This window comes from Pygocentrus nattereri, chromosome 11 (genome assembly GCF_015220715.1).
Source record: "Pygocentrus nattereri isolate fPygNat1 chromosome 11, fPygNat1.pri, whole genome shotgun sequence".
Classification (NCBI taxonomy): domain Eukaryota; kingdom Metazoa; phylum Chordata; class Actinopteri; order Characiformes; family Serrasalmidae; genus Pygocentrus; species Pygocentrus nattereri.
The window spans coordinates 35967692-36028639 of NC_051221.1; the positions used below are offsets into that span (position 1 = coordinate 35967692).

At 40.6% G+C, this 60948-nt stretch overlaps 1 protein-coding gene across 2 annotated transcripts; it reads left to right on the plus strand.

The window, feature by feature from the left end:
- The first annotated feature begins 33507 nt into the window (after nucleotides 1-33507).
- On the plus strand, nucleotides 33508-50544 carry pthlha (parathyroid hormone-like hormone a). Of its 2 annotated transcripts, none has more exons than XM_017715729.2 (4): nucleotides 33508-33692; nucleotides 42509-42630; nucleotides 48358-48885; nucleotides 49753-50544. In XM_017715729.2, exons 2-3 carry the CDS (start codon nucleotides 42518-42520, stop codon nucleotides 48860-48862), a joined length of 618 nt encoding a protein of 205 aa, XP_017571218.1. In that variant the 5' UTR covers nucleotides 33508-33692; nucleotides 42509-42517; the 3' UTR covers nucleotides 48863-48885; nucleotides 49753-50544. The 2 variants fall into 2 exon arrangements, with proteins under 2 accessions (XP_017571218.1, XP_017571217.1); XM_017715728.2 differs by lacking the exon at nucleotides 33508-33692 and adding an exon at nucleotides 41512-41996.
- The last annotated feature ends 10404 nt before the right edge of the window (nucleotides 50545-60948 follow it).

Consider the following 60948-nt stretch of genomic DNA (forward strand, 5'->3'; position numbering starts at 1 on the left):
AGCATTTACTGTTCACTGAAGTCTTTGCCTTGAAATAAAAGTTTACTTGCCACATTGGAATATTTTACTAACAGGAATGCCTCAATTAGCAACCAATCATTACAAACAACACTACTGACAGAAATTTGACAATATTCCTCACAATAAAATCTGAATAGTAGACCCAATACTAACATTGTTGGCACTTTTGACTATTGCAATACCATAGCACTACTAGGTAGGGGGAAGGAGTCAGTGCTACTGTTATGAGTCAGATATATTTTTTTTCCTTCTTTGGTCTAATAACAAGTGAAAACCATTGGTTTAAGGCTGCCACCACAGACACCAAACCTGTACATGGGCTGGGGAACGAAAGTACCCACTGCTGCTAATAATAGACCAGAGTGTCTCTCTCTCTCTCTCTCTCTCTCTCTCTCTCTCTCACACACACACACACACACACACACACACACACAAACACACAGAGGCCAAGAGCTATGTTTCCTCCATACCTCTACACTGTCTTCTGCACTAGTGCATTGTCACTGGATTGTGCATCTGACTAAAAGTCAATCTCAATGGCTGTAGGTCAGTACACCTTTATCCAAACGTTTGAGCTCCCTGGCTATAGTACATATTTGGGAGTGATAAGAAATAAGAATAAGCAGTAAACTTTTTTTTCTGAAAATTGTAATGCCTGGTTATGGAAATTATGACATGCAAATGTTTGGACACACTTCTAGTTGTAAAGTTTTAAACCTTTATTCATTAGGCCTTAATGAACTTATTAAGTCTGGTTAGGCAGATCAAGAACTGTGATTATGAATTGGCAGCCATTGGCAACAATTGTAGATCATAATCAATTTTATGGCTTCTCAAACCTTGTGTTAACACATTCAACCTTATGCTTCTCTAAGCAGCTGCCTGAAGATCTGAAAATGAAGTTTACTGATGCCTACAAAACAGGGCGAGGCCTCAAAGTGCTTCCAGCTTTTCACTGTCCCAAATATCATTAATAGGAGTTAAATGTGACACAAGAGTGGTGGCGTACCATTCGAAAGTGCAGCATTACTTGCACAAATATGATTTGCGTGAAAAAAAAGTCATCAGAAGTAACTGGACCGAAGTATAAAGTATGCAAAACAACATCCAGAAAAGCCAGAAATGTTTTATTTGTCACAGTCACCAAAGTTTATATATTTGGAGAAAAAAAAAAGATCTCTCTTACCCACTGCTATAAGACTCTACGAGTCTCCTTACTGCAGAGATGGTACTGATCTGCCGTCTGAACTGTGCTCAACCACATCACCTCTCCTGTTCATACACACTGTGCAATATATCACAACTATTACTGTAATGACACTTTCACTATGCATGTTATGCTATAATATTGGGGCAACTCAATTAGTTATGTCTATAATATATGCTTTTAGTTTACCTCATACCACTCAGTGCCTGATGTCATGCAAATACAACAAATCTGTTTCATATGCATTGTAAATAGAAATAATATTAATTATATTTCTCTTGTACCTTAACTTATGTCTAGATTTATTTCTATTTTTCTGCATAGTATATATATATTAAGTATATATATATAAGTATAAGTTATATAAGTTAATGTGCGATTATATGTCTTCCTACTGAAACACTGCAATTTCCCTTCGGGACCAGTAAAGTTCTTTTGTATCATCTCTATCTATTTAAAAGAAGCAGCAATTGATGAAAAGTACACCTTGCCAACTGTTAAGCATTGGGGTGGATCTATTATGCTTTTGGGTTGTGTGGCAGCCACTGGCACTGAAAACATTGCAAGAATGGTTCCATTAAATATCAGTAAATTGTGGGATACAAATATAAGACAGTCAGTAAATGAACTGAAGCTGAAAGAGGCTGGCTTCTATAACAGGACAATAATTCAAAACATACCACAGATTACACCATCAACTACTTCAAGAAATGCAAGCTGAAGCTTTTGTAACACAACTGAAAATGTTAGAGTCGATCTTAAACTTGCTGTGCATGCAAGTCAGCCCAAGAATCCTGCAGAATGAGAACTGCAGAACTGGAACTGTTACTGGAAAAGTAACAGTTAAAAATAGAGAAGATGATCACAAACTGTCCAGAGCACTATTTGTCTGAGAGGCCATCTCTATGCGAGGCCATCCTCTTCCCTCTATTGGGTAGCTTTCCAACAGCACAATAGAACCGTGAAGAAGAGAAAAACCTGGCACATATAACATATAAGGCTTCACAATGGGGGAACCGATATGACAAAAATATATTCTCACAATACTTCAAGACATTTATGCGAAGCAACATATGTTTCAAGACACTATTTAATTAGGATGTTCTGCAGCAATGCACAAAGAGCAACTCAAAAACGCACCACATCTAGCATTACCAAATTGCGAATAATGACTCAAACATAGACTTTAAAAAACATTTAGCTCTTGGTGTCCTCAGGAAGCACACGTGTCCACATTTGGAAAAACTCTTTCACAGTGCTGCAGGATGAAGCTGCTGAACAGACCTGCCTGACAGTCCTTTACACATTCAACTAAAATGCCACCCCAGCCTATAATATAATTCACTTGAAACTGTATATATCATCTGCACTTTTGACTATGTCTAAAGAACTATTGCTATTAGAGTGCACTGATAATAATGCATGTATACAATTTGTGTTACCCCATTATCCACTGTTACTTGCCGGTTAAGGTCTCCATTGTCCTGTGATTGATGGTTACGTGGTTTATTGTGTATATCATACAGTGTTTTTTACAGTTCATTTGTTTGTATTTACTTTATTTATGGTCTTGCCCATCCTGTGCTGTCTCATGTTAAATGTAGATTTGTTATAATATGTTTGTCACACCCGCGACCCTGACGGAGAAGCGGCTTAGAAAATGGATGGATGGATGGATGGATGGATGGATGGATGGATGGATGGATGGATGGATGGATGGATGTTTGTCACAACACTCACATTTCAGTAGTGAAAAGAAATGACAACGTTGACTTCAACTTGATTAAAGAGTGTAAATACATTTCCTGAACAAAGCCACTCCTAGGGGCAACATGCCAGCTCCTACGAACAATGAATTAGTATTTACATGATACTACTTTATATCATGCAACAAAATTCATTGGCTCTTATATAATTTTTTGTTATATCCTGAATGAAGAATAGAAGTGTTTGCCCTAATCTAAAGACAAATACATTGACGACAGAACAAGATGGTCGCAAAAGGACATCCAATGTTAGAATCAATGAAAGACAATTCTCCCTCCCTTCACCTCCTACCAAACTGTCAGAGGCCTTGTCCATGCTTAACAGGTCCCTGCCTGACAGAATGTTGCCCAGCTCCACTCCACATGCATGCCCATGACATCAGCACAGCCTCAAAAACACCATGAGCACTAACCGATTTAGCCACACGCGGAATCCCGCCCTCATCAAGCGGTGCGTCGCCCCCGCAGAGTTTACAACGGGGCAAAAATAAGGAGCAGACTGTGAGTTATGCCCTGTGTGTGTTGGCACAGAGGAGACCATTTGTGGTGATGGCTGAGGTTTGGGGCGATCAAGCACTGGAGAGTTAGAGAGGGAGAGAGAGAGCAAGCAAACTGTGGTTGGGGCAGCAGACTGTTGACCCCAGACCGTCTTCAGACTCACTAATTCACAGCAGCATCCACAAAGAACAAACAGACCCTAAAGTGTCACATCCCTTCAGCCTTTGGTCTCTCAAATGACACCTTCATGCCACAACAATGAATGCTAGCTCTGGCTATATGCATGTAGACATTATAAACAGGGGTTAAATTGGGATTTACAAGGTGGACAGTCATACTCTTATATGGGTGCCAAGTCTTCAGCTATATGTAGCTAGCTGGGTGCAAGTGTAAATTTCAAGGTATTGAGCTACAGACAGCTGGCAAATCGCATATCAATACATACTGTGTATGAACATTTTGAGACTTATATACACACACTCAGCTGCCACTTTATTAGTAAACCTTGCTAGTAAAAGTTTGGACCCATTTTGGCTTCAGAACTGCCTTAATTCTTCATGGCATACTTTCAACAAGGTGTTTTTTGGTCCATATTGACATGATAGCATCACGCAGTTGCTGCAGATTTGTCAGCTGCACCTCTATGATGCAAATCTCCCGTTCCACATCCCGAAGGTCCTCTATTGGATTCAGATCTGATGACTGTGGAGGCCACTGGAGTACAGTGAACTCATTGTCATGTTCAAGAAACCAGTTTGAGATGATATGAGCTTTGTGGTGCATTATCCTGCTGGAAGTAGCCATCAGAAGATGGGTACACTGTGGTCATAAAGGGATGGACACGATCAGCAATAATACTCAGGTAGGCTGCGGCATGTAAACTATGCTCAATTGGTACTTAGGGGCTCAAAGTGTGCCAAGAAAATATCCCCCACACCATTACACCACCACCACCAGCCTGAACCGCTGATACAATGCAGGATGGATCCAGGCTTTCATGTTTACGCCAAATTCTGACCCTACCATCTGAATGACGCAGCTGAAATCAAGACTCGTCACACCAGGCAACATTTTTCCTATATTCTATTGTCTAATTCTGGTGAGCCGGTGTGAATTGTAGTTTCAGTTTCCTGTTCTTAGCTGACAGGAGTGGCACCCGGTGTGGTCTTCTGCTGCTGTAACCCATCTTCTTCAAGGTTCAACGTGTTGAGCGTTCAGAGATGGTATTCTGCATTCCTTGGTTATAACAAGTGGTTATTTGAGTTTCTGTTGCCTTTCTATCATCTCAAACCAGTCTGCCCATTCTCCTCTGACCTCTCACATCAACAAGGCATTTTCGTCCACACAACTGACCGCTCACTGGATGTTTCCTCTTTTTCAGACCGTTCTCTGTAAACCCTAGAGATGGTTGAGCGTGAAAATCCCAGTAGATCAGCAGTTTCTGAAATACTCAGACCAGCCCGTCTGGCACCAACAACCGCGCCACGTTCAAAGTCACTGAAATCCCCTTTCTTCCCCGTTCTGATGCTCAGTCTGCACTTCAGCAAGTTGTCTTGACCACCTCTACATACCTAAATGCATTGAGTTGCGGCCATGTGATTAGCTGATTAGCTATTTGTGTTAACAAGCAATTGATCATATTGTGTATATATATATATATATATATATATATATATATATATTTATGTATATATAATATGGTGACAGTTTTTGTGGTGCAGCACCAAAAACAAAAAAAAAAGTTTTGGCATAATGAACTAATTTACACAGCAAGCTGAAACACCATGAAACCAGGAACAAAGGAAATCAGGAATGACTGAATAAGTACTTGCATGATTGTGAAAACTTGCAGAACAGGAATTACACCACTTTACAAAATCATAAAATCCAGCACTAAAAAAAACATTAATGTTCATGGAATACTAGAAAAAGAAAGAAAGAATACTAGAAAGAGAAGGGACGAATGATGAGTGTAGCTGTCTAATGGTACAGAACTTGAGCTCACATAAACCAAAGGTTCTGGAACTCCCCTATGATACATTCTGGCCTAGTTTAACCCCTGGTTACTACTGGTAAGCTACTGAATAGAATCACGCTGTGAGAAACCATCAGTTTTAGGCCTTATCTGACTGCCTCACATGTTGAGGACCAGCAAATGGAAATTGATGCCAGCCGTCAGCCATATTTGAAAACACGTGAGGCGGAATGCAGTCAACTCAGAGCGAAAAATGTTGCCCCCAATTCATCACAGTGACAGAAAAAGTTCTGAAGCCAGATGAAAAGCTGTTAACACTCGTCTCTGAGACTTACTTACTGCACAGGCTCTATATCATGCATTCCATGACCCCAGGAGGGTGAGAAGAAAACACTTCTGAAGACAGACATTAACAGAGATAGAAGCCTAAGACAGAAGCCTAAGACAGCAGGATAATTTACTTATGAAAAGATGTTCACATAGTGACCTCCAGAAAGAGCTAAAAACCCTCATGCCTGAATGTATATCACAGTTGCTCGGCAATATTATTTCTGATGAAAACAGAATCTGTTATGAAGAGATTGTCATCATCTCTGAATACGGCTCCTTGATTTTTGGTGAGGTGTAGAGCTTGACTCCAGCAGTCAGGCCTAAAGAGACTATCTGGATGGATAGACAAGTGTGTGTGTGTACGTGTTTCTGCAGTTCCTGCTCAGACTGGGGAGGACAGAGCAGTGGAGCCATACTGGTGATTCATCTGTAACTGAGCTCCTCTCTGGGGCCCCAGGCAGTTCCTGCAGCCCAGATGTGATAGAGACGAGCTATTGTCGGAGAAAGACTCAATGCTTTGGTAGAGAGACAGAATGGTTAGACAGACAGTCAGACTGACTGACAGATGTATGACTCAGATAACGGAGTTAGAATGCATAATGTGTCTGTGATTGTCAATGTGCACTACAAACCAAAACTGACCATCAGCACCCACACTAAAGGTCAAAAATACAGAAGTGAGCACTGATAATGCCTCCCCTGGTCCATACTTGTATTCCTCTCATAACTATATTACTTATTTGTTTCAGAGCACTAACTGAGTAGTAGTTACTAGATAATAAAACTCATCAACAATAATTAGATGATAATTATCCAGTTTAAAGTTTGATATCTAGTTGACATTGAATTACCGTGAATTAAGTTTTTTTTCTAAATATTCCACCAGTTTGCAGTCTTGTACTCTGATCCTTACATACGGCCCAATTTCCAAAAATGTTGGGATGCTGTATAGAATGTAAATAAAAACAATGCAATGACATGCAAGTAATATGAACTATATTTTTAAATGGAAAATACTAAAAGACAATGTATCAGACGTTGAAACTGAGAAATTTTATTGCTTTGATGTTGAAAAATATATGCCCATTTTGAATTTGATGCCAACACTACATTCCAAAAAAGCTGGGACAGGGGCAACTGTTTACAATTGTGTTTCATCACCTCCTCTTTTAACAACACTCTGGACATGTTTGGGAACTGAGGAGACTGACTGCTGTAGTTCTGAACGTGAAATGTTTTTTCGTTCTTATTTAATGTAGGATTTCAACTGCTCAACAGTTCAGGGTCTCTTTTGTTGTACTTTCCATTCCATAATGTGCCAAATGTTTCACTGGGTGACTGGTCTGGACTGCAGACAGACTAGTTTAGCACCTGGACTCTTTTAATATGGAGCCATGCTGCTGAAATCAGAATCAGAATCAGAATCCTTTATTGATCCCAGAGGGAAATTGCAGTTGTTACAGTTGCAACCAATTATGTAAAAGAATAAACACTTTAATAATTTAGAACAAAAGAGAAAGAGAAATCTGCAGTATGTACACAAGATTTAAGCTCTTATGAATACAGTAAATTGGCAGTGACCGTGATAATAAATATTAAACATCTAGTATAAAGCAATTCAAATTATTGTATCTCTGAGTTATTGCACACGTAATTATTATTACACATATGGACAGTACAGTTAGGTAATGAGTTTTGCACAGATGAATCACACACAGAGGGAGGAGTTATAGAGTTTGATGGCCACAGGTAAGAATGACTTCTGTGGCGCTCTGTGGTCATTTCGATAGAATGAGTCTTGCACTGGATGAGCTCCTGTGTCTCATCACTGTATTGTAGACAGGGTGGGAGCCATTGTCCATAATGGCCTGCAGCTTAGACAGCATCCTCCTCTCCGACACTGCCATCAGCAAGTTCAGCTCCACACCCACAACATCACCGGCCTCAGTTTGTTGAGTCTGTTGGCGTCTGCCACCCTCAGCCTGCTTCCCCAGCATGCAACAGCATAGAGGATAGCACAGAACTTAATTCTATTCTGCCACAGATTTCCACTCAATTAAGAAGAGACATTATACAAGGACTGTGTAACCTGTAGAATTCAACTGTTCATTGAACTAAATTGAAACATTTCAGTGCAGTTTATTTCAGTTTCATTAGAAGATGCAAGGAGTAGAGGTCGTAAAGGTGGATGACTTCAAATATCTTGGGTCAACCATACAGAGCAATGGACAGTGTAGAAAAGAGGTGAAGAAGAGGGTGCAGGCAGGATGGAGTGGGTGGAGACGGGTGTCAGGGCTGATGTGTGACAGAAGGATAGCAGCAAGAGTGAAAGGGAAGGTTTACAAGACAGTAGTGCGTCCTGCTATGATGTATGGTTTGGAGACTGTGGCTCTGTCTAAAAGACAGGAGGCTGAGCTGGAGGTGGCGGAGATGAAGATGCTGAGATTTTCGTTGGGAGTGACAAGGATGGACAAGATTAGAAATGAGCAGATCAGAGGGACAATGAAGGTGGAGCAGTTTGGAGTTAAAGCGAGAGAGGCCAGGTTGAGATGGTTTGGACATGTGTTGAGGAGGAATAGTGGATATATTGGGCAAAGAATGTTGGAGATGGAGCTGCCGGGTAGAAGGAGAAGAGGTAGACCTCAGAGAAGGTTTATGGATGTAGTGAAGGTGGACATGGAGATGGTTGGTGTAAAAGTAGAGGAAGCAGTAGATAGGGCAAGATGGAGGCAGATGATCCGCTGTGGCGACCCCTAAAGGGAGCAGCCGTAGTTTGTAGTTCTACAATTACAGATTGTAATCCATCTGTTTCTCCGCATACTTTTTACCCTGTTCTTCAACAGTTAGAACTCCCATAGGACCAATACACATCATAGTGTTGGTCTGTTAGTGTGTGTTGTGCTGGTACAAGGGGATCAGATGCAACAGTGCAGCTGGAGTTTTTACACACCTCAGAGTCACTGCTGGACTGAGTGGTGTACTTAAAGTACTTTAAGTGGCCAGTATAATATGTAAACTCATTTCCCTGCTTGCTGCAGGGACTGAGGTGGTGGCACCTGTTGCCTTCTCTACTGTGGCCTCTTGTGGGAAACAAAAAATCCACAAAGTCACTGCATCTCTAGGTTCAGGGTTCTTATTCCTGTCATTATCTATTGTTGGCTTTCATACTAAGGGTAGGTTTTGTTGCTGTACACAGAACTACCAGAGGGATTATTTGACATGAGGTAATGGAGGGAAAGAGTCTCTGTTACTCCGTCAGGGCAGGCTTTCTGGCTCTGGGCAGCTTGCTCCTGCTCTCTAATTCACCTTCACTATCTGCACTGAGATTGCCTTAATGACTAACAATCTGACTTTAACCTTAGCAAACAAGACGATGAAGAACTTGCATAAGAAGCATACATACAATTCAAAGACTATAAGTAAAGGACAGCATATGGGACTAAATTTAAACATATCTGCAGTCAGTTTCAGAAGTTAGTAGTTAACATAGGGTGTGTGAATCATTTTAGCATGATCCTTCTACTCCAGCAGTATGAAGGGGTTTAATTCTATTTCAGCAGGGTTGACATTTACAGTAGAGTTGGTACAAGACAGCCAGAGCAGCCAGAGTTGCCGGGCCACGGGGAAAGAGTGTGTGCGTCAGTGAGGGGGCATGTTGCCTTACTGTGGAAATACAGACCAGCAAAAGACACCGTGAAATGTTCAGAGCTGTGAAACATCAACCACAGCACACACACACAGATAGCGGCTGGTCTGGGCTCTGCGTTTGTGGTGTTCTCTTGGCCTCGTAGAGAGTTTACTCTGTCATTATGGTATTATCCAATACAGCCTGTCTGGCCCTGAGGGATTCCCCTCTTTTCACATACACACCATCTAAAAACTCATCACACAAGTACCAAACTACTCTCTCTCTCACACACGCGCTGACTAAAAACGTCTGAGCGTCGTTACTTAGACACACACGTTCCTGTCCACACCCTCACCACTGTCTGTACGCCCCCATCTATACCCTTCTCCATGTAAACATCAGCATCAGCAGTCCACGTCACACCGAGACACAGCTATCAGTCTGAATAAGTGTTATGTTGCATGGCAACACATTGTTGATATCACCAACTGATTACACACACTTCCCTATAAATGAGTGTTGACAGTAAACATGCAATCATACAGAAAAGGGCTACACACATGTCAGTGTAAAATTTGCCCTGCAGCAACTACGTACATACATACCTAATGAATTTAATTCCAAAATACTGGGTGTAACAAGACAGAATGATGCAGACACTTGCACGTAAAAGTAGAATGACAGGCCTTGGTAATGAAAACACAATCCCAAATCGAACGTCAATAAATAAGCATAGGTCAGATCCAAAAAGGCCAAAAAACACAGAAGCACAAACATACAGGCAAACAACCCAAAAAGGGTGGGTCAAAACGTCAGAACCAGAAATACAAAATAGATATGAAGACTCAATAACTCTAAAGACAAAGCAATACCCAGAGGTGGACGAAGTACACAAATCATGTACTTGAGTAAAAGTAGATTCCTTACTCTAGACCTCAACCTGAGTAAAAGTACAAAAGTATTTGCCTTCAAATGTACTCAAAAGTAAAAGTACTAAAAGAGTAATTATGATTCTAACGTCCTGTTATCGTTGTTGTAACAAGACTCTCTTCATGAACTCATTTCAGGTGAAAGTCCTCCAGCGTCTCTCTTGGTAAACCAGTCTTTTAATAGAACGTCATTAATTAGTGAGGCTGATCAAAATGATCATAAGCACAAAACACTGAAGGTAAACAGTTTCCATCAGGGAGAACCGAGTGGCTCTGAAATCACTTTTTACACACAAGCGAAGTTTCAGTTTAAGATTTATTTGTAAATTAGTTACAAGTTGAATAAAAACTGGCTTTAAACTCAGGATCACAAATAAGTTTCCTTTACTGTGTTGATCTGTAGGCCTCTGTTCATAAACATAAACTAACCCAAACTAATTTACTATAAAATGAAAGTGTTTGTATGAATTCAGAAAAAAAGAAACGCGCCAGTCACGACTGCATATGTGGACATATTTCTATATTGTGGTTTATTTACACAAAGTTAGGTTAGTTCATCATGTGGGTAGACCTACGTGCTCCCAAAGTTTTACGCTGCTGCGCTGATGTTGAACCGTGTGCTGCACTGGGTCGGTATGACCAACAGGTCAAAACCAGCTCAGAACAAAGTGACCGCTGTGCCCTGATTGGTGCTCTGGCTTTGCGCTTCATTTGTTTTGACATGTTACGTTTTTATACACACAGAAACCAAAAGGAACGACAGATTTCTCAAAATGTAGTGGAGTAAAAAGTCAGATATTAGACTCTGAAATGTAGTGGAGTGAAAGTAAAAAGTCACCCAAAATAGAAATACTTAAGTAAAGTACAGATACACGAAAAAAATACCTAAGTACAGTAACGAATTACATTTACTTAGTTACTGTCCACCACTGGCAATACCTCACAAAGAACCAATCCTACAAGTCCGGGCTTTATGGCTTAACTAATCAATGATCTGCAGGCGGACAGGATCAGTACTCTGGAGAGCTAGAGTGCTGATTGGAGCATGAGAGTGAGGCATGAGTCATGTCATCCCCCAGGGGCTTCTGGGAGATGGAGTCCAATGAGACCTCAGCGCCAAAGGAAGTCATGACACTGGGTATGCATTTGAAACAAGAAGAGACTTGACAGCAGTAATAACAACAACTGTGGTATAACATGCAAACTTTAAAAAATTGGTTCTTCAGGGGTTCTTTAGTAAAGACAATGGTTCTATATGGAACCTTGAGCACTCTATATAGCACAGAAAAGGGTAGTGCCATTCTTATGTCAGGAGAAGAACCCTTTGTGGTCCTATATGGAACCTCTTTCAAAAAGGTTCTATATGCAACCATGTAAAATAAATCTGAAGAACCATTTCAATTATGGGTCTAAATAGAAACAACTTCCTTTACTTAAGAACCCTTGATCAACTGTCTTTATGGGTGTAGCACTGACATTTGTTGTATGTGTAAAGCCTTGTAGATATTGCACAACTTTTAAAGTCGTAACAGATAATAAAAAGACTAGTTATCTGACTGGATTCTTCCAATTTTTTTAGGCGACTAAATTACTGGAGAGCACACACTAAACGACTTGGAATCATCTGCTTTTAAAGAGTAACTACACCCTAAGTAACAGCTGAAATGCACTGCTCTGTAATAATAAAATGTACCAGCCATGCTTAAAATGTGAACATATGTTTCCAAACTGTAAAAAAATCATTATTGTGGTCAGTTCCACCTCTGCAGCGCCCCTCTGGCTCAACTCTGCTACAGGCGCTAATGATGTACCGAAGTACAAAGACATGTCACAGAATGCCAATCAGTCACACAACGTTATTGCTCCCTGATGACATCCTACTCCTGCCACATTCATAAATGAAATATGCATGAAAGCATAGGAGCTTAGAGCGAGGAGATAACCACACTGAGCAAAAGACGCTCAGCACCACCTCATAAGGCTGTGATATGCCAGATGGCTCTACCAACTATAAATAACCCAATGAATCTGAGCTTAGTTTGTAAGAAAGATGTTGGACCGATTAAGTGACGATTCTTGCAAGTCTCCATATAGCTGCCAGTGTTACATCTGATTCATGTTTCCCTTCACAACTCAACAGTTCAGGAAAGGTTAATGTTAAATGGCCATTGTTACCGACTGTGTCAACCATTTGTCCAGACAGCCTTTCTCAAACTTTTTTCCCCACTTTCTGTAGTTCTAGTGTTGCTTGCCATTGATTTCTGTTCAGTGAGCGCATGCCCAAGCATTCAATTTATGAAGGGAAACGTGAATTTAAGTGAACTGAATCAGATGTAACACCAGTAAGTGCCATGAACATCTTACAGAACGTAAGGATTTAGGGGCACTGCAGCAAATACTGGCTGACCTGTGATGCAGTATGTGACTTTGATGTCAAACTGAATGAAACTTAGACAATGTTAAAAAAAAATCAATCCATCCATCCATCCATTTTCTAAGCCGCTTCTCCGTCAGGATCGCGGGGGGATGCTGGAGCCTATCCCAGCAGTCTTCGGGCGGAAGGCAGGATACACCCTGGACAGGTCGCCAGTCCATCGCAGGGCAGGTCCTGAAGAAATCCACTTTATTCAATTCAATGTATCCAAAAAATCACTATGCTGGTTTTATCAAATATGGACCTGCTGAACAGAAGCTAGCTGTCGCTGTTTTAGGGAATGTTCTACCATTCTGGCTGCTCTCATGCTTAGTTTTTCAGAGGTTTTTCGTGGCTTTGATTTCCCCCTTTTTTCTGTTAGCGCCACCAATTGATGAGCTCCCACACCACCAATCAGTGAGCCCACTAAAATGTAAATGGGTTGAAAGTGTTCATCCATTCATTTTTTACTTGCTGTATTATGCTCTTTTGCACATTCAGTTTTCATTGGCTGCTGGAGGAGACCATTCAGACTGAGTCACTAACTTGTATACACTATTAGATTATACTCAGAGCCAGGACAAAAAAAAATAAAAAATCAAGAATTTCTGCTTTATTCTGAATATGCCCAAAATTTGCAGAATAGAGCCAATCAGCACAGACTCTACAAGATGATACCAGGGCTAAAATCAGGGTAAAGGTTGTGTAGTGTAACAGCAGCTTAAAGCACACCTCGAACACACACACGAGTACATTTTCAGTACTGGGGTGGGGGGAACTAGACTCTTAGATGCACTGCAATGCATCAATAAATTTTAATTAATGACGTAGTTTTGACGGAATGCAAAAGGCGGAACTTGGAAGTGGAGAAGTACAGTGCCCAGACAGTCTCTGGAGGCACATAACAACAACACAACTGAATGAGTGGGAAATGAAACAGGCACACTCTGCATTAAAAGCTAGGTTAGGTCAGGGGTCACAACCCAAATGTTAAGAATGTTAAGGCATTCCCCTTTCAACAAACATGAAACCCCCTTGGGAGCCACAACATTTAATGTGCAATATGTCTCAGTGTGTGTTAATATCCTAGTATAGGCTAAAAAATATAAACAAAAACAGAATTACATTGCTCTGCTTTAAGCTTTAACTCAGCTATAGCCATTTTCCTCTTGTTTCCTAAAGTAGAACAGCTTCTTGTAAGGTTAAGTGTCTTCTTATTGTCCAGCTTCTTGTTCGAATTTTCCCATTCCACCTTAAATTTTGCCAGAAGCTCCAGAATGTAAATGCAGCACCATTTAAGGTGGAACGGGAGAAATCGAAAGAGAAACTGACTTCAACTGATAATCTCTCATTGCAGATTTAACATACCGGGAACCCAAATGCGGTGCTCATAAATGTGAATAAGTCCATTTGTCTCCAAATGTTCGTCAAGGACCATTGAGCAAGCAATGTCAAAGCTTCCACCCAACCTGGAAGCAAATTACAAGCTCTATTGCGACTGTTATTGCCAAGGATTTGCATTTGTACTCAGTTGTTGAGAATCAAGGCTTTCACACTATGTTGCCCACTTTAGCTGAGGTACGGCATCTCGAAGATATTTTACTGACACAGCGACCCCCCACACATACAGACTCTACAACAACACCAAAACCGAAGTTATAGAATCACTGAAGAAAACGGGTAGGATAGCTCTGCTGTGTGGACACCCATTGCCACTGGATCTTATTTCACTTTAACTGCGTATTTTATCACAGATGAATGGCTGAAGTGCTCCAAATAAGAGCAGTGAATGAGAGCCTTACAGTTAACTTGGCACATCGCTGCCAGCTGTTATATTAATAAAAGATACTGGAAGTAAATTCATTATGGATCATTATAAATACTTTCTTTTAAAAGTACCAAGTCAATCACAGCACAGCCCTATGAATCATAATCGAATTGTGAAGTGCCTAGAGATTCCCATCCCTATTCAGTACTGTGTACAAGTCAGTAGATTAGAGACCACCCTTAATTTATTTGAATTTCCAGTCAAAATATAAGTACAAATATTTCAGCATCAGGAAAAAATAAGGAAACAAATAAGATGATTACACAGAACCATCAACAAAATAAATTTTCCCAAAGAAATTTGCAAGATTTTTTCTCCCGACCTCCAAAGCTCAGCCTTAGAACTTGATTGCATTTTCTGCTTCTCATGATCCAAGTAATCCTAAACACATACAGTGGTGCTGAGGTCTGGACTGTGGGGAGGTCAGTCCATTGTTTCGAGAAGCAGCTTTTGTTTGATTTGCAGTTTTTCTTTGTCCCTTCTTTTCATTTGCTCAATAATAGCTTCTTGACAGCTACACATCCTTTCAGACCCATAGCACTGAGATGTCTCCTCACTGTGGATTTTTTGTTTTTCAGATCTGAAGTAAGAGTGGAGCTAGATTTTCTCTTGCGTCTTAAAGATTAAGTGCTGTTTACCTGATGATGACAGTTTTGAAGGTCTACCAGGTCTTAAACTTTCCCATTTTCTTTGAATCTGTAATAATGCTTTAAATCTCAGTTTTGAAAACTCTTGTTTTTGACTTTACAGTTCCTTATGCAAATTTATTATCTTCTAGCTGGTCTCCTCAGAAAGATCTCCTGAAAAATGAATGATGTACTAAATGGCCATTTTGACTGAAAATGAAATAAAAGAAGGGTGGTCCGACTTTTGCAAGGGAACTTGGAGGAGAAAGTTCCCAAGTGTAATATGTCCCCCACTTCTGTTCAAATGATGGGGCCAATCTAAACTCAACACATTTACAAAACAGCTATGTTCTAATCAATTCTGAAATTTTATCTGGATCTCTGAATGCATAACACTCTGGTGATTTATTGCCCAAGAGACTTTTTGGGGCCAGCTTGTCAATTTTAGTGAGCTATGCATTTATATTCAATTGTACAAGTTGTTTAAATATATGACAAGTGGCAAAAAGCCCCCTTTAAAGTATCATCCATTTCATCAGAAAGTCATAAAGTTGCTGACTGTAGTCTGTGGGCTAGATATATAGTACTAGAGTTAAGTTATTAGTTGCTTTAAATGCTATTGCATCGTTTAAATCATTATTGCTTTTAGTGATGTCACACTACTACTCAATAATAATAATAATAACAATAATAATAATAATATATTATTATCATTATTACGATAACAACCATACCACATAACAAATATACATAATATAATTAATGTAATCACAATAACCATTAAATTTCCATTTTACTGTTTTTTCTTAGTCATACATTCCAGTTTATTTGGTACCACTTAAAACTGTGTGTGGGCTTATTTATCGTTATCCTGTACATGCCAATCTCAGCACATATACAGTTTGGTTTTACAGTAAATGGACACTGTTCTTAAAGGGAGCACTTTCCCCCCAAACACTCACTCACCACTTCATTCCAAATATCTGTACCTGCTCAGTCACTGAATTATGAAGGGCTTCAGTTCACTTTATTCACATCAAACATCAGATTGAGGAAAAATGTGATTTCATGGTATGGCATGGTTGTGGGAACTTTGACTTTTTCATACACTGCAGATCTCACAACAGTCTCTAGGGTCTACACAGAATAGTGCGAAAAGCAAAATAACTTTCAGTGAGAAATAATCCACAAGTGGATACACCTTGCTGAGAGGTCAGAGGTGAACGGCCAGACTTGTTCAAGCTAACAGGAAGTCTACAGCACCTCAAATGACCTCTCTTCCAAATAGTTTTAATGAGAAATGCATCTCCTTAAAACTGGACAGTTCAAGACTACAACAATGTCACCAGGTCTGATGAATCTTGATTTCTGCTGAAACGTACAGATTCTAGGGCAGAAATAGCATCAATCCATGGATTTAACCTGCCTTGCCCCAACATTTCAAGTTGGTGGTGATGGTCTGATTATGTGGGAAATGTTTTCTGGGCACACACTGTGCCCCCTAATACCAGAGCATCATTTGACTGCCACAGTATCGTTGCTAACCATGTGCATTCACTTTTGGCCAAAATCTACTTAGAGCATAATAAAGCTGCCATCCTTGCCACAAAGCACAAGTCATATCGAACTGATTCTATGAACATGACAATCAAGTTTGGTGTACTTATGTACATGTACAGCTGACAAATCTGCAGCAATTAAATGATGCAATCATATCAACAAAGACCAGAATCTCTAAGGTATTTTTCCAGCACCTTGTTGAATCCGTGACATAACATATTCAGTTTGTTCTGGCAGTAAAGGAGGGGTCCTAGTCAGTTTACAGAATATATATTCAACCTGTGATTTGGCATTTACAGTTTTAATTCAGACTGTCATTTGGGCTTTGCAGTTAGCTAATCTTAAAAAAAAAAAAAAAACATCTAAAGAATAAACAGCATAGACGTAAGTACAGTACTTTCCCTAAACATAAACAGGGCTCCTCTGTAAATGAATGACTCATAGAGTGACATCATTTTGTTTCAACCAAACCATGACCGCACACATTTAACCACAGTTATTGATTTTTTTTGTCATGTCAGTTTTAATGCCTATCAATACATCATTAAGTTCAACATTGGCGGTAATTAGCTTTTAAGGTAAATAAAGTAAAGGCACAGTTGTGATGATCCTTAATAGAACCCCTTCCATATATAACTGAGATGCATGTAATCTGGCTACAGACCCAAACTCCAGCCACTCCTTGCAGTGTTTACAGTGACTTTACAGTGTAAGGTGCTGTTTTTCTTGCACTGGTTTACAGTAGTTTCCATGCGTGGAGGTGTCCGGGGAGATTAAGCTCCGAGCAGCATTCTGTAATTCCAGCCCCTTTTATTCCACTCTTCAGGGGACAGCCAAGCAGGAGCTGGGCCACGAAGGAAGGCGCCAGGCAGAGATGGAGTTTTCCAGTTGAAATTGGGACTTAAGAGGCCACTAAGGAAGCTGTCCCGCAGCACAGCTCCGAGAGAGAATAAGGAGAACACAGCAATGTGCAGCGCACAGCCCAAACACCAGCAGTCCTGACAGAGAAAACCCCTCTTTTAACGCTGGTCTTGAGGAAAGAGTGAAAAGACAAAAGAAACGTCAAAGAGGCCAGATAGCAAAATGGTCAGTTTAATAAAACAAGGCTCTTTGCTGTTGTTGTTTTGCTCTGAAAACAGCACATAAACTAGCTGAGCTGCAACTGTGGTTTATCATCTCTGAGAGTGTTTATTTTAGCATTAATTTGTAAACACTGGGTAGCTGTGCCAATAAACCTAGAGGGTTTAGAGAGAGAGAGAGAGAGAGAGAGAGAGAGAGAGAGGCAGGCCAGTGAAATTTATAATTCTACATTGCTGGAGCTGTTTGCTTGGCCTAACATCAAAGGTTTCTATTGGGCTCATATTCCACACTTGACTTCTTGCCACACAAAGCAAATCAGACACATCACACAGCTATTAATAGTAGGGGTGAACACCACAAATTAATTACAGATTCTCTGCTTTCAATCTCTACCAGTGCATGTTTATATGTGTGAGTGTGGCTATGTGTCTCTCTGTACATTAAGAAGCTCGTAAAGCTATTTCAATTTCTGTCATTTTTTAAGCTAAGCAAAATCTAGAACCAGAATCTGGCACAGAACATTGTTTTTTGTATAGCCGAAACTCAAGAGTGCGCTAAATATGGAGAGGAATGTTCATACCATGACTGAATTTACAAACTCTTTACAAAGTGCTATGAGACTTGACAGAGAGGATCAACTGTGAGTTTCCCTTAAACCCCCTGACTCAGGAGGGATATAAGATGCTGGGAATCAGCTGTAAACTATGAACATAAAAAAAAAACAAAAAAAAAACACACTATTTATTCAAATTAGCATGTGGGATTGCCACCTCAGTTCCATCCATGAAACATCAGATAGAAGTGGCAGAAATGTCTGGCAAAGTACAACCACCTACAATCATTATAGAGCCTCAGCAGCTCTTTCTCATTAAGGACTGTTTATTTAAACCCCAATCAGGAATCACAGCTATTGGCCAATGGGTTTTAGGACTGCAGCAAGAGAGGCTGAATAATGCCAATGCCCCAATAAAAAGCGTACAGTATGTGTTTGCCATACTCTGTCAATTACCTCAGCACTTTTCTGCAAGTCAATGCAACCTTTCACCAAATCCTGATGGGAGATTAAACTGTAAAGATTAAAACTCAACACACATGTAACGCATCCACATTTTACATGTTTACATTCTTTCCTTCATCTATTCACACATTCATCATGCTAACATCATGACTCTTTTCAAATTGATTAGTTGGTCCATTATGACTTTGATCTACCAGTCAGCGAGAAAATGAAAACCTGCAGATTTTAATCTGGCAATAATGTTTCAATCAACAAATTAAAAATACAAAGAGTATATCGTTTAACTCGTCTTCTTATTCATAATTCCTAACATTAAAAAAAAATCCTAAAAACTGAAAGCTAGAGAAACAATAAAGGAACAAAAAATTAATCTTACATGGCGGTTCAAGACAGGCTGATTTCCCATATTTCTTCTCTCATGAAACAGCAAAAATAAATTTAATAGCTTATGTGTGGTTGATAACATCATGTCAAGAAATGTTCTATTGCAGATCACACTCTAACAGTCCAATTGTCATGATTGGCCCCTCCCAGTCCTGTCCATGTGCTCCTTTGTTTTGGTTTAAGTCCTGCCCCCTGTTTGGTAACTCCGCCCCTGATTGTGTTCACCTGTCCCTCATTGTTCCGTGTATTTAAGCGCTGTGTTTGCCGGTCTTTGTTTGATGTCTCGGTCTCTGTTTGCTGGTTATTCCGGTTTTTGTCATGTCTGTCCCCCAGTCTGTCCGTGTTGGCTATATGAACCTGGACTGTCTCGACTATGACCCTGGATTAATAAAAATAAAATAAATAAAATTAATAAAAGTCGCTTACCTCCGCACATGCGTCCGCCTCATCGCTCCCCGTTACACCAATCAGCCATGTCAGACACAGACCTAAAGCCTGCTCATCACACCAGCTATTACCAGAAGTGTAATGTTGGCATTTTCAAATATTTATTGAAAACACAGAAATATTGAAAATAGAGTTTTTAAAAAATCACAGTGACCTAAAGCTCTGTTTTTCATGTAGACAGGAAGCTAAAACCCAGATTAAAAAAAGAAAAACTAAAAGCCTGGTAACCATATAGTTATCAGTTTTAAAATGCAGCTCATTAAGCCAATGCTGCTGGCCGTTGAGCTGCTGTGTCTGCTGAGCTCAGTTTTACATTTACATTTACATTTATGCCGTTTGGCTGACGCTCTTATCCAGAGCGACTTACAATTTGATTGTTTTACACAGGTAGGCAAAGGTAGTGTTAGGAGTCAGGAAGGAATTGAACCCCAGTCTACAGTGTAGAAGGCAGAGGTGTTACCCACTACACTACACCAACCACCCAGGAAACACATCATCCATTACACATCATCCAGGAAAACATCTTCTTAGATTAGGTTAAAGTGAAAAGTTGTCATTTGTTTTTTGAGCATGAACCTGGTCTCCACTATCTGTATTTCCCTTGTTTGCTCATGTGATGTAAAAGATGCAAAAGTCATCAAGCCAACTAACTGATAAATGATTCACTGCCTGCAATTTTTTTACTATTGACATTATCGATGATCTCTGATGATCGTAGCAGCTCGATGTACCATAGCAGCTCTAACACACTGTAAAAAGTGGAACAGGACAGAAGTACTCTGGAGGTCTAAACTGATGTCAATTACTGCTTTTGTTCTGCTTTTGCTTTGCATTGTTTCATTCAACGTGTTTACTGAACTGAATAAAACCAATTTACAGCAGAGCATAATAAGGGGAGCTTACATTCTAAGGATCTTACATAATACTGCATCTTCACATATCGTTCAGTTCAGCAGGAAAAAAGATCTTGCCTTATAGGTTTTACATACTCAAGCCATTTTGCCCGTACCTGGGTAAACATCCATCCATTCATTCACAGTAGGTGGGTCTGATTTTAACCATTTTCTAGTGATAGTCTTTTTTACTAGCTACTAAAAGAACAAGAGCCAATTTCTTATCCTTGCTTTTCCACATCTCTAAAGGAATATTACCCAAATATACAGAATCACATCTGAAAGGAATTTCCTTTCCAAAACTAGCTTCATTTTTTTTGCATCTCCTTCCAGAAGGAAGCATCCTCAAAAGACATGAAAATGGTCAGCATCATATTTCCCACAGTGTCTCCAGCATTGCGTGTCAATACCTGTGTGATAAAAAAAAGCGCATAGATTTTTTCCAAGTAAACTCTCCCCACGTTGCTGAACGAGTTGATTCCCATTGTGTTTGGCATACTCTATGCCACTCATCTTCTGTAATTAACATATTTCCTTTTTCCTATTGCTCTTTGTCATAAATTGTATTTTCAGATTTTGCCTGAGGAAGCCCTTTATATAATCTAGAAATAACTGTTACCCATCTCCGATTTACATGCTGACAAAAATGACCTTACAAATTCCTACTTCATTTCTCTTTAAAGCTTTGTCCAGATTTTGATTAAAGTAGTGTCGGACTTTGAGATATGTGTAAAAGTCACTTTGTTCCAGACTGTATTTTGTCTGTGAAGAATCAAATCTTAAAAAGGTTCCCTTGTCAATAAATGTATAATAACCTGAGAGTCATTTTCACACCCAGGCCCAGAATCTATCATCACATTTGTTTGGGATAAAGTCTATTTCGTATGCGCACCACTTCAAAAGCCTAGATGAGCTCTGTAAGCCACATAACTGTCCTGTCCCAGATTTTCATTGCAGTATTTATCCATGGATTATTCTTATCTATCATTTTATTCCTTAGTTTGCTATCTGCAATCATAGCTGCTATCAGCGGCCCTTGTAACAGGGCTCTCTCTATTTCTATCCATCTTGCTGAGTATTCTTGGGTTACACCAACACACACTAAGGGCCTTAGCTGAGCTGGATAATAATAAATCATATAGACAAGGAAGGTTCAATCCTCCCATTTCCTTAGTAAGCTGCAATGTTTTATATTTAATCCTAGGCTTTTTCCCATGCCACAGAAATCTTGATATTAATTTATTCCATTCATCGAACTGTTGAGTTGGCACTTCCACTGGTAGAGTTTGAAAAAGATAAGGCAGCTTAGCTAAGCTATTCATTTTAACACTTTCAACTCTAGAGTACAGACTCAAATAGGGAATAACATTCCATCTGAACAAATCTGACTTAATCTTAGCAGTTACAGGGCCATAATTAAGCTTGAATAATTCTGAGGTTTCCTTGGCCAAATAAACTCCAAGTTATTTGATTGAATGGGCATCCCAGTTAAATGTATACTTCTTTCTAATATGATTAGTTGGATTGTAACTAAAAGTTATAATTTCCACTGGGAAATACAGAACTGGACCTTAAAACCACTGTTGTACCTGTGACGGAATGTTTATATTGTTTGCACCTTGATGAACGAACCACGTACCTGCATAGTACCTTTAATTCTAACAGTGTACATTGAGAGCAAGCCATGCTCTTCAAGAAAGGATTAAACTGGGTAAAGATTTAGTGGGCTGTAATAGACATACCAGTATGTCATCGGCAAACACAGCTAGTTTATGTTCCCTATGTTTTGTTTCTATGCCTTTAATTTCAGTGTCTTATCCACTGGCTCAATGGTTCAATGAATAGCGCGAAAAGGAGAGGAGACGCAGCACACCCATGTCTTGTACCCCGTTCTAGAATAACCATTGATGTGTGCATGGTCTATCGAACAGTGCCTGGAACTTGTTAATAATTGAACTATGAAATCCAAATCGTGATAACACCTTATATAGAAACTAAAAGAGTTGAATGCTTTTTCCGCATCTAAGCTTATAAGAGCTGCTTATATTTGATATTGGTAGATGTGTCTAATAATATGTAGTGCCCTTCTGATATTGTCCTGTGTTTGTCTTCCTCTGACAAAGCCAGTCTGGTCCAAATGAATTAAATCAGGTAGTATCTTGTAATGGGGAGCGAGGAGGCGGACACATATGTGGAGATAAGCGAGATTTATTAAGGGCAAATCCAGGGTCATAGTCTAAACGGTCCAGGTTCACATAGCCAACACGGATAGATCGGGGGACAGACATGACAGACAAACCAGAATCCAGCAGAACAGGACGAACAGAACATCCAACACAGCAGATAACAACAACAACAACACCACCACCACCACCACCACCACCACCACCACCACCACCACCACCAACACCACCACCAACACCACCACCACCACCACCACCACCACCACCACCACCACCACCACCACCACCACCACCACCACCACCAACACCAACACCAACACCAACACCACCAACACCACCAACACCACCACCCACACCACCAACAAAGAGTCCAATACAAAGCAAAGAAAGCCAACACAAGGGGCAAACACAGGGTTTAAATACAACAGGGCTGACGAGGGACAGGTGGAAACAATTAGGGGCGGAGTCATGAAATGAGGGGGCTGGACCAAAACAAAGGCACATGGGCTAAACCAAAACATGAACACATGGACAGGACTGGGAGGGGCATATCTTTTCAATTCTTTGAGCTAGTATAGAAGTAAATATTTTATAATCAACATTCAATACACTAATAAGTCTATAGTTACTACATTCCAGTTGATCTTCCAGTTGATCCATGTCTATATTTGTATACGCATGTGTATATAATAACCTACATTCATATTACTGCATATCTCACTTTATGTATGTGTTATGTATATATGTATATTATATACTATATATTCAATATGTACATTCCTGTATATAAACATAATACACAGATAGATAGATACATATAACACTGCATATATAACACTGTATATTTTATATTGTATGTCTCATATTTTATATTACATATTTCACATTTCACTTATACACACATGTATATAACAGTTATATTTATGCACTGGTCACTGTTACCACCGCACTTTATGTAAATAATGTTATATATTGCACTTCTGGTTAGATGCTAACTACATTTCATTGGCCCTGTACTTGTACTCTGCACAATGACAATAAAGTTGAATCTAATCTAATCTAATCTAAATCTTTGCCTTTCTTTGGAATTACAGAAATAATCGCTACCCTCCAAAAAGGTGGAATTTCTTTTTTTTTTTGAAGTACCTGATTACAAACCTTCTACAGAGTCAGAGTCAGTTCCTCTTTAAGTGATTTGTACCACTCGGCAGTTGAAGCCATCTGCCCCCGGAGACTTGTTTGTTTTCAATCTAGATATAGCTACTTGCAATTCCTCTTTTGTTATTTCAGCTACCAAATTTCAATTTTGTTCCTCTGTCACAGATGGTAGATTCAAAAAGGTGAGAAATGCATCTGTCTGGAGATCATTATTAGTTTGTGGTTGAAAATATAGTTTTTTGGTAAAAAGTTTCAAAATTCTGATGAATTTCCCCAAGAGTGAGCTCTATTTTTCCAGAATCCAGGTTCCTTATCTTACAAACATTGTTAATTGCTTGTTGTCTTCGTAATTTGTATGATAAAATTTTCATAGCCACTTACTTCATAGTGTGGCTGCTTTAAGAACAACAGCTTTTTTTGTATTTTTGTATATATATCTAGTATCTCCCGCGACCCTGACGGAGAAGCGGCTTAGAAAATGGATGGATGGATGGATCTAGTATCTATCAAGCCGATAATAAATCTCGCTTGTCTCCGCACATGCATCTGGCGCCTCATCGCTCCCCCGCGTCACAGAAAGACCAGCCAACTAAGGAGTAAGCGAGATACTAGCATGTGGCAATTCTGTTGGGACGACACTCCAACTGTTTCCACGCAGCCCAAGTTACCCGCGTTCCAATGCCGCCATGCCAGTAAGAGCGAATCCCCTGGCACTGAGGGAACACGGGCGTCTCGTCGGTCCCATAGGAAGGCGAAGGACCATCCCGTCTTCAGTTTGGACGACGAGCGTTCATGTAAGCACCTTGGCTCTGCCCGTCGAGCAACGCTGCACGGAGGAGTGACCTGCAGCGCAAGATGTGGTCAGACGGAAGGAGCAAGCAGAAAATCCGTACTGTGGTACTCGGCTCATCCTCAAGCGCCACTGCGAGCTGCCTATTGCTTGGGTGAACCTTGGAAACGGCCGAGAGGGTCCTGTTTCTGTTTGTTCCTCCAGGTTGGAGCAGCTGTCCCCAGCCCGAGTTCCTGATCCTGTGGCCGCACCCCGCGGCATTCCTGATCCCAAGGCCGCACCCTATGGCATTCTTGATCCTGTGGCCGCACCCCGTGGCATTCCTGAACCCGTGGCCGTACCCCGCGGCAAGCCCGCACCTCCGGACCTGCCGCCAGTTGCCGCGCCTCCGGACCTGCCACCTGCCTCCATGGACGTTGCTGCAGGCTTGCCTGCTTCCGTTAACGTCGCAGCCCCTCTGTTCCCGCCCATCCTGCCCTCGCCTGTGTCTGTTCCCCGTTGGCCTCCCGTTCCTTCCGTGTCTGCTATTCCCCATCGGTCTCCTGTTCCTCCCGTGTCTGTGGCTCCCCATGGGTCTCCTGTTTCTCCTGTGTCTGTGGCTCCCTGTGGGTCTCCTGTTCCTCCTGTGTATGCTGTTCTCCGTGGGTCTCCTGTTCCTCCTGTGTCTGCCGGTCCCTGTGGGTCTCCTGTTTCTCCTGTGTCTGTGGCTCCCTGTGGGTCTCCTGTTCCTCCTGTGTATGCTGTTCTCCGTGGGTCTCCTGTTCCTCCTGTGTCTGCCGGTCCCCGTGGGTCTCCTGTTCCTCCTGTGTCTGTGGCTCCCTGTGGGCCTCCTGTACCTCCTGTGTCTGCTTCTGTGTCCCTGGGTTTTTCTTTCCCTTTTTTTGCCTTCCTCTGTTCCTGGTTTTGTCTTATTCCCTTCTGTTGTGCCTGTGCCCATTCCTGTTCCTGTGTCTCCTTCGGTTTCTGTTCCGCTTTCTATCTGTGTGTCCATTTTGGTTCCTGTTCCCCTGTCTTTTCTGTGGTCTGTCTTGCGTTCTTGTTTTCCTTGTCCTGTTGTGCCTCCGGTCAACTCTCATTTGGCGTCATTTTGTGGTGTGCCTCCTCGTCCTCCCTCTGTGTTTCGTCCTCTGTTCCTGGTGCTGTGTCTTCTGTTCCTGCTTTTGTGCCCTTGGTTCCTGTTGTTCCCTCTCCTGTCTCAGTGTCTGTGCCTTTGGCTTCCGCTCCCATTTCTGTTCATGTTCCTGTTCCCGTTCCTGCTTCTGTGCCCGTTCCTGTTTCTGTGCCTTCTGGTCCTGTTCCGTGTCCTGTGTTTGCTCCTGTGCCTGTTCCATTCTCTGTTCCTCATGTTCTGTGTTCTGTCCTTGTTTAGTTCTGTCCATTTTTGGTCCCTTATGTCTGTTTGGTTTTGTTCTGGTTTTTGTTCGGCTCACCTCAGAGTGGTGCACCTTTGGGGGGGTTGGGGGGGTACTGTCACAATTGGCTCCTCCCAGTCCTGTCATCATCTTAAGGAAGGTTGAGATTTTCCCGTAGTAGTTCTTCCCCAAAGGATATCATCGAGGGGCATTCATTTTCTGCTTCCTCTGGGATCCCATTTATATTCTGATATTCTCACATCTAGAGCGGCTTCATCTGTTATTTTAGCTTCTAATTGCATTTGTAGTTTTAGCATTTCAGCTAAAATGTCTTCTGTGCTCTGAATTCTTTCCTCTACTTTCTCAATTCTGCTTTCCGCCTCAGCAAGTCTAGTGTTTGTTTTTGTAATCTCCCCTTAATGTCCTCGAGCCATTTTTCATTGTCTTGCCTGAGATCTCTTAATTCTCGATAATTAGAGCCAAATCGACATTGTCATCACCTACGTATGTACAACTCTCACTGACCCGGTCGTCCTCCGGGGAGCCGCTGCGGCTTCGTCTCGCCTCATCACGTATCTCTGTTTGTTGCGTGGCCTGCCTGCTCCTTAACCTAGTGTCCATCTTTACCCCTTTTTGAACACCATTTTAAGTTACTCAGTACAAAATTTGAAGTTTTATGGGGCTTTCAACTGGTGTCAGTTTGGTAGAATCTCCTTTATGTGGCCATCTTTGCTGGTGTCAAATCCGGAAGCCCTGATGAAAATATTTTCACAATAAAAATGAACTAGAGGAAGAAATAAAGGAATGAGGTTTTAAAAGATTGCATGGTATCACACCTCCATTTAACCAACAAGTAAGACATTCAAAGACGCATTTGCTGTAATATAACTGCCCCCCCCGCCACTACACTGTAATTTGTGTTTCACAGGGATTTACACACATATGAAGCGACAACTTCCTCTTTGAAGTGGGCCTGAAATAATCAGGAGCATCTTGGTTTAATTCAATTAGCACAAACCGGCATTAATTCTGGGCTTAAGACTCCTTAAAAGAGCCTTATTGTATATTCACCCAAATACATTCCATATCTGTCTAGTTCAACTCTCAGTCTCCACAACAAACTATGCACACATGTGGAAACATTTTTACAGTACAATTCTGCTCTTATGATTCCTTAATAAAGGCAGGGCTCTTTAAATAAAGACCAGATTGCATTTTCACTCAGCCTTTTGCACAGCTTTGATGAGTAAGATCAAATCTAGCTAACGAGCTTCTCTGGCGTTTTCATGTCTCTCCATGCATTATCTTGTCGACTTGTCCATTTGGATTTGACTGCTCTCTACCTCAGGTCCTTTGCTGTGTTTACTCCATTACTTTGAGTTAAGATGGAGTCAGACATGTAGTGGACTTTTCATTGAAGTCTGTAAAATGAAAATAATTCCTGGCCACTAATCTGTAACAAATCTCTGGCTCTGGAGGATAAAAACATTGAAAAAACATGAAGATAACAACATAGGGTGTTATTGTTTCATGAACATGAGTTTTTCTTATAAGAGAAAAAATTTCATTTTAATGTATGTTAATTCAATGAGACTTTCCTAATTTTATACTTAGCGGTAATTTTAGTAATACTGCTTTATTTGCCATTAAACGCTAACTACCACGAAATTGGCATTTCCAAATAACCTTTTTTTTTTTTTTTAAATGAAAAAAGAAAAAAAAAAGAATTTTGATATGACAGCAATGCTAAACACAGCAGATTCAGTGCAATGACTTAAACCTCTACCCTTCAGCATGTGGGAAGAAGTGGGATTCTGGATGGAATCCAGGTGAGATCTGAGAGGTATTTTTTGTGCTTCCTTTCCAAAACTGGGCCAATACATGTTATTATTGTTGATGTAGTTTCTCTCCCTGTCATACTCACAGATTGGCAGAGGGAGTGGACCCACCCAGCGCCTCGGCTCACTCTGAACAAGGGAACCTCAGTAAGACTGAGCTGAACATTAATCTGGAGAAAAGGAAGCTGGAACGACGTTCAGGCTCTGGCCAGCCCAGGAGAAACACTTCCAATCGGCCCACACCAGGTGGTCTTAACGACCCCGCCCTGCCATTACAGACGCTCAAACACACACACATCCACACACTCCCTGCCCTTGCAGAGACATAATCTACTCCCTCCCACACGTTCTGCCATTACACACGCATCACACCACTATGACTACCATTGCTGCGTTTGTCTTCCTTTTTCTGAAGACATTGTCTCAAACATCAAATGACACGATCTCAGTCTGGAAGATGCAAACATCCAAGAGTGGCTGATTAGAAAAACCAGCCAATTAACATTCACTACTTTGTCACTCAATCAGTCTCTAAAAGTGATTATGTAATCATATAAACACAGTAAAGTTTGCTTTGCGTCAGACCAAATGGGCTACGATGCGGCAGAACACTGAGGGACCTGTCGATTTCCATAGCAAACCCCTCAGACATGCGGCATGTTGTGAGTGACAGCCGTTAATTAACTCGTACTACAGAACTTGAGAAAGCTCAAATAGCGGGGGATAATCCCAAAGAAAACTTGAGTTGGGTGTCCATACAGTGCCAGCCAAGCGAAAAACTTGCTCACACACTTTCCCTGGAAGTGTGTGATTAATAGGAACGAGCGCTGAGTGTCCACCATTTCTGTTGGACAGCGGAGAAGGGGAACATGTGAGGCCAGGCACTGGACTGACCTCATGCCATCCATCTTCTTTTTTTCAATCCTTCAAAGAGAAGCAATACATTTGAGGTAGGATGACTGGTATGAGTAGAAAAATACCTGCACACTAGAGAAACCACAGTCATTTACCTCCAGGTAGGAAAAAAGGGCTCAGGAATTCGAATGACCTCCAGGTCAAAATCAAAAAAGCAAACAGAAGAGTGTACAGCAAATGTACAAGGGGGGGTGGGGGGTGGAGGAAGGGGTGTCAGGAAGTGAAGGAAGTCGTTTACATCAAAGCAGGAAGTTTAAGAGATGGGCAGCACAGACGTGGAGGCTGATGGGATAGCAGAGGCAAACGGCTGGCACTGCAGAAGGACCACACAGCTCTGAGTGAGAGCAGCATGCCTCAACAGCTCTGAGCTCACACCAGGGTAGACGCTGGTTCAGAGGCACCAGAAACAAACCTGAGAAATCTCCAAGTTCAACTGATCTGTCTCAAATCCATGCCAGATGCCTCAGTGCATAAGAACATACTTCCATAATTTTCAGCCTTCATGTCAAGGCAGTGCACGCAAGTGCCTACTGCATACCATCATGAACATATTCGACTGTAACATACCTGGGCTGATTTACAACCTTGCTTAAATGTGTCCAAATAGAAAGGCATGGGGCCTTTTCAGAGTGCAATATTTTTGCCAGGCTGCATAACAATTAAAGGGGCTGCCTTTTTGCATTCAATAAACGCATTTTCTAAATGACAAAAACAGAAGCTCATCTGAAACACTATAAAAGTGAGATTGTCACGATTGGCCCCTCCCAGTCCTGTCCATGTGCATTTGTTTTGGTTTTCAAGTCCTGCCCCTTGTTTGGTTACTCCGCTCCTGATTGTTTTCACCTGTCCCTCGTCTTCCCGGTGTGTAAGCCCTGTGTTTGCCCTTTGGTCTTTGTATTGGTCTGTGTTTACTGTTTGAAGCTCTGTGTTGGTTTGATTCTGTTATTTGTCATGTCTGCCCCCCGATCTATCCGTGTTGGTGCTATGACCCTGGACTGTTACGACCTTGATTTTGGATTTGCCCTCAATAAAAGTCGCTTACCTCCACACATGCGTCCGCTACCTCGCTCTGCATTGCAGAGATCATAAATGACAAAATATGAACATAGTTACATATTACAAGTTAACATCTACAGATTGTATTAGCTATTCACATGATAGCTGCAGATAAAAATTGTTAAGTGGGTTTGAGACAGTCCTTCCTAAAACTGTCACTTCTGAGATTTTATACTCAAAACAAGGAGCAAGCAAGCTGTGTAATGCTTTAAATATCATTGATTCTCTTTTAATACATAAAGAACAAAAAGCTCTATAAGTTGCAGCAAACAGGATAGAAAAGAATGAAAAGGCAAAAGCCTGTGGTGGAGAGAGGTGTACAACCTGTGACTGAAGTTCAAGTTCTAGAGCAGAGGGTGTTAAATCTTATTTGTAATGGACCAGTGTGGTACACAGCAGGAGAACATGATCAACTGCTTCAAGACTGGGCCCAACTAATCAAACAAAGACAATTGGGTGTGCTCCTGCCTGTTTGGAATGAAAACCTGTAGCCACACCGGCACTTTACGGATAAGACTGGACATTCCGGCCTACAGACTACTCCAGAAATCTCCCGCAATGCACTTCTATTTATCCTAGGACTGAACTGAACATGTCAACTTCAAGCCCAGCATGACTAATAATTTATTGGCGCGGCATAAGGGAGAGGATGACCAGTGTATTGTGCTCTCCAGGCCATGTGATTCCTAAAGCAGTGGTCCTGACTAACTCTGTCCTACATTTTTTAGTATTTTTTTAGTACTTCATTGCAGGAGGAGCTTGTTAATTAAGGAGGAGCTTGTTAATAACACTAAGACATATACAGAAATATACATAGCAGGGTACTCCAGGACCACGGTTGGAAATCAGTGACCTACTGGGAGCAAGTATCAAATGTGGCAGTCCTGCATCTTAGGGCTCACAGTATGGAGAAAATTCTAGTACTGTGAAACTATTACATATTGTGCTTCCAGTTGGCAATATATTAAAAAGCACTGTATTGTTGACATCTTACAAACCTACACCTACATCTAAAAATAGCAGAAGGACAGAAAGTATAAGGTGATATTTACCAACTTACAACCACCAATTTTCTACTGGTCTTTTGTGGCACCTTGTTCGACAATGAGAAGTTTCATCATAACTGTCTTACTCTCATCTCAGCAAAGCTTCAGCTCCATAGCCGCTAATCTTGGAACTGTTCGTTAATATCCCCTGTTTCATGTGACTTCTACATGAGCCACAAATAATCACTATTTGAATCAGTACAGATCAACGGCTTTTCACAAAGTGATAGCCTGAACACCTACAGACCCGCAAGCCTATGACAGCCAGTCTGGTATTTTTAGCCTCCGATGTTTTGAGCAGCTCTCAAGTGACCAAACAATGTTTATTCTGAGTGACATGCAAAAGAGGGACAGTAAGGTCATAGTGGAGGGCTCAGGAAACGCACTGCAGTGGGAGAACAGTGGTGCAAGTGAGCAAAAAGCTCAGAGCTGTGCGTAAAGCCCAAACCACTAGCAGCATCCGCAGCTAAACATAGAGCAGCCTCAGCCCAGACGTTGGGGCTGGGAACTGGAGCAACACGCGCTTTTGCTGTGGACTTGCATTAGAGCCAGCTGACCACTGCTGTGGCTCTGGAGCACGGGCTCCCTCTCACTGCAGCTTGCCCTGAAGGGAAAACGTTTCTTTAATGGCTTTAATGTCTTTTAACCTCTCAATCTTCAGGTGCTGAGAGCTAATATTCCTATTTTAATATATAATTCAAATGTAATTACATAATTACACATTTAATTAAATAGTGAGTTCTGCTTTTTGATTTACATTCTGTACTGATAGATTTGAGTCTGCTGATTTATTGGCAAAAAAATAACAAAACAAGAATATATACACACAATACCTTTTTGTTGAATTCAAAAGATTAATATCTGCACTTGGAACAGAATTTCTCTGCACGTTTCAATGAAATAAGGGAGAAATAACTAATAGGGATTCACACTATGCATGTAATAATAATAGTGACTTACTAAGGGTTAAATAAGGCAAGAAGCCACAAGACGTGATGCATTACAATGATTTTATCTTGAGTCTTGGGTTGGCATAGTACCTAAGACCTCCTTACCTGCGATAAAATCACTGTAATGCACTGCCTCAATTGCTTTTATAAATAAGTGGACAACATAAAATATAACAACATACATAGTTATTATAAATTACTATTAGTAATAAGCTTTTATTAGCATTAACCACGATAAACGAATCAGTCGCCAACAAATGTAGTATGCTACTGTTGCCACAGAATTAAAATAGTGGATCCTGCCCCCAAACATGTCTATATAATATGTCATTTGGGATTCAGCCACATATGCAGAATTCCATGCTGACAGACAGTGCACTATTTGGGTGCTGAAGCCAGAATTTTATAACTTTTAAAGTAAGTCAATTTTACAAAGAATTTTATAAAACTGACAAAAATTTAAGCATTTAAGACATAACATTCTTCAGACTTTTATTGCAGTTTATCTCTTAGCCGGCTGGTGCTCACAAGCTGATCAGACTAGTTCTAATTAAGATAATAAGTTGTTGGCCTGTCAGTCACACTCAATCAGTACATTCGGTGGTCCATGCAACAGCATTACACTCAAAGGTTATCCCAATAGCAGCAGAAGGGTTTGTAGTGACTTGGCACTGCAATACGAAATTCAACTTTTGCATGGCGGTAGGTGGGCACATAAGTATTTTACCATGGCTTCAGATGTGATTCAGGAAATCAGATCTTAAAACTGGAACTATCCTTTTTAACAAGAATCATTTTATAAATGTATCTGCATTAATATTAATCATCATGTATGGAACATTAACTTCTATGGGTTAAACTCTAAGCATTTTATCTCAGGGCTTATTACCCATTCATTATTATGAATTATTCAGTAGCTAGTGTGAAAGCACTAAGTAAGGCATGTCAATATAAAGGTGAGGAACTGGATCCATCAATTATTCTGTAGGCTTTGAGGGGTTAATTAGCACCATAGCTGCACACTGTTTCTGCTCAGAGAGAGACAAAATAGAAAGAGCCGGACGCCACTGTCTCCCCGCGCCGTTTTCTTTTTTTCATGTTTGGCTTTTAAATGATAATATTAATGCACCCCAGACACAGTTTATGTAGCATTTAAGCCTCTGTAATAACAGTCATTTGTCGTGTGGAATATCAGGTCTAGGCTGTGGGGGGGTGTTCATACTGGAGCACCCCAGTGATGTGGTGGGGCAGCCTTCTGGGAAAAATGTGTGTGTGCATGCATGTGTGTGGTGTGAAACACATAAAAACATACCAATGTGATTTTTTGCTTTAAAAAGGGAAAACTCACACACAACAGGTTCTTTTGGGATGGCATTAGACACAACCCACAATGTAAGTGTGCATTTGTGTCTGTGGGTATGTGAGTGTGTGTGTGTGCGAGCGCACGCAAAGGAGGGGGAGTGTGTGAGTAAGTGCATCCTCTAATTGCATATGCAGCATGTTTTGTATTACTGTGAGGCAGTGATGATGACTTTCTAGTGATGTCAGCAGCGGGGCTTAACCTTGTGTATATATATTTTGAAAATTCAACTTGCTGTACAAGTAGGAGCAGAAGTTCTCGGCTAGTCCAGGCAGACTTCAAGCAAGTTTACAGCTGCTGTGATATCTTCCCTGGCTGTAAGCTAAACAAACTTGGAGATCAGGATAAAACTACAGAGTTATATTTTACTGAAAGGCTCAGAAATTATCCTGGTGGACTGATAAAACCTTTTGGAAAAAACATCGGCTGAACATCACAAGAGTGAGTATAAATGGATCTTACTATATACTATTAGAACGTTCATTAACCTTAAAATGATTTTTCTGACTAAAACATGTGATGTTATGACTACTCTCCTTTTGTGGAACATAGCACTGTTGTAGGATCAAAACCTTGTATCTCCAAAATGGGACCTTTACAGGAGAAGGAAAAAAACATACTCTATTTTTTTTTTATTCTAAGTCAAAGGAACCAGAGATTTCCAAGTAATTTTGGCTCATTTCTGTTGGCCCATTCATCATGAAATTTACACACAATGTAAAGGGAAACAAGGGGACAAGAAAGGGACAAGTACTTTCTTATTATGTTAAAATCTAAAAAAAGGGCAACAATGGAGATATGAGGTTTTGTTCCAACAGCCGCGAAAGGCAATTTATGTCTTAAGTGACAGGACTTCACCCTTGAGGTTATTTAGGTGGGGTACAGCAGCCTTTGAGTGTGTTATTGCTAACTTTACCACTTTCTAAAAGTGTTATTGTTACCTTGTTCAACAGAAGGGGCTGATTAAGGGATGTGTGCCACATTGTCAAAGTAAACATGGAACAAAAAAGTCTTTCTGTAGAGCATGTACCTCTCCAGTTGTTTGAGAAGATATTGTTGTTCTGTGTTTAAACATGGTTGCGATAGTGATGAAACTAAATCAATACGTTTGCACTCACTGGCTGTCAGTGACAAGGCAGATGAATGCTACATCCGGGGGACTTCAATTTTCAAACTGCTCACATCTTGTCAGTGTGGAGCAAAAGGCAATTCTTCATCCCCAAATTCAGGGTGAACTCCCCTCTCCTCCAGTGTTTGACAAAGGAGAATGCAGTTTTCTCTAATTATGTGCAGGGCAGAGAGCTGAGTTGGTCCATATGTGCTGTGCTAGTCTATTGCTCAGCACACACCCAGAGCCTAATGCCTGCCAGAAAAACTCATCAAAAGTCAGACAGACAGACGTCGCACATGGAGAGTTCTTTCTCTCTCTCTTTCTCTCTCACTCACACACACACACACACGCACACACTGGCTGAGGACATTAACTGATGGGCTATAACTTACTGATCTTGATTAATATGGATAGCAATTCTGGTCGTGGTTATTAAAATCAGGCTGCCTCTGATAGCAAAATAAAAAAACATATGAAAACGTTCATTAATACGGAAAAAAAACTCTTTTGTGTTAAATTGAAAACACAAACACATTTGTTTTTATGTCAACTGTATAAACTTCTAAAAAAAAAAAAGGAGAGCCATAAGAATGAAATAGCAAAAGACAATGCTCCCAGAAAAGGAGCCAAGAGCAGTCTTGGAGGAAATGAATTTCCTCATTGGTGACATGGAACAAATGCAGAATATTCCCAAAGCAGACTCATGCGCTACAGATGTGGAGGGAGCCTTCTGTGTTCTCATCTTTGTTAAAAGAGCATAGTGCCCGTGCAGGAAGAGAAAGACAGGACCAGTGTTTAGACAGAGCGACAGCACCAGTGCTGAGAGAGAGAGAGAGAGAGAGAGAGAGAGAGAGACAGTACCAGTGTTAAGAGGAACAGCACCAGTGTTGGGAGAGTGAGACAGAGAGACAACACTTGTGTTCACAGTAAGACAGACAGCAGCAGAGTTAAGCGAGAAAGCGAGAGAGACCGACAGACAGAGAAAGAGAATAAGAGACAGCACATGTTGGGGAGTGAGATAGAGAGACAGTGCCAGTGATGAGAGAGACAGCACCAGCGTTGAGAGTTAGCCAGGGAAAGTGAGATAAAGAGGTAGTATCAGTGTTGAAAGAGACGGAGAAAGAAAGAGACAGAGAGAGCACAAGAAAGAGAGAGAGAGAGAGAGAGAGAGAGAGACAGCACCACAGACAGAAGGACAGTGACTGAGCAAGAGAAAGAGAGTGAGAGAGAGTGAGAAAGAGAGTGAGAGAAAAAGAGAGCGAGATGAAAGAGGAAAAAGACTTGTTAGATTAAAAGTAGACATTTGTTTTGTGTATACTTCACCCTGCCAAAAGGCAGCAATTTTCGATGAAGCTAAAACAGCTTTCCTGGCTCAGTCCCCACTGACTACAGCTTGCCAGGAAAGACTTTTTTCACCTGTTTATATGCAGGTAAAGTAGACTTTTTAGTGGCTTCGAATGAGGTCTTTTTTTCCTAGCGAACGTGAAAAGCCTTATATAAGTGGAGGGGGGAGGACCACATGGGCCGTAGACTGTGACAGGTAGACTGGAGGTAGACGAGTGAGCTGCAGCTTTAAGTACATCATGTGGAGACTAAAGCTCTCTGCGGAAACTATCCCAGAGAGCAAAAGAGGCAGTAAAATGGCAGCGACTGCACTAATTTGCACTCCACTGCTGTTCTTAGGGCAAATCTTTTATCATCTGAATGAGGCTCTGCAATAAAATGACAGCAGCTTCTGGGTGAGGAGAACAGCCTGTTTGTTATTACACACTAATGAGTGAGTATGTGAAAAAAAGAAGGAGAAATACAGCAGCATTCAGGTGAATTACATACATAAAGAACACATGCCGACCAACAGCCAGTGACTGATGCCATCTGCGATAGGCTGCAATTTACTTATTTTGTAAATACCTTTGTAAGGACCCAAACGCAGCTCTGCAGGGCTGGATGGATGTGAATCATTATCTTGAAAGCAGGAGCCTGCAACATATTCCAATGCCTCAAGCATCTCTTTTCAAAAGACGCTTTGTTAGAAAGTTGATGAGAGCACAATCAGGAATTGTTCTCCTGCAGTGGTAAACAAGAACAAATAAGCATGCGTATTTGGTTCAAAAGAATTCATAAGACAGATATGAAGTCCTTTTAAAGTGGATATACTTAAAGACCCACTTAAAGGCCTGTGTAACTGAAAGCCCTGTAATGTTTTAAAGGCACCTGGGGCAGCGCTGAGTGAGCATGTCTGCTGTGTGCGCTGGCAACTCCAGCTACAAGGAATTCTTAGAATTCTCTTGATGTGCCTGTGGGTGGGATGCTAATATAAAAGACAGCCGTGAAAATCAATTTATGTCATTTTTGTAATCTGTACCGGATCAAAGTGACTCATGTTTCTGGGAAAGCAGAGGAGAAATGAATAATTGCAGATAAAGGCAGGTCTTTATTACTGTCATTCTGCTATGCTAGTTAAATGTAAAAACATGAGCATTGTTTATTATTTATATAATAATGTAATTAATTACTCTTTGATTTACATTCTGTATTAACAAGTTTGAGTTTGCGCTTTTTTCCTCTTTTTTTTTTAAATGTGAAGCCTAAAAAAAAAAAAAAAACATGGAAAAAGACAAAAGATTTTTTCTTTTAAGTCTGTATGCACAGCTTTTCTTCTATGTACAAACAAATAGGATACTGATTAGAAGTACACTATCGAAAGGATTTCTCTGCTTGTTTTAATGAGTGAGAAATGATTAATACCCAATTAAAATATGTTTTAATTATTGATGGTGATAACCATGACTTCTATGGGTTAACTTAAAAAAAAATCAGAATACACAACAGCTATACTAGCTTTACAGGCTATTTTAGTCCCGATCGTGTTTGAAGGACAATAATTAGAATGTCTGAAATCTTTCATATTAAATGAGAATGAACCCTCTGCACTGCTGTGAAGGCATTTGGGCCTCCAAAACTCCTGTGTAAAGAATTCTACTCAGTAGGCAAATGAGTGACTCCCTTTCATGGCGTGCTGAAGTTGTTTGGAGAATGCTGTGAGCTGGAGCCAGTCTAGGACATTAGCCAAACGTTTCGAAGAAGGCAAGGATATAATCTCAGACAAACACTCAGCACCATTGGATTATTGGGTCTGATGATGGGTGGATCAGACTAGCTACTCCAGTCCGCTGATTAAAGCCGGAGTGAGGAGGAGATGAAAACTACAAGCACTACAGATGAAAGTCAGCCGTTTGGCTAAATATGCCACACTGACATAATGAAACAATGACGTTGCTCAATGTGTACTGAGGAAGAGGGGCTCCAGGTTTTCATCATGTCTGGTCACTAAGACCAGACAGTAAATCTTAGGTAATGTCTGACAGGTAATGGACACAGCGAATAGACTCTTGCTCTATGCAAGCAAAGGTTCTCTCTTGTATGGTATATGCAATGCAATACTAGTATGTCAAGTACAAGTATCAAATCAAACAATAAAGCAAACATGCAATCGCAATTATTCATTCACTGTGCACTTTGATATGGGTTAGAATTTACACGTTATAGTGAATTGTGCAATGACAAATTGTGATTTTGCTGCTTAACAACTCCCAGACTTGGAGTAGCACAAGTCATCAAGCAGAGCAGAATCACCTAGGGCAGTGGTGGTGAGGCGAAATTCCCATGGGCACAATGGCAGGTTGGTCACATGAAGGATCCTGGAACTAGCAATCCTTTGGTCTGCAGTCCAGTCACCCACTAGAAACACAGAGTTTGTTTGAGGCAGTGTCACTGAGGCACCATTGAGGCAGTGTCACTGAGGCACTGAGCATGAAAATCTCACTCTCAGTCAGACCACAGGCCTCTCACAGTTTGGATGCATGTATACAACAATACAGTTACTGACAACATTGTTTTAAGTAAATACAAGTCTTCTGCCCACTCATATTATGGGTAGCTAGTTCTCCAGAGAGTAGGTTACATGACAAGTGTCAAGCAGTAAGCCTGCAGTATTCCATTCAGATCCTTGTGCCTTTTGCATTGCATGTGCACCCGGATTGCATTTTTTTTAAGAAACCAGCACCTTTGGAACATCCCAAAGGCTCCCACTATGCTCCCAATGACTGACAGTACCTAAAACATCAGAAACGTAACCAAGCTACCTTAGTGGGTCACACCAGGAAAGAATAAGGCCAAAAAACATTTAAAAAGATTAGGGATATTAAGCTGAGTTAGACAGTGAGCTTGGGCTAAAGCCTCATCAGAGTGCTTAGGTCTCCAGCTGAGTTACATTAAGAAGGAGAATGCCTCTTATACACAGACTCCAAATTCAAAGTGGACACCCAAGGAGTAAAAGCTGAACCCATGCTCTTGTGTGGGTCACACTTTCCAGTGGTGGCTGTTGTGATGAGATGAAGCTATGGCTCCAGACTTCACTTTAGATGCCACCACTGTTGGCTCCTGGGCCAATGACACTGAACATTGCAGCCTTGTAGCAATATAAGAATAGAGCACAACACAGTGCCTTTATCTAAACTCAGGGTTGTGGAACTCGGCTCTGCCAAGGCATGCACAGCTCAGGCTTGGGTGACATCAAAGCCCAGAGGACTTCAGTGATGGAAAGAGACGGTGTGTTCTTAAACCTCCACCTGAAAAGGCCACCGACAGTGCTTTAAGGCCAGCGACGGGGCTCAATCACGTACACCACACACACATACGCGTATGGTAGCTGCAAAAGCTGTCAAACAAGATCACATTAGGATGTCGGAGACAAAGCCAGCTTCCTACTAGCCGAAAATGTCAGCAGGCTTAGTTTCAAAGACAAAAAGCAGGATGGAGATTAAAGATCACAGAAGTGACCAGGCTAATCCTCACTTCTAATGCTAGGAGAGCAACACTATTGCTACACACAACACCTCAAGACCTTATCTATTACACCCCTACCTGATGACCTGGTGGGGTGTAGCTGAGTTTTTTTTTCTGTGTACAAATTTTACACAGGTACTCTCCATGTCAGAACACATTCTGTAGCATTCTTACACTGAAAAAAGTGATTTACTGAGCTTACGTACAAGTGTACATTATTATGACATGGAAACGATTTAAAGTACTGCTATAGTACTGTGTTTATATATATATATATACACACACACACACACTCACCAGCCACTTTAATAGGTGCACCTTGCTAGTAAAAGGTTGGACCCTTTTGCCTTCAGAACTGCCTTAATTCTTCATGGCAGACTTTCCACAAGGTGTTGGAAACGTTCCTCAGAGATTTTGGTTGGTTATTTGAGTTCCTGTTGCCTTTCTATCATCTCAAACCAGTCTGCCTATTCTCCTCTGACCTCTCACATCAACAAGGCATTTTCGTCCACACAACTGACCGCTTACTGGATATTTCCTCTTTTTCGGACCGTTCTCTGTAGACCCTAGAGATGGTTGTGTGTGAAAATCCCAGTAGATCAGCAGTTTCTGAAATACTCAGTCCAGCCCGTCTGGCACCAACAACCACGCAACGTTCAAAGTCACTGAAATCCCCTTTCTTCCCCCATTCTGATGCTCGGTCTGCACTTCAGCAAGTTGTCTTGACCACCTCTACATGCCTAAATGCAGTGAGTTGTGGCCATGTGATTGGCTGATTAGCTATTTGTGTTAACAAACAATAGAACAGGTGTACCTAATAAAGTGGCTGGGGAGTGTGTGTGTGTTTGTGTTTGCATGTGTGTGTGTGTTACAAAATAGCCATTAAGTTGTTTATTTTATGTATCAGGAAAACAGCAGAACACATATTTAGCAGAAAACTACATAAAAGCCTCAACACCTGAAAATATATTGTCTATATTACAATGTGTCCTTTTAGTATTAAATCTTTCTTTTCTTTTTTGTTTCGTAAAGCATTCTTTTTGGAAGACTTCTCAGTTTTCTAAAGACATCTGCAAGGATGTTTTTCCTCATCTCCAAAATTCAGTTTTGGGTTAGAATGACTGATTTTCATGATATTCAGTGATGTTAAGGTCTGGATTCTGAGGGGGTCAGTCCACTGGTCTGAGAACACCAGCAGCTTCTTTGTTTGATTAGCAAATTTCCCTTGCACAGTAACAGGCTGTAACAGAGTTTTCACAGTGGAAGGATGGACATGTTTTTAGATTTGAAGCAGGAGTGGAGCGTGATTCTTGTCTTGTTGGTCGCATTTTTTGTTTTGATATGACTCTCTTTCCTTATGCACATGGATTTCTTCTTAACCCCTGAAAAATAACTTATAGTAACAAGTAATCTTTCAGAGGAACTTGTACAGTTTAGTCTCTTACTTTTAAGTACCGTTTTACATCAACACAATTTTGTCTTTCATTGTTCTTATTTTTTAACTGTTAGATGCAATACATTTCACTGAGGTGAAAACAATGTACAAACTTGAATCAAGTAAACTCAAACCTTCACTTTCAGGTTGAAGGGTGTTATTATGTAAAAGACTGTGAAAAATCTGTGATCTGTGTCGCAATGCAGGACTGTTTGATGTAATGCACGGTGTTACCATTTCTCATCTAAGCTGGTTATTCATGTGTCATGAAATAAAATGGAAAAAATAGCTCAAACATGTGGGAAAGAAATAACATCACATAATTAATAGCTCTCTTGCCTCTCCTATAAGTCACTGGTGAGCATAAAGAAATATAGCCCCACAACCCCTATGTGTTTGCTTCTAATGAGCTTTGCCATGTCTCTGAGCCTAAGGCTCTGGCCTCCAAGCATAGTTTATTGTAGGCCCAAAAATTGCCTCATTGGGGTGTAAGGAATGCTGTGCATTTCCTTCCAGTGTGTCTTTAGGGGTCCAAAGACCAGTGTTTTGTGTATGAACAATAGACTCCCATACACAACTGTTTTATCTTTGTGTGACACACTAAACATATCTGCCTGATGAGATGAAATGCTCCTTGGGCGCCACCTTCTTGCCACATCTTGCCTTTCTTTTTTCTCAAATGCTCAATGACACACATACACACACACACATACACACACACACAGACAAATACACACGCTTGTCTTTGAGTCTTTGTGAGGGCTCCCCAAGTTATAACCTCCCCTCCCACTCTTCCTCTCTCTCCCTTTCCACCTCTCCTCCCTCTCTTACCCCTCCCTCACTCACTCCCAACCTGCGCAGACAGTTGTTGCTGAAACTTTTCCCATCACTGTGCTGGCCGGTCCCACAGCCTCCTCTATAACAGGCTGGAGCACAGCCTCCGGCAGCAGAGCTACAGAGACTGCCTTTGCGAGACCACCTGGAGCACCCATACAAATTGATTCGCTTCGCATTACAGCACCCCCGGACTCCGCTTTGGTTTTCCGTGTTCAGCTTGGTCTGGCTGATACACCAACTTCTAAAGAGATCTTTTAGGAGATAAGAAAAAAGAACTGGTTCAATGTCTGAAGAACCGGCCCATGTTGGAGAGTCTTAGGTCCAAGTTTGGTGAGATCTTTTCTTGCTAAAAAGAGGAAGAAGAGGACATCACACCTGGATTGACCCCAGTGGTGTCCACCTATTTGGTCACTTCAATTTGGTTGAGTTTGGCTGGACACATTGAGAGAGCTTACTGTGCTGAGAGGACAGAAGTGAGCAGAGGCTCTAAGAAACAGACATTGCTGTGGGGAGAGTAAGTTTCTCTCTCTCTCTCTATCTCTCTCTCTCTCTCTCTGTTGGTCCTCCTCCTCTCTGAACTGTTGAGTTTCACCAGCCGAGTTGTTTTTTGTTAAGTTTTGTTGTGGCTCAGAGGACTTGCCGGAATTCTTTTTTTTTTCTTTTCTTTTTCTTTCTAAAACATGCTGGACTGGTTTGAGTTAAACGAGCGCTGCAGTCTTTCAGTTTGAACTCCCCGACTCCTCTTCTTTAGAAAGCAGCATGTCTAGTGGGGGGGGGGGGGGGGAGAGGACAATCATTTATTTAGCAGTTTAACTAAATTGTTCCATTGTCTGTCTGCACTTATTTGCCTAAAATAACTTTGCTATAAACAAATATGGCCAGAAGTTACGTTTCCTTTACTTGGTTTACAGATCATAAATTAGATACTCAGAAAGTCAATTAGTTCCTATCCTATTTTAAGTATCCTCAAGCATGGGGGACTTGATCTTTATCTGAATGTCTGTGCTGTGTTTTTTTTTTTTGTAGACACGGAGCATGAGGATGTTGTGCTCAAGGAGGCTGCTGCAGCACTGGTGCTTGGCTGTCTTCTTATTGTGTTCTCCTGTGCCACACTATGGCAGGCCCATTGATGCCCTAAGTAACAGAATGTAAGTCAATGCATTTTTATAGCTTACTAATATAGTATTAATTTGTGTGCATTTGAAAAGTCTTTACTATTTATCTCTTTTAAAAAAGTGTATATATATTTATATTTATCTCTTTAAAAAAGTGTATATATATATATATATATATATATATATATATATATACACTTTTTTAAAGAGACACACCATTTTTTAAATATATCAATATAACATAACAATATACTATACCATTTTAATAATATAACAATATTATACACACAATAATACTACTAATAATAATACAAATAATAATAGCAACAACATTTAATTATCATTATATTATTATTAATATTATTATTTGAATCACATGCTGTGTGGTAGGGAAAAAAGGTAGTTGGCTCTCACAGGGTTGGAAAATGTGCTCATTTGGAGATCGTGCCGGGAGCTGTTTTGATAGTTAGCGCCCACCTGTGTGTTTGCTTAGAGAAGGGGGAGGGGAATGCTCACCCTGATGGAGCGCTGACACCACCCTCTACCCCTCCAGTCTCTCTGATCAGCCTCTTCACAGTTTGTCAGGCATTCAGTCCATTTTTCACTGAGACAACTGTCCATTTCCCACTGTTTTTCCTGTTAGTCCACCCTGTGACTCTTATGACTCTGTGTTACAAGGGTTCCACTCTCTGACAGAGTAAGGAGGATTACCAAGAGCACTAGAGGTGAGGGGTAAGAGAGTGACAAAATGAGAGAGAGAGAGACAGAGAGGGAGAGAGAGAGGGAGAGAGAGAGAGAGAGAGAGAGAGAGAGAGAGAGAGAGAGAGAGAGTGCTGATGCTGGGCTAGGCGGTGGCCCAAACTAAACGGGTTCTCCTGCTGGAGCATATTATGCCTATCCGAGCAAACGCGCTTTCAAGTTCTGCGCACCCCTGAGCAGGGCCCAGGATGCAAAACACGGTTCTAGAGAGCTGTTCCCTTTGGAAAGCTAATCTCCCGCAATGTTTGTGCACTCCTCGACCCTGCCAGTGACGGGCCGACCGTCCAGTAGCCTTTTAATGAAGAGATAGTGAGCCAGTGAGAAATGGACTGAGGGTGTGTGAAAGCATGTGAGTGCTTGTTGAGACTTGTGTATCTGAGAAAGGTTGTGTGTGCCAAAGACAGAGGGTGAGAGAAAAGAGCGACAGTGTTTGTATGTGAGCGAACATCTCCCTGCCCAGTAGGGCATCCTGTAAATTTCCCCGAGTTTTGCTCATGCTGTCAGTATTCCACACAGTCAGCTCTCTGTTTTAAATGTGTCTCATAAAAGTGCATTTCACTGTCATTAGAAAACCTTTTTATCTCCAATGGTCTCATTTTATAGAAGGAAAAAACATTGCCAGCGTACTTCTTTATTGAAGTAACTCTGCATTCTCTATTCGTGCATTTGTCATGAAATGTTCACATAACGCAAAGGGAAGCTTGTGTTTTTTCAAATGGAGAAAGTTTTCTTTTGACAGTGATCAAATTAATAAAGAACAGACAGAATCCCATCTAAGATAGTTTTGGATGTACTTGTTGGGACAATACAGCCAGCTTTCTGCATGAAGAAATCGAGACATACGCTTACTGTTGGGCCACAGCAGACTCAATCTTCTCCCTAGCTCCACTGAGTGCTCTGACTGAGGTTGCTTTCACAGTCAAAGCTCTACAGGGAGGATCTGTAGGAACTGTAGTGTTGATGCAGGACACGGCTCAGGACTGATTCATATGTCTGTGTTTGTGTGTCTGTGTGTGTGTGTGTGTGTGTGTGTGCGTGTGGTCTCAACTCCCATATAACCAACCGACTTTCAAATGTGTTTGTTTGTTGGGAATAGAGTCTGGAGACTGGCTTTTGGGGATGTTTTGGATGAGTCCATTGGGCTGACCATTTGTTTTGCTGTTTAATGGCCTGTGTCTAGTTGCCAAGGATGTGATGTGTCATATGATCTTTGACCTCTGAGCTTTAGTACTGCCAGAAAAGCGAGATGTTTTCTCATAATTCTGCCACCCACAGTCAGCAAGCTATTCTTTAGTGGAAATATTACACAAATACTTACTACTGTATCGATTAACCAGTAGCAATCACTGTCAGGACAGTCATATCTAACCAGTAAATGTCAGTACATTTAGTGATTCAGTTTTGTCTAATGTAATCTGATGAGCTGAATGTTTTGGCCTTTCTTCCTGATAATATCTCTAATAGACTGAACTCTCGTTCACACAAAGGATATTAAAGTATCACGTTAGCGTCAACTGGATCCAAACAACACAGGTCCTCTTTCAGCAGAATCCACTCAAGATCTTTTATCTACATACGAGCTCACAAAACATCCAAAAGGGCGTTCACCATTTATAACAAGCTAATGCTGACAAGTCCATGGAGTTGACAATCTGCCATTAAGCACAATGCCTCCTACTGGAGTTTAAAGTGGCTCTGCGCCAAGTCAGCCAGCAAAGATCAAACACATGAGCCAGAAAGGTGTTTTCTGAAAGCACATGCATTGTGGCGAAGGTCTGCGCTGGGGTACTTTAAACCAACAAAGATAAACATCTTCATACCTTCAGATGGGTCAAAAGGCAACAGCTGGACAGGTGCCGTGCAGTGACCTTTTCATTTGTCACTTTCCATCTTCCCCTCTCGCTCTGACTGTGCCTTGGGAAACATTTGAACGGATCTTAAAAACAAAGCAAGGTGTTTTACAAGAAATATCTGAAGTCACATTCGTATTAGATTCTCTCTTGGCACCATTACAAGAGCCAGGATAAAAATACATGTTAATGAATAGTTACATCTGTATAAATCATTATTTAATTAGGTGCTCCACCAACTGAAAAAAAAAATGAAATTAAGGTTTTGAGAAACTCATTTTGAAAGTGCAAATGCAAGACTCAAATTAAGAAACATATTTTCTCATGCAATTACTTATTCCATTTTTCATGCATGCTTGTAAGAAGATATTTAATCCTGTAAAAACGTACCTAACTAAAGATTTCAGACCAGATTTCCTGCTCTACATGACTTAACTGTACATCCCATGCAAGCTGACATATGTGTCAGCTCAAAATAATTGGTTACTTGTCATCATGAACTTTTGTTTAACAGATGAGTGGATAATGTTCGCGAGCAGACCCGTGATAGTTCTGGCTGTGTTTGGCATTAGTGCAAAGGAACTGCAGAACAATATGCAGCCCAGCATGAAATCCCAGGCTGATCCAACATACAATTTAGAAATGATAACACACTTCTCCAACCCCACTGCCACAGCTGACTCGATGCTCGTACTTTCTACAGACTCTTTCGTTCATTCTTTCTCGCTCACTCATTTTGTATGATCTGCTTTGTTTCTCAGGACAGATCAACTTTTCTTTCTGTTATTCCCTTTCTCACTCTATCACTTTGGATGATATACTTGGTCTCTCCTTTTAAAGGAGCTTTTCTCTCTCTACCACTCACTCTTTCACCCTCACCCACTCATTTTGTACAACCTGCTTGGTCTCTCATTTTAGAGAACCTTCCTCCTCCTTCGCTGGGAGCTTTCGCTTGAATTTCCTTCAGTCATACGTTTCTTCAGCGCTACCACATTCGGACAACGCACAGCAGAGCTTTGATGCAGTTCTAGTCCAGGTCCTCTGAAGTACCTGATCTGGTTTTGGAATTTCCAGACCTGACCAAGCACCATTACCTTTACTACACCACGAAAAATATTTCAACAAATATCACATACCACTCCGCAAGAAAATATTCAACAAATATCATATATCTATCCGCAACGTATCAAGAGAAGCATATAAAACTATAGGAACCTGACCTAAGGTCAGGGTTGTATATTTGCAGTCTTCTGTGTAATGCAGTGCTCCAATGTCCATGAGCCCTGCACTGGGGGCTCTCTTTAATCCGAGCTCCAGAACAAGGCCTTCTTGTGTGTGCTTCCTTACAGCGCTCCAATGTTTCACTTTTACCTTCGCCTTGTCATTTTATGCCTGTCTGTTAGCTTATCTGTGCACACAGCGCAACTGGCTTTCGGCTTTTATGGGAGCGATTTGCACTCTCAGGGCAATATCTCACTCATAAATCTCTCCGAATATATGGTCAAAATAATGAGGAGTGACAAAAGTGAGAAGCTTTTTCCTCAACCAGCACACATCAGGCTAGGACACAACGCATTATTTAGGAGTCGCAGGAGGGGGATAAATGGACTTTCCAAAGAAAGGAAAACTCATCTCCAAATGCCTGGCAGGGAAATTCTCTCACAGATCAGTTTAACGGAACGGAAAAATGGTAATATTTGCAGCAGCGTTACAAATTCCGTTGCTTGATATACAGATTGAGTTTTATGGGTCAGACAAACAGGGCTTGCACCTACCTGTTGAGCTCTACTGAGCTAGCTTCAGTGAGTTTAACGCAGAGCTGAACAACATATCATTTGTCATTAAATCTTATTAAATGTTACATGTTAAATGTAATACTGGCCTTTGAAGTATTGATACCGCAGAAGGCAGCAAGGTACAAGTTTTTTGGACGATGGAATCAGCTTATTACATCCTACACAAAACACAAATGAGCAATTTTACAGACAATGGTCATAGACAACATTAAGCAAAAACATGTGTTCTTACATATAAAATAATAAGGAAAGTGGCAGTTCCTTACCAATACAACAGTGAAAATCTTTACTAAGGCATGACTGAACTTGTCCTGATGTGACCAACTCTTTACTGATATACTCTACTGCCACCTGCTGGTTATTCTGGTGCATGCATTGCTATTCCTCCCCAGCAGCTGCGAAAAGTGGGTCTCAGACCCACCACCACTCTCTCAAGAGTGAAAGAGTGAATATTTTGAAATAGCACTGAATTATGCTTTACTTTGGCACATTCAAGACACAAGCTCTGTGATATGTGTAATTGTTTCAAGACACTTGGACTGTGCGCCCAGTATCCAAAACTGCATACGATAGCAGAGGGCTTTTTGACTGCAGAAACTGTCAACTGTCAAAGGTAAAGGCACTTGGACCCCCAAATGATTTAAAGTAGGACCCAGTGGCACCATTAATTAGAATTACAGCAAAAAGAGTTTAGGCTGCCTGTCAACATTTTAATCATCTTTCCTACAATGAATGGTCCAGTGTAATTCCTGGCTTTTGCTGTTGCACAGGAATGTACAGCTTAAGACAGTTCTGATGTACTATGTTTAAAAGACAGTCAACCATGGAAGTGTCTCTAAAAACAGTTAAAAACGTCTGGACCCCCTGACCAGTAGTTCCACGGCACAGTGACTTCTTTGAAGGTGTTTCACATTATCACTCAGTGATTTATTTTGGTTAGATGCAGGGATCTGGAACGGTTGAGTCTTTTGGGGATATGCAAAATGAGCAAGGCCTGGGCCCAGGATTTGGTTTCACAAGGTCTTGCTGCTTTGAAAAGGTGGGGAAATTTGGCGCAGGGTTGATCATCAATGTTCGGTAACATTAACTAGGGGAGAGCATGGTTGTGTTTTGGGTCGGTTTACAATTATTGGAAACGAGACATACGCAAAGAGGATGTTTGCTAAAATGCCACACATCAGTGTCACCTGCCTCTATGGCTACAACTAATAATTATTCATTTAATTAAGCATCAACTAACTACTAGTGATTTAATTGCCTAATCAAACTGATTGACGCAGTTGTACTCTTCTCATAGACAACAGTCAATTTTACAAAGTCATTTAACTGAATCGCTCTCTTTCTCCCTCGCTTAGGAAGAGGTCAGTAACCCATGCCCAGCTGATGCATGACAAGGGTCGGACACTGCAAGATTTTAAGAGGCGCCTGTGGCTGCATGAACTGCTGCAAGAAGTCCACACAGCTGACATCCGTGATGTGCAACAGAGGGGTGGGGTCAGTGGCGGTGGGGGCGGGGCTGTGAATGTCGGTATTCCACTGGGCGTCGGCATCAGTGTAAGCCCTGGCACTGTCCACCCAAAGCCTGCTGGCGGCACCAAAAACCTGCCAATCAGCTTCAACGTGGATGATGAGGAAGGCACCAACCTGCCACAGGAGACCAACAAGTCTCAGCCATACAAAGATAGTGCCATAAAGGTGGGCGGGAAGAAGAAGAAGAAAGGGCGTACAGGGAAGAGGAGAGAAGGTGAGAAGAGGAAACGAAGAGCCCGTTCACTGAGCTGGGCACTGGTGGACGAGCTGGGCAGCGGTCTCCACCTGGAGTGGCGGCCACTTGCGGGCCTGCGAGGAGTGCTGCACTAGAACACTGTCAGTCTCTGACAACGGTAAAAAATGAGTTTCTTATCTGTTCTTATCTTTGCTCACACACTTGAAAACATTCTGTTTACATCTCATCCAGGGACACATCACAAATAATTACAATTATTCTTTTAACAGTGATGAGGCCACACTTCACTCACTCTCATAACTAAAATTATAATACTTGCTTTATTGAGTAATTCACACACAACCACTTTCCCCACTTGCTTCTCTATGGTTTCGCACAACAGAACAGCAAGCTATTTGCATAATTGTGAACACATGTGCAGACCCCCCCCCCCCCCACCCTTTCACTTTGCCCTTGGGAAACAATGAGGCATGAACATACCACACACATACATTAAAAAGAAAATGCATGTGCAAGCAAACCAAAAGTCTCAAACACCTAAGCTAAAACCATGTATCTCAGCAGTAAGTGTGATTTACCTTAATGAACTATTTATTAGCTAAACAGGTATTGGATGATAACTACAAATACAGTGGAGCTGCCATGGCCAGTGGTTCGGAAATGGTTAAACAAACGTTGAAAGTCAAAAAAATAATACTTATTCTAATGCTAGTGCTGTTTTGAGAAATTTAAAACTATCCAATTAAATAGCTTTTAAAATATATTAACCTCAAGTGCCTAAAACTTTTGCACAGTAGTGTATATGCTTGAACACATGCACACACACACACACACACACACACACACACACACATATGCGATAAGGGGTTGTTTTTTTTGTTGACATGTTTCAAACAAGCATGACTTATTTTTATGATGTGGCAACTATTGTGTATTACTAAGCAATGAGTTCCTTATTGTGAACAAAGCAACACAGCAGTGACTGTGAAACTAATCGCCACTGTATTCTTTTTTTGTCTTTCAGATCGTTAAGGACATTTTGAAATGGACACCTAAATGCTCATGTTGCAGTACTCACTGTAATAGTGATTATTTGGAAAATGTTAGGGAAATATTTATTGTTTGTAAATATTCACCAGACTAGTGGTAAATGAATAATAAAAGATAATGATAAAACATTATTCAGTGCTCTGTGGGGCTACAGATTTTGATCTTTGTGAATACTTTGCTTCTTCTTTTTTTTTTTTCTTTTTATTTTATATATATTTTTTGTTAGAACTATGCCAATTATCAGTGTCAGATTTGCAGTAATTTATTTTGTTGGAATGGTGTATTTATTTTGTAAATGTATCAAGGTGCTGCTGACCTTCTATATTTTTGTACCATAATGCACTTTAGATATATAAATATAAATCTATATACAATGTTGTTAATTTACTTATTTTGTGGTTATTTGAATGAAGAAATCAACAGTCCTCCCATCATGTTTTAGCCCACTTCTGTTTCATTTGTTTGTTCGCTTTGGCATCCATTTTTTTTATGTTCACTGTTTATACTTTTGTTTTCTGTTTCTTTTGCTGCTGACTTGGATGGCCTGTGTATCATCCACAAATTAGGTCCTTAAAACCCTATGTAAATGGTATCCTTGCCTGCCCACCCACCGCCCAAGACTGGAGACGCGCTGTTTGTGTCCTGCCTGTTTAGACCACAGCTCAACTTGTACATAAAGAGCAAACGCTATTGACTGAAATCTTGTTCTTTGGCACTTGCACTGAGTGAACAATCCTGTATTGAATGGATTAAACATCTGACAGTCTCCCCGCATTGTTTGTCTTGTCTCCTGTGAGTGTGTGTGTGTGAGTGTGTGTGTGTGTGTGTGTGGGTGTGTGGGTGTGTGTGTGTGTGTGTGTGTGTATATATGTGTGTTTGTGTTTGTATCTATATGAGTGCAGTCTAACCATGAACGTAAGCAAAAAATGATAAACATATATAAACATACAGTTGTATGCAAAGGTTTGGCAACTGCAACAATGTAAACACAACTTTTACAGTAAACTATTGATTTCTGTAGTTGCAAATGTTAATGCACAGTTCATTTATATTCAATTAATGTAGAAAATTAGAGGCAACAAATTAGTATTTTGGCATGTGCAAAATCTGTACACCCTGCCAATATAAAGTCTCAGAACCTAATTGGTTCTTAAGAACTGGTTAGGCAGACCAAGTACTGCCATTAGAAATTGTCAGCTGATGACAATTCCAGAGTGCAGTCAACTCTCTAACTCCTTAAATCATGTGCTAACACTCAACAGCCATGGGCTAAGTAGCTGGCTTAAGATCTGAAAATGAAGCTAACTGACGCCTACAAAGAAAGAGAAAGCTACATAAAATATCAAACACTTCCTCCAATGTACACAGTCTGAAATGTCAATAAAAATGGCAGTTAAGGGAGAGTGCAGAAATCAAGGCCTGAAACACCAAAATAACTTAGACAGAACAGCTCATATGCTTTCCAGAACAGCAAAACAAAACCCCCATATGACAGCAAAGGACCTGTAGGATGGTGTTGGTGGTTGCACAAATTATGATCTGCATGGAGTCATCAGAAAAAAACCTTACATGCAACTTTACAAAAAAAAAAATTACAAAAGTCAATATCTGAAGTATCCAAAACAATATTTAAATAAGCCAGTAGCTTTTAGGAAACAAGTGTTCTGGACTGATGAAGTAAATACTGAACTTTTTTAAAATTTACTCTGTTTAAGTTAATCAAATATAATGTAACTGTGTACTGAGACTGCTGGGATAGGCTCCAGCACCCCCCCCCACGACCCTGAGGGAGTGCTCAGTGTGTGTGTGTGTGTGTGTGTGTGTGTGTTGAGATTTGCAGAAGAATGTTGAAATAATTTAACATTTAAATAATTTGTTGTAGACTCTGTATTTACTTAAAAACAACTTACCAACTAAATATGTAATCTGTCCAGGACTCCACAGACCTTTACACTGTATGATACTGCCTCTCACCCAAATTAATATATTTTTTGCCATAACAAAATGGTTTTCTTCTAAAATGTGATTTGTATGCCTAGAATGTCAGTTAAGACCACACAGACTGTACTCAGACACACATACTCAGGAGACACTCTACAGACACCACTATGTTTAAACAGACCAGAACATCAAGCAACCATGGATAAGCCATTTACACATCTCAGGCAGGGATGATTACTTTCTGAATGATACTATAATGAGCCTTTTCTGCATTTTATTCAGCATAGCTTCAGACTGCTTGCCTGTATCGCTGTCTCCATCCGCATGAAAGGCTGCTAATGAGAGCATGAGGGGACTGTGAGAAGTCAGATGCAGAGGAAAGTTTGTATGAGGTGAACGGACCCCATGACGCTGTGAAGACGATGTAGGTGTGCTGGTTAGAACTGAGCACTAAAGCAGAAATTGAGTCCCTCGCACTCACAAACACACACATCAGTACACTCTCCCTCTTCTGGAGCCAATCACTCTCTCACATATGCACGCACACACACACACACACACACACACAGAATGATACAGCTCAGCTTTTCCATACAACAGGGGGGCTTTGGCTCTCGTGTATGGAATCTTATGCAGAGACTCGACTCTATTTCTCTGACATTTAATGGACTATCGTGGACTCTTGATGAAAGTCACACAAGCAAATTACAACAATTAACGACAGCTTACATCACTTATGGCATGGCCACCTATCCACATCTTCAGAAAACTGACAGAGCAGTGCTGCATGCTGCTTGATCTCAGAAGCTTTTCCCACTTTCCACCAGTTCTTCATTCTCCATTGCCACGCCTGACTTTTACAGGGCCCTGAAAGCTCTCCTCACTCAATAGAAGAAATTCAGCTTAAAACCATAGTGTCATACATCAGACATTGCCTCGTTCAGTCTACACTCTATTATACCCTGCACATTATACAATGCAATAATCATACAATATATAATCACAGTATTGGCCTTTTTAGTACTGATGTCACTGATATCATCGTATGCTCTGAGCATCCAGAAAAATGTCTTAGATGTTTTAACAATTTTTTTTACAATTGTAAATCATTTTGGATCGCCATCTAATGCCAGCTAGTCTTTAACTTTATGTCAAGATGTTTTTAACATTGTAGGGTCTATCAATCAAAATCTAATGACTATATATGATGAGAGAAAGGGATGGGTACTACATAGAGTAATGTGCAAAATTAAATGATTATTAAATTATATCAGGTGCTGCTGACAGAACTGACTGCAGCACCTGCAGAACCGCAATGCCTGGAGTGCAGTGAGAACTCTGTAGTCAAAACGGTGTTCTTCTAGCAGGGTTTTATAACAAATACTTTAATAAATAGCGTCAAGATAGATTGTTTTAAATTATATTTATGGCTGCCTAAAATGTTTCCACATTATTGTAAAAATCCGTTGATGTAAACTTATGAAGAAAGGAATTTGCCTTAGTTATAATTACAAGTCAGTTTTGTGCTTAAATAAATCTTTAAATGTACTTTTGTTGGTTTAATCTACATTACAACTTCTGTAAATACTGCTACTAGACATCAAACCCTTAGACATCCTTGACAAATGATTTGTCTCTCTTTTATTGCTGTTTATTTACTAGCTAGTTAACATTTATGCATCTCTCTCTCTCTCTCTCTCTCTCTCTCTCTCTCTCTCTTCATGCACTCATTCTCCCTTTTGTCAACCCATTTTCATGAATAACCTTATTCTTGTATTTAATCTGATTTTAAATGATGATTTACTGAGGTCTCTTCTTAGAAATTCCATGCCTGTATGCCTGGCTGAAGCTGAATGTGAATCAGTGACATGACATCAAATGCGCTGTAGTCCACTGTACCTGCCTACCTGTCTTTAGGTTTCCAGCTCTTCAAACCAGGATCAATATAAACTAATTTGACAATTTAGTTTCATGTTCTACTGTCTGCAATCAATCTTTCTGGCAGTAGCAGTACAGAAAACAGCCCAAATAAATACACACTGTGACTTAAAAAAAAAGCCCAATTTGACAGGAAAACAATGAACCTGGCAACTCTGATGATGTCTGCTCTCCATATATCAAGGAGCCAGCCACTCAGATGTTGACTGGTGTTTTTGTTGCTTTTCTTTTCTTCTTTGTCTTTTCCAAATCATTCTAAAAATTATTTTGATACAGTTGTCATCAAAAGTATCAAAAATAAGTTAAATTCAAATAAATTCAATTCACTTTTATCATGATTTTATATTTCAAAAGTGGAAGCAGGGCACACACAACATCAGGGCTAGTGGAGATCGATTAACCAGACCGGCTCGAAGACCAGAATATAAAAAAGATGTATGAATATTAGGGATGAGTCAGAATCTTTAAAGCATTCGAATAGTTATGTCAAGTTTATTCAAGTATAAAAAGTCACATATTCATTTAGAAGACTTAGAAGATCAAGTTCATTAATTTAGCCAATTTATCAGGTTTGGTATCAGGTAACTAAGCCTTGAGAAACTCATTGGTTTCAAACTAAAAGGTATGAGGTGAAATAAGTTATGATATGACTACGCTAGTAACATTAGCTGAAGTGAAAACAGACTATTAGCATGTGGCATTTGCATGTCTTAAGGTGAATTCCACTGATTCTTCAAAATGTCTCTATAATTAGGTGGTTAAAATGTAACAAAGTTATTCCGTGCGGTTTGAGCTGAAAAGCTTCATTCTAGGAAAAAATACAGAGTCAATCAAAGTACCGAATCAAAGAGTCAAAGACACTGATGCCTCTATAAGCTTCTTAACAGAATGTTATTACATAAAATGATTAATGTTTATGCTGCCTGATGCATGAGACATTGTTTTATGCAAGTTTTAACACATGGAGCCTTATTTATAAAACAAGCTTTTCATGTTAAACTCATCCTTAAGGAAAGTTCTTGGCATCTCATTATAAATGGTATACAAAAACAAGTATATTTGAATATATTTATAAATCATAAGTCATTGCAGAAATGAGCACATGTAGACTAGTTTTCCAATTCCGTCCATCCTTGAACTGTTTTGCAAATAGAAGTTTACAGTAATAAATGCTCAGAGGGAGAGAGAAGAGTATGGTGCAACATGTTCTCTTCAATGTGGATGAATGGATTAATTAATTACATTTCTGAACCCACAGGCACAAAGTAATATCTGCAAAGCCTGTAGTAGAAACAGATGGACCAAAAGAAATGGACCAGAGAGGCAAAGCAAGAACTGCAAGACTGTTTTGAATGTACTGATTTGAGTGTTTTTAAACCTGTAACTGACAGCCTGGATGAACTCACTGACACTGTGACATCTTACATAAGTGTTTGTGAAGAAATGTGTGTGCCAACAAAGACCTTAACTGCACATACATCAATGGTTCACAACCAGACTAAGACAGCTTAATCAAGCCCACAGAAGCGGAGATAGGGCCTGGTACAAACAGGACCACTGACAAAGATGATCAGAGTAGCTACAAGAAGCTACACTGCGAAGCTGAAGAACAGGTTGTCAGCCAATGAGCCTGCATCAGTATGGCAAGACCTTCAAGACATCACAGACTACAGAAGACCATGAACTCCTGCCAATGCAAACAAAAACCTGGCTGACTACCTGAACGACTTCTATTGCAGGTTTGAGAGAGAAGCTCTATCACTCCAGCTCAACAACACAAGACCCCTGGCAAGGGCTGCACCCTCAGTTATATGAAGTGGATGTGAGCCAGCTCTTCCAGAGACAAAAGACCAGGAAAGCAGCAGGTCCATGCAGTGTTTCCCCATCCTGTCTCAAATGCTTTGCTGACCAACTAGCTCTAATCTTCACACAGGTATTCAACAGATCCCTGGAGCTGTATGAAGTCCCCTCTTGCTTCAAATGCTCCATCATCATGGTCCTCAAGAAACACTATCACACTACTGAATGACTCCAGGCCCACCGCTCTGACGTCTGTGATCGTTAGGCCTGGTCATGATCAAATGACTGGTTTTGACCTACCTGAAGGAGGTCACAGGACACTTGCTGGACCCACAGCAGTTTGCCTACTGGGCGAACAGGTCAGTGGATAATGCAGTTAACACTGGACTGCACTTCATCCTGCACCACCTTGACTCCCCAGTAGGGCTGCAACCAATGACTAACTTGATAGTTGAATAATGTATTGATTACTGAAAAGAAAAACTAATCATTCGGATTGTGAATTTCCAAATATCTCTTATGTAGTTATACGTAGTTATCAGCTTTTAAATTTAGCTTGAAATTGTATTATTAATTTGATAGCTAAAAATGAAAACAATGAAGGTGAACAATTTATTCAAAAATTCACGACTGTAATGAAATTTCCTGCTAAATAAAAAATGAAAAGCTAAATAAAACTTATTTTTAAAATAGATGAACTTGTTAAACCTTCAAACAAAGTTATTAAAGTTAATTAAATATAAGTTACTGAAGCTCCTATTTCTCCTGTCAAAATTTAAAACCAAGGATGTGCAAAACAGCAGCAATAAAATAGAACAAAAATCAATTTTCCATGAATCAAGTTTTTAAAGCTTTTAAAATCAGGCTTTTAATTCCTCAGGCTAATCACTACCTTGTAGGAAGTTCCAAAATCGCCTGCCTGTGGCATCTCTTTCATGACCATTTAAAAACTTCCATTCTCAAAATATCCCAAGCCGTGAATAAGCAGACATGGTTGTTTCTGAGGACCTGTTCTTCTAGTCAGTAAAACATGAGGCAACCATTATAAGCTTTTTTTTTTTTTTTTGCAGAAAATCTACTAGCTACATGCCTAAATCACTCATTTCTGGACTTGACAATGACCCAGGATTTCCTATCAGTTCCTACAATAAACCAAAATGAATAGCATAACCCATACTGGTTATTTTCCTTAGTCAGAGACCTCCCATTTTTATTCCAATAGTTCATGTAAGTTACAGCCTCATATAATTTAATAACATGACAATGGCTTGGCAGGCCATTAGATCAGCTTCAGACAGACAGAGACTACAGCAAACCTCACTCAATAGACAAGACAAACACTTGGCAGAGGCCAGCTGCAGGGCCATTCAACTGAACTACAAACACAACAACTTTCAAATCTTTCATAGCATGACCACAATTTGCAGGACTAGAGCCACTTGACAGGCCCTCCTAACTCTAAAAAAATGAGAAACGCATTATTCAGTTGATGTTATTGAGAGGCTAAGTGATGTACCAGATCTAGCTTTGTCAAACGAAGGGGGGTGGGCTAGGGAGGGGCTGACATATATGCTCTTTTGACAGTATTTGCTGACACAGAAATCTCTCCTGCTTTGACAGGCAGAACAAAACACGAAAGCCTCTCTCACAGGCCAGAATTTCTAAACCAGCAAGAGCTCTGTGCACTCACTTCCAAAGGATAAATAATCAGGACAAAATAACGTTTCGCCAATAAAGCATTATCTTAACATGGGGTAAAAGTATAAAACGATGCTTTAAAATACAAACAGAAGAAGCACTGCATGCAGTATTGTTGAGATATTCAGGAAAGCTATATCTACATGAGGGAAATACAGTTGTAACAAGTAATGCTTAATAGCAAGAGCTGTATAGATTTGACCTTGGCACAGTGCTTAGTAAGACACTTCCAGTATCGTATCCAGAGACAATAAAATCTGAATTTGGAACACAGTGAAAAATTTGAGAATTAAGCTCTATTGCCACATGAACACAGAACCAGCATCAATACTCCTGGAAACTGACTAAAGAACACAAGTGTTAGTGGCTACAAACACTTTTTTTTACAAGAATCTTTGCTGTCATGTGATTATATGTTGATCTAACTGAGGCGATTACTGAAAAGGAGAACACGGCACTAGCAAAGCCAGAGGCTGGTGTTTGCAGAGCCAGACACTAATCTCATCAGTGAGGCCCCTGGCGTTTCTCTTCAGGAGGAAAGAGCCATGATTCAAAGTGTTAGAGATATCTACCGAGAGAAACTGTCCGAGAGAACTGGATCAGACAATTACGTTCCCCAGCAGGGAAATCAATCAGGCCGCAAGCGTGGGAAACATCTGTGCAATTTAGATGGGCGGCTACTCCCCGAGCTATGAAAATTACCGGGATTATTGGTTCAGAGGATGTCCTGCCAAAGCAGCTGCTTTGCTAGCTGTACCTACCGGCCTCCCTACCCCCTGATCTCTTTAACACCCTCAGAGGCCATGCTCGGCCACTCTGTGGGAAGTGTAGTGGTTCGGACAAAAATGAAGTAGTGTGAGCAGATTGGTTTTCAACAAGGTTTCATGGATTGTGATGAAAAAGCCATCCATCTAAATAAACACTAACAAGCTTATATCGACAGAGGCAGAAAAAAATGAGTCTTTGGCTCTCAGGGCTGTGTTTTCAAGCCCAGCTTCAAATCTTTTACAAACAGAGATGGCCGAGCGTGATTTTCAAACCTGTTAAAAGCGCTCCAAGCAGAGCAGGCAGATAGCTAGCCTGGTTTTTGCCTTGATGATTCTTCGTATTAGGATTAAGAAAAAACCCTGGCAAAACTCCCCAGCCCATATATTTTGTGAACTAATGAAAAGTGTAAATGTTACTGTTTTCACTGCTATCAGTCATGATATAACTACCTTGTGATGTTTGCCTTACAGATGTGCATGTAAGAAGTGCAGAATTTTCTTGCCTAAGAGTGAAGATGAAAGGCATACTCCTGTAGGTGCACCTAAAAGCACTATCAATACGCCTCATCAGCATGCTTGGACCGCATGTATCCTCATCATTCAGCCTCTCATCGTTAGAAACACCATTTTACTTGCACTTGCTGACTACTATAGGAGGTCCACCTACTTTACAGGTCTACAATATAGATTCATACATATAGGCTGTAGCCTGTCTATTATGAGGCACAATTCAGCCATCCTCTACCCCCGTTTCTGACCATGAGACCACTATTGATGACCTATTACATGGGTGGGGTACCCATCTCAACAGTGATACTAACATGGTAGTAGCATAGCAGTGGGAATGGTGCTTACACAAGCGTATCAGACACAGCAACGTTGCTGGAGATTTCAGAGTCAGTGTCACTGCTAGTCGGACTGTTTTCAACGTCCTAATTAAGGACTAGAGGACGGTTGACACATATGGGCTACTATTAACTACTAATCCACCTATTAATCCACTGAGGTCAAATTTCACTTAGATTTTTAGATTTTTATAACCAACCAGTCACCACCCATCTTCAAAAAGTTCACTGTTTAGTGTTGCATATGATCGCTTACATTTGGGCTGCTTCACAAAAACTGAATTGTTTTCAAGGTTCCACCAAAAAAATCTACTTACTGATCTATTCGTCCCACGTCATTTAAACTGAATTTAACTGCTGATGGTGAAAAAGATCTACCTGCACTCAGAAGAGAACAGTGTGTGAGAACATAACAGCATGTTTAGAGGCCTCACTGTGTGGCTTTCACTTAGATCCGCTGATTTTCAAGTACTTTTGTCCTGTGATTCTGTGATCTCGCCTAAGAGAAGGAAACAAGACCAAGAAGAAAACCCACAAAACACACCACTTCAGAGAATGCTACATATGACTAAACCTACTGTGTATTGTTATCCATCCATCCATCCATTTTCTAAGCCGCTTCTCCGTCAGGGTCGCGGGGAGGTGCTGGAGCCTATCCCAGCAGTCTTCGGGCGGAAGGCAGGATACACCCTGGACAGGTCGCCAGTCCATCGCAGGGCAGACCTGTGTAATGTTAGAACACCCTAATTATATTTTTGATTTATATAGAACTATGGGGGTCGGGGTTTAGTATCTATAAGAGGAATTGATGATTTTGACTAGTAGACAGCTTGTAAAAAAAGATTAAATAGGGTGATCATATTTTGGTTTTCAAAAAGGGTTGGAGGCACAGGGAGATCCCAGACATGTTAGGCAATATAGAAATCCCTGACAGATGTGTTTTTCAGCTCCCAAAAACAGGACACATCCTGGGCAAAGACAACATATTCAACCTTGACTACACAATTTACCACGCAGTGAGGGGGCTATTAGGCAGAGGTGAGTTATTATGTAGAGTAGAGCTAGTTCCTACAAGATTTATCATGATAAATTATGTCACATTATGTTACAAGATGGTTTTCTGAGCGTCTTGAGGACACTGTCAGTACTTAAAAACACTTTCCGACTGCATGTTTGATTACAAAGAGAGCATAATTAGTTTTTGAGTGGATTTAGTGTAAGATCTAAAATGTTGCACATACAACTGTATTCATAGTTTTTCATAGTATTTTTACTGCTTTGTCTGTTTCAGCTTATCAGATGTGAGAAAAAATAAATGACATATCATATATCGTGAAAACTTACTGAAGTATTGTGATATTACTTTTGTCATATTGTCCACTTCTAATGAAAAGTGTAATCTTCACTTTTTTATTTGTTTTAGTTATGGTTTTCTATTATAATGTTCTAACTTTTCACTCATGCTGGTCTCTTGAGTTTCCAATCTAGATGATAAAGCCCACCTCTGGCAGTTTTCCCATCCTCTTTTCCCTTTTGACAGCATTTTGGCAAACGAATGAGTCCGAATTATACAGTGACCATAGCTTTACAAGTTTGAAAATTCACACTTTTTTTACTTGCATTAATTATGGACATCTTTTGTATGATGCCTTACATTTTGTGCCTTAGGACACTTCCCTACGTAGCATTGCTTTAATGTGGCAGGAACTATAGATCAGAGTATCATATGATATAACCTGATTGTTGCAAAGGACAGCCAATATTTTGCCAGCAACTGTTTCTAGGGTTGTCTTCTATTGATGTGACTCATTTTTAGGAATTATTAGTCATGTCCCATCCTCTCTGTTTAAATGTTGGTACACAGATGAGCTGGCAGCCTAGCTTGAACAAAGGGTGAGGTTTGGTCCACTTATCACTGGGTGTTTAGAAGAAATAGAACATCATAATCAGAGTTTGGATTGAGCATTATTCCCAGAATATTTTTGTTGTGTATCCCTATTTATTTCATTTGTTTACAGAAATTGACTTTAGCTTGGAAGCTTTATGGTCTACACAGTAAAGTTTATGGCATGAAAATCAAACTTGCTTTGCAAGAAAAACAGGTTCAATGCGCCCTCTGGTGGGGGGACAGGAATTTTACAAGTATAAGAAACGAATATACACTTGGTTTCCCAGACTCGG

Coding starts and splice junctions, on each gene's coding strand:
- pthlha (XM_017715729.2), top strand. CDS start 42,518: ATGAGGATGTTGTGCTCAAGGAGGCTGCTGCAGCACTGGTGCTTGGCT. Junction 42,631..48,357: donor GATGCCCTAAGTAACAGAAT/GTAAGTCAATGC, acceptor TCCCTCGCTTAG/GAAGAGGTCAGTAACCCATG.